The following is a 60,948-nucleotide window of genomic DNA, read 5'->3' as shown; positions in this document are numbered from 1 at the left end:
CAGGCGTGCAAGGAGAGCGGCAAGGAGCTTCTGATTGAAGACTAAAGACTGACAGACCCCCCCCCCCCCCCAGACTGTGAGGGGGCAGCGGGTGAGCAGGGGACTGGGAAGGGCTACAGCGGCAGGCGATCGGAGGAGCGGCGGCAGGAGACCCTGAACGATAGACCCACAGGACAGACTGACCGGGGGCGGTGGGTAAGTGGTAGTACTGTGTGGGGGGGAGTGAGGGATTGTGACAGTAAGGCGGCGGGAGCAGAGTAGGAGACGGACTGACTGACCGACTGAGGGAGAAGGAGGAGGGAGAAGGATTCGCCGTCAAGCCCTGCAAGTGTCAGGCCAGGTTACAGGGGAGGCTGTGCAGGAGCACAGAGACACAGACTAGTTAAACCTAAAGACAGAGACTGTTAAGTATTGAAAGTACCCGAGTGTTACCTCGGGAGAACCCGAGTGTTACCTCGGGAGCACCCGAGTGTTACCTCGGGAGCACCCGAGTGTTACCTCGGGAGCACCCGAGTGTTACCTGGGGAGCAACCGAGTGTTACCTGGGGAGCAACCGAGTGTTACCTGGGGAGCAACCGAGTGTTACCTGGGGAGCAACCGAGTGTTACCTGGGGAGCAACCGAGTGTTACCTGGGGAGCAACCGAGTGTTACCTGGGGAGCAACCGAGTGTTACCTGGGGAGCAACCGAGTGTTACCTGGGGAGCAACCGAGTGTTACCTGGGGAGCAACCGAGTGTTACCTGGGGAGCAACCGAGTGTTACCTGGGGAGCACCCGAGTGTTACCTGGGGAGAACCCGAGTGTTACCTGGGGAGAACCCGAGTGTTACCTGGGGAGAACCCGAGTGTTACCTGGGGAGAACCCGAGTGTTACCTCGGGAGAACCCGAGTGTTACCTGAGAGCCTGTGAGTGTCTGCGAGAGTGTCTGTGAGTACCTGCGACTGACCGTGCTCTGCGACTGACCGTGCCGGTGATTGTCTGGGAGTACCTGTGAGTGTAGCGGAGTACCAGAGGGTGAGAAAGCAGAGTTAGGAAGCTAGAAAACAGCCACACAGGATAGACTTAAATTCTTGAATCCCCATTAGATTAGATTAGTAGGTACAATGCCCAGTGGGTGTGGAGATGCGATTCGGTGTGGCATGCGATCGAGGGCGAATACAAATACACAAATTGCAAGCACGTTGCTTCCCTGGAAGCTCAGGTCCTGAATCTAGGGAAGCAGCTGGCAACACTGAGATGAATGTCCATACCGAAGGAGAGCTGGAATTGTACCTGTCAGGTGCAGGCCGGGGCCTGCACAGAGGTGGGCGGAGAAACGGAGGTGCAGGCATCAGAGCAGAGTAGATGGGTGACAGCTAGGAAGGGTAGAAGGGAAAAAGGAGAGGACGCCGATCCTGGGCTGGAGCACCCCAATAAATACGCCCCGTTGCGTGATGTTGGGGAATCAAGTCAGGGACCAGCATTGCTGGAGCAGAGTGCCGCCCCTAGTTGCCAGGGGAAGAACTCCTCCAGTGAGGCCGGGAAAAAGGGAAAGGAAAGACAGGTGCTGGTGGTAGGGGACTCAATCATTAGAAGGACAGACAGTGTAATCTGTCACAATTACCGTAAGCGCAGAACAGTCTGTTGTTTACCAGGCGCTCGGGTTCGGCACATCACGGATCGGGTGGACAGATTACTGGGTGTGGCTGGGGAAGACCCAGCTGTCATGGTACACGTGGGTACCAATGACATAGGCAGAGGAAGATGGAGAGTCCTAAACGATTTCAGGGACTTAGGCACTATGTTGAGGAGTAGGACCTCCAAGGTAGTAATTTTCAGAAATACTACCTGTACCTCGAGCCACACGAGAGAGGCAGCGGGAGATTAGGGAAGTTAACAAGTGGCTGAGGAGCTGGTATAGTAAGGAAGGTTTTGGGTTCCTGGAGAACTGGGCCGACAGATGTAGAATTAGCCAGTGGGGAGCAAGATTCAGAGGGCACAAATGGGGACATTAGCGGTAGGGTGTTCAGAGCTCCTAAACCCAAGGTGGGTATGGGAAAAAATTACAAGAGCAGCCTAAAAACATCAAACGAGGTCAAAATTACAAGGTTTGTATACCAATGCCAGAAGCCTGGCCAACAAGATGGGAGAGCCTAAATGTTTTGCAGGACAATTTCATGAGTCAGATGGTGAACGCACCGACAAGAAACAATGCGGTACTTGACCTACTGATTACCAACAATACAGACCTGCTCATGGATATAGAGATACGGGGCAACTTAGGAAACAGTGACCATAGGTCAATTAGTTTCAGTATTAATCATAGTAATAGGAAACACAAGGGTAATATAAGGACACTGAATCTCAAAAGAGCCAATTTCCCAAAACTGCGCTCTCTGCTAGAAAATATCAAATGGGATAGAACCCTGGGAACAAAGAACACGGAGGAAAAATGGGAGTGCTTCAAGAGCATACTAAACAAAGGGACTGGCCAGTGTATTCCAAAGGGAAATAAATTTAAAAGAGCAAAACTAAACCCTGGGTGGCTAAACTCCAACATAAAAATGCATATTAATACTAAAGAAAAGGCCTTCAAAAAATATAAGGCTGAGGGGTCATTGGCAGCATTCAAGCTTTACAAAGAGTGTAATAAGAAATGTAAAGACGAAATCAAGGCGGCTAAAATAGAACACAAGAGACATATAGCGGAGGAGAGTAAAAAGAACCCCAAGAAGTTCTTTAAGTATATAAACAGTAAGAAAGTGAGGCCAGAACACATTGGCCCCATAAAAGATGACAAAGGAAATATGGCCACTGAGGACAGAGAAAAGGCGGAAGTGTTAAATAATTTCTTCTCTTCAGTCTTCACAAAAGAATCGAGGGGGCTACACGAACCCAGCTTGTAAGGCTAAACTAAATAATACACCTCAGAAGTACTAGATAAAGGTAGGCCTGTGGATGTGGTGTATCTGGACTTTGCAAAGGCCTTCGACACCGTTCCCCACAAACGCTTACTGTTCAAACTAAGGAAGGTAGGTATGGACCATAAGGTGAGTACCTGGATAGAGAACTGGCTCCAGGGGAGAGTGCAAAGGGTGGTGATTAATGGGGAGTACTCGGATTGGGCGGGTGTGGAAAGTGGGGTCCCCCAGGGTTCTGTCCTGGGGCCAATCCTGTTGAATTTATTCATAAATGATCTAGAGAAACAATCTCAGTACTGTATTTGCGGATGACACTAAACTAAGCATGCCAATATCTTCTATGCAGGATGTGGAAACCTTGCAAGCAGACCTGAACAAAATAACGGGGTGGGCAACTACATGGCAGATGAGGTTTAATGTTGAAAAATGTAAAGTAATGCACTTGGGCGTCAGAAACACGAAAGCAAGCTACTCACTAGGGGGGGAACCTCTGGGTGAGTCTAGGATGGAAAAGGACCCGGGGGTCCTAGTGGACAACAGGCTTGGCAGTGGCATGCAATGCCAAGCCGCTGCAAGCAAAGCCAACAGAATACTGGGATGTATAAAAAAGGGGATTCACTCCAGAAATAAAGAGATTATTCTCCCACTCTACAAGACTCTGGTCCGGCCACATCTGGAGTATGCTGTCCAGCTCTGGGCACCGGTCCACAGGAAGGATGTGCTGGAACTGGAAAGAGTCCAGAGAAGGGCAACACAAATAATTAGGGGGAATGGAGGGCATCGGCTATGAGGAAAGACTAAAAGCACTGAACTTATTCTCTCTGGAGAAGAGACGATTGAGGGGAGGATATGAGATCAATGTACAAATATTGTAATGGCGACCCTAGCATAAGGAACAAAACTTTTCAGAGAAAAGGGAATACAATAAGACACGTGGCCACTCACTAAAACTAGAGGAAAAACGGTTTAACCTTAAAATACGTAAGGGGTTCTTCACTGTCAGAGCAGTAAGGATGTGGAATTCTCTTCCACAAGCAGTGGTATCAGCAGGGAGCATCAATAGTTTCAAAAAACTATTAGATGGGCACCTTAAAGACCACAACATACAGGGGTATACAATGTACGGTTAACAGCAAACACACACACACATCATAGGTTGAACTGGATGGACTGATGTCTTTTTTCAACCTCACTATGTAACATTAAAAAAAAAAAAAAAAAAAAAATTTTATTGTCCGAAAATATTGGCCAATATCGGTCGATACCGATATCCGATGACCAAAATATCGCTATAGGCGGTAAAAAAAAAACATATCGGTCGATCAATAAAATTTACAGTACCTATAGGTAAGCCTTACTATAGACACATTCTTTAAATGTGTACAGACACAAAGATGTGTAAGCATTCATAACCGTTTTTTTTTTTCCCCCCTCTTTGTTTAACCACTTCCGGACCGCCCGCCGCTGTTATACGTCGGTACTTTGACATTAAATATCTGGGTTATGGCAGCAGATAGCTGCCATAACCCCCTGGTATTTTTTTACTGGGCGGGCGGTCCTCTCTTTCTCATAAAAGTTGTCCCAGCGGCGGATTCAGCGCGGGATCACTTTCATGGGCCGTGGGAGAGGTGCTTTCTGGTAGTTTTCCCCGCTTACCGAAGCCGTTGGTAGTGGGGAAAATGATCCAGCCCCCCACTCGACTCTACGGCCTTGGGGGACCGAAGAGACGTCACACGTCGCTTCCTCCAAACGGCCTTAAAGGGCCCATTATTTTTTCATTCTGAAAAAAATGTTTTTTTTTTTTGCTTTTTAGTGTAGATGTGAATTTAAAGATGACCTGTCCTGCTTTCTATTACAAGGGATGTTTACATTCCTTGTAATAGAATAAAAGTTATCATTTTTTTTTTTTTTTTAAAGGGACAGTGTAAAAATAAATAAGAAAAAAAATTTAAAGCGCCCCTTGTCTCCGAGCTTGCGTGCAGAAGCAAACGCATACACAAGTAACGCCCACATATGTAAACGGAGTTCAAACCACACATGTGAGGCATCACCGTGACCGTTAGAGTGAGAGCAATAATTCTAGCCCTAGACCTCCTCTGTAACTCTAAACTGGTAAGTTTTTAAAGCGTCGCCTATGGAGAATTTTAAGTACCAAGGTTTGTCGCCATTCCATGAGTGTGCGCAATTATGAAGCATGACATGTTGGGTATCTATTTACTCGGCGTAATATTACCTTTCACATTACAAAAAAAATAAGAAAAAAATCGGAAAACTTTACGGTTTAATTTTTTAAATGCAGTGAAATTAATTTTTTCCAAAAAAAATTGCGTTTAAAAGACCGCTGACAAAAAATATTGCAATGACCGTCAGTTTATTCTCTTTTTAGTCTTTGCTATATATATATATATATATATATATATATATATATATATATATATATATATATATATATATACACACACACACACACACACACATACATAGTTTGGGGGGTTCGAAGTCATTTTCTAGCAAAAAAAATACTGATTTTAACTTGCAAACAACAAGTGTCAGAAATGGGCCTGGTCCTTAAGTGTCGGTTCACAGATATGCGATGCGGTGAATCCACTGTGGGTTTCCGCATCGCATTCAACTCGCAGGCAGTTCACACTGCCAAATGTGAATCGCTGGGGGAGTCAATACACGGTTAAGGCAGAGTTCCCCGCCTCCAGAAATTAAAAGTCAGCAGCTACACATACTGTAGCTGCTGACTTTAATATTAGGACACTTACCTGTCCTGGAGCCCAGCGATGTCGGCGCCACAACCGATGTTTCCATCGGCTGTCGGGTGCTGCCGCCGCCATTGCCGGTAAGGGAACACGGCAGTGAAGCCTTGCGGCTTCACGGGTGGGTCCCTACTGCGCATGCACCAAGTGCGCTGCACATTCGGATTGGCTCAGCAGCTGGGGAAGGAGGAGGGGACCTAACTTCGCCGCAGCGCCGTTTCCCGGAAGTAGGGAAGGGTACCTGTCAAAAACAGGTACCCCCTCCCCCCTAAAAGGTGCCAAACGTGGCACTGGAGGGGGGGGGAAGCAAATGAGTGGAAGCTCCACATGTGGGTGGAACTCCGCTTTATCGACACCCCCAGATCAGTTCGCATATCGCAGTGCGATCTGTCAGTTCGGACATGAATTTTTGGGTTCTGTGTTTCGGATTCAGATCTGCACGTTTACGCACCTGTGTGAATGGCTCCAATGAAAACAATGCAGCTGCGATCAGATCCATCATTTCATAACACTTGTATATGCGTTTTTTAGGGGCCGTGTGAATAAAGCCTCACTTACTTTTCTCCTAGAAAAGATGTGTAAGAAACTTTTTACATTTGTGTGAATAAGGCCTTCGAGCCCCACTAGCAGAGTTTTCTAAGTAAGCTTCTATTGGACTGTTTGTGTTATTCCTATGCTGTGACTGTGACCACAGAACTCCTTCATATAAACCCCAGGACTTCCTTTGGAAACAAGTACATAGACAGACATGCTACCCGAAGCCATACCGTACACCGTCAGAATGGCAGCGCCATGAGGTTACCCCGCACCATCAGCACACTCTCCATCACTTCCGCTCTGCTAACGTCACCAAGGCAACATTCAAGCCCTCTCAGCGCACCAATCAAAGTCGTACAGGGCGGGGCATGCGTACTACGAGAACGCTGCAAAATGTCACTCACGTTTTCGCCCAGGGCTCATTCCGCGCACGCGTGTTAGAGCCTAACCTTGGATTGTTCACTCATGCGCAGTAGTTTATTGAGCCTGAGCCATGTAAACAGTGGCGAATGTTTTGGCAGCGCGTATCTGTCATGTTTAGATGACCTATTTACTGACAGATTCCTTTTAGAAGTATAAATAAAGCGACATCGAGTATGATACATCTGTATCACTATAGACCTTTGTCATGTTTTCACTCATCATTGGTATATCAATTCGTGTTTTTCCATTATTTGTATCCTATAAAACAGCTGCGTAGTGTCAGTGACCACGAAGGGGTTAACAAGCATGCGGCCAGCATAGGCGATCGCTGCCTCCCCGGTCCATTACTATTCACACTGTGACTTTAATAGGACAGCCCTAAAACAACCACTCCTTCTCCTGTCACACACGTCAGCCTGGAGGGTGTGCAGGAGAATTTAGATAGAAAATAACAAGGAAGGTTCAGAGAGGAGGAGATCGAGCCCTATCACTGGGTGTCCGAGGTGAGAAGGCTTTATATATACATTACACCGATCTATAGGGGGGGGCAGGGGAGAAATGTCATTTACATCCCCTATAACAAAACCATCTGATCTTTCATTTCTTATAAAATCCGGGATATTCCAACCTATTGATTGCGTATCTGCAAATGGAACGTTTACCAGGCTTGCTTCAGTCCTGCATGTCAAACTGGACACGTGAGCTAGCAATCTAAACAGTGCTTGTTACATTGCAGCCTGCCATTTATAAATATTGGATACGGTACTGTCATTATTTTGTGATCTTTAATGCCAATGCTAATATATTGCCATATAATATATATGTTTGTGTATAGATAGATATGGATCTAATATATACTGTAGCTGTAGCAGTGTATGTATACACACAGGCAGTGCTAATGTCATGCCTGTCACCCAGTGTCATGTTTATTCTGCACCTCCCAGGCTGAGTGTTTATTATCTTGTCTAATATGTGAAGATGTCTGTAGGTGTTTTATTCCCAGCAGGGCACCTTCTGATTTCTGCATTTATCTGTGTGCCTTGTGTTTCCCATCAACATACAATCCAGACAAAATACAATGTTTACACACAGGGTAGCAGCTATGTGTTGGATATCTGGATTTTCTGTAGTTGTACTATGCACCTGCTCCTAAAATGAGACACAAAGAAATCCAGACATTGGTTTAGCAAGGCGTTCCATATAATCTGCAGAAAATCCTTTTTTTTACATTGAGCCCCCCAGGGACCAGCCTAATAACCAAAGCAAGGCAGCCTTTTGCAGAGCTGCTGTTAACAATACTTGTGACATGGCTGGCATTGGGTGTGCTGAGGATTTGTCTCCAGAGCTCAGCTCAGATCTTTCCAATGGTTTTCTAGAATGGATGAGACAACAAATGACTCATTCCTAAAATCAGGGGTATATAGACGGAGATCCATCTTCCTAGGGGTTGGCATGGAGGACAGTTTGGTATTCTGAGAGGAGCTGTTATAAGAGATTGTAGAAAGCAGTTGACAGGGCAATGACACCTCAATCTCTGATCTGTTGGTTCCAGAAAATCAAGCTGGTTTCTTTAGAATCTGCTCTCTGAGGATATGGAGTATGGAAAGAAGCATATCATGTTGTGTAAATAATGCATTGTGTAATTTGGCATACAGAAAAGGGAACATGCACTCAGCATAAATGTTAAACGGGAGGTTTGATTGCAGAGTGTATATAGGATACTGGCTGGTAAGGAAATGCAGATCAATGTTATTATCGTATTAAGGCATGTGATAGATATCTGGGGAATCCCCCTGCATGATGATCAGGAAAACCCCACTGGCTGCACCACTATTTAGTGATGATTGCATTCATTGTGGCCAAGAAGCCATTTTAAATGTTCTTGCCACTTGACAGGCACGCCAAGGTTAATCCTGTAAGAATAGCTAAGGGCTTTGATGCTTTTCTTCCAATGTAGTCAGTATTGCACAACATATTGCAAGTGAAAGGAGGATCAGATGAATCCAGATCAGGCTGGGTAGGGTAGTTTGCATGCATTAAGGAGATGGCTGCTCCTTGACACACCTTCTGGAAGAGTGATATTTTTTTATTAAAACTGCGTATATGTATTTATGTGCAAATCTGAACATTTTAATCACAATCACCATTTTCTGCTTCAGTTAAAAACGAAAGAAGGAATGCCTTAACCAGCATGGAGTTTGCATGCACTCCCTGTGCTTGTGTGTATTTTCTCTGGGTAATCACCTTTTCCTCCCACACTCCAAAGCCATGCTGGTAGATTAATAAGCTCCTGTCTAAATTGGTCTTAGTATGTGTGTGTATGTGAGATAGGGACCTTAGATTGTAAGCTCCTTGAGGGCAGGGCGTGATGTGTTTGTACAATATGGAAAAAACTGCCAAAATCGTCATCACTATATAAATACATACAAAAATAAAAACTAATGATATGAAACTGTGCAGCAACCATAAGAACCATCTGTGGATTGCTGATACCTGTTTGGTTAGGGGTTACTGTTGTGTGCATGAAACTGAGTGGCAGTTCACACTAGAACGATGTGGGAACCAACGCGATTCCAATGCCAGTTCCCACATTGCATAGGGCTCGCAGGCAGTTTACACCGCCCTATGCAAACCGCTGTGGGTGTCAATAGAAAGGTATTGACACCCTCAGATCAGTTCGCATATCGCAGTGCCAACTGTCAAAAGGTGCAGGAATCCAGTGTGGACCAAAAAAAGGGTTCTGCATCATTTTGGTCCGAATGCAATGCAAATTTAGCCATGCAATCTGTATGGCCGAATTCGCAAAAGCACAGACATCGCATGTGATCTGCACAGCAATGCGATGTGAATCACATGCAGTGACTGTCATCACGCTAGTGTGAACCGGCACTGAATGCGAGATTTCGTCAAAAGTGATATTTGTGTTCTGCACAAGTAGATTGAATTAAATATGGCCTATTATATTTCTGAAGACATCAGCAACACAATTTTGCCACAATAGTTTGAATCTTTTCTAATATTGACATTGATGTCATTTTCACACTGCTGGACTTCCAACTTATTTGTTTAAACAATACCGAAGAAAATCCAATAGGATAGCATGACACATGCCTTATGGTCAGTTGTTAGTAACTTAGTGAACTGGTTAGCATGTTTTGTTACTACATAGTGGCGGGCACAGAAGGAATGCAAGTTTAGTCATCCCGCTGTTCACCTACATACCACCAGTTAGGGTTCTGTAAGACAACGTTAATATTTTAATATAAATACCACCAGTTAGAGTTCTGTAAGACAACATTAATATTTTAATTTAAATAAGTCAAACAGAATTCATTTACTGTAAATCCACTTTACTTTGCAATGTGTCCGCCATTTATCCTTTGTACTTAGGTTTAGTACCCAGATTTCATTGATGATGTGCATGGTTGTTTGTCCAGCAGATTTTCACCCATACATAAAGTGAAATCCTTGCATCCTCTGATTTTTACAATATGGTATGACTTTCCAATGTAAACATTGTTATATCTCCCATGTGAATACACCCTGTGACTTAGTGTGGGAAGAAAAAGAGGCACAGTTTGAGATTTGACATAATGCTTACATGGGGGCAATGCAGTGGAAAATAGGCAGTGTAGAGTTGAATGTGGAAGGAAACAGGAGGGATACATGAATTGATGTCTGAGAAACCAATACATCCAAGAGTGTCCATCTATGTGGTCCTCCACAGGTCTTAAGCCCCGTACATGTGAAAATGTGGAGCCGCACACAGATAGATGAAATCAAAAAGGGTGTCTTTATTCTTCAAAATCATCCAGGACAAACAGACAGTGTGAGGAACAGAATATGTCCAAGGTAGACGCGTTTCACGGCACGAACGGCCGCCTACTCATTACCACGTCTACCATAAACAGGAGGGATACATGAATTGATGTCTGAGAAACCAATACATCCAAGAGTGTCCATCTATGTGGTCCTCCACAGGTCTTAAGCCCCGTACACACGAGTAGAAATTCGGCCGGGGATTTTCGTCCGACGACCGATCTGCCAATTTTTGGCTTGTTAGTATGATGCTTCCGACAACCGACTCCGACTTTTCGGCCGAAAAAATCCTGGTGTGCAGGCTATGTAATTTTTGTCGACCGCCAAAACACGTCCGATTTTCATCTCATTAGTACAGATTTCGATGGGGAAAAATCTTATGAGCAAGACTAGGCATGCTCAGAGATGAAAGAACACAAAGAAAGCAATCCAAACACATGACATTACTTCTGAAGTAGAATTCTGTCGTATGGGAAAATTCGTGTGCAGTCTAGAGCACATTCCAACAAACAGACACCACTCTGGACAAAAGACGGATGACCGGTCGGTGGAAATTCATTGCGTGTGTACGAGGCTTTACTCTTTTCCCCTGCTGACCTTCATGTTCATTCAGGATAACGTAGAGGCATGGAGGTCAGCAGGAAGAACCAAGGAGAACTGCTGAGGACTAAGGAGATTGACACCCCTGGATTTATCAGCTTCCCAACTGTCTTTGGGGGACCATTTCAGGATCCAAGTGGTATTCAGCAGTACAGGCAGCTAAAGAGATAAGTGTATGTTTTTTTCTTTTAGAGGTATACTTTGTTTTAGGATGTATCATATGACAGAGTCTTTTTAATCCCTTGGGTTCCAGGGCTTTTTATAACTCACTTGTGTAATGCAACCCCGGTTTCCGAGGAAAGTCCCTTATTTGAGGAGGCTGTCCCTAGATAAAACATGTCCCCAACTGTGTCCCCCAGTTGTAGCTGATGTCCCCTATTGTAGCCTTGACTGGCAGCCCCTTTAAGGTTCTGGAGCAGCTCAAGTATAGTTGCTAAGACCCTGGATCCCTCTACCCCCTTCCCTCTACTTACCACCACTTGATTGGACAGTGTGACCCAGGAGAGAGGGGAGGAATATGTAATTTATTTGGCAGAACTGTAAGCCAGAAACTTTGACCCACCCCTTGGACCCACGTGAACCAGGCAGGAGAAAAAAGCATGGACTCCTAATGGATGGACTCCTAATCTGCTACCACCTGTTAATGGGGCCTGAGCTTAAGGTCATTGCAGGGGGAGTACTGAAAAGGGGAGTGTGTGGCAATGGTTAGAGACACAAACTAATATCTGAAATTTTGCAAAAGATACCAGACTGGCAAAAAAACTGAATTTACACTGAACAACGGGTGTGTTCCCTACGAACCATAAGCCATAGGTGTTAAAATATAACTTTTATTAATTTCCTATAAAACATTGCCTGGACTGTATATACTGTATGTACAAAAAGGGAGGGTGAGTTTACTGGTTGGCCAATGATGTACTGGTGATTAGTGCGCACAATAATAAGTGATTAAGGCATAAGAGAAAATAATGAGGAAAGAGACAACTAGGCCACTGGACATAAGGGATATCCTAGACCTAGAGGAACACTCCCAGAGAAGATCAGAGGGGTAAAAGCCCCTTCACTTCTGACACTTCCAGGCCCTCTCATCTGTAGTCCTACATGATAAGGGTCCCAACTAGCCCACACATCTAGTCTAACCAGGACACACTCAAAATTCTCTCTCATGGAATCTCATATTAAGCCTGTCTCAACAAAATGGTCTGTAAAAATCTAGGTAGCCACAAACCACTAATTTTGCTTGCTCCTCTTGCTCATCAAGCCTACATGATAGGTAGCATTAGAAGCTATAAGGCTTTATCACACTGACTCATATCTGGAAGGATCCTGAGTAGGGTTGAGCGAACACCTAGATGTCCGTGTTCGACGGGTTCGGCCGAACTTTAAAAAAAAGTCCGGGTCCGTGTCCCGGACTTTTACCAAACTTTTCCCGGACACCGAACCCCATTGAAGTCAATGGGGACCCGAACTTTAAGGCACTAAAATGGCTCTAAAACACCAAAGGAAAGGGCTAGAGTGCTGCAAATGGCAGCAAAACGTAATTAAGAGCATGGCAAGTGCTCTGCAAACAAATGTGGATAGGGAAATAACTTAAAACAACAAAAAAAAAACAGAAAAATAAAACAATGTTCTTCTTCATCTCTGAAGGACGAGGCCCATATGGAGTAGGAGGGAGGTTGAGGTGGTGGTGGATGTGGCGGTGACATAGGCGTGCGCACAGGGTGTGCTGGGTGTGCCTGGGCACACCCTAATCACCTAGGGCACATAGCATTGCCAGTGAGGAGATGGGAAAGATCTCCCTGGGACCTGCTCTGCTCTATTTCTCCTTGCCTACAGGTACATGGCCCCGATACATTACTCTCCCTGCTGGCAAACACATGCATGTGTATTTCAACTTTGGGGTGCACACCTTAATGCAATAGGCTGCGCACACCTATGGGCGGTGTAGGTGGAAGCGGCGGTGGAGGAGGACCAGGGCCGGATTAACAGCATCATGGGCTTGGTGCTGAGGATTTTGAAGGGCCTTAAGGGCCGTGCCTTGCCATGCACCCAGAGGAGGAAGGGTGCAGCCATGCATGCCTAATTCAACATGGGATGCTGTCTCTGAAGCCCATAAACACATCCATGCATCGCCAACTGTCCCTCCTTGTCCGGCCTTCACGCTGTGTGGGGAGGTTCTGAGGGTGCTGCCTGGGGAAGCGAGCATAGAAGCCAGACTTCTGTGTTTACAAGTGACAGAAGAGCGGTAACAGTGAATATGGCCAACCCGGGGCCTATATAAAAGGTAGGGGCCTGGAGCTGCAGCTCCAATAGCCCCTACATTAATCTGGCCCTGAGGAGGAGGACGAGGTAGCCAACACTGCTTCTTTTCAAAAATTTTAAATGAGGGTACACCCCAAAAGAGTGAGAAAGAGCAAAAATGGAACAATGGGTGGGTAAGGTCGGTATCCATTGCTATTCTGCATAAGGTACGGAAAAGTCCCGTGGGATCCATGCCTGGTTCATTTTAATGAACGTGAGCTTGTCCACATTGTCTCTGGACAGGCGGCTGCGCTTGTCTGTTATAACGCCCCCAGCCGTGCTAAATACCCGTTCAGATAATACACTGGCTGCAGGGCACGCCAGCACCTCCAAGGCTTAAAGGGCAAGCTCAAGCCATGTGCCCAATTTGGAGACCCAGAAGTTGAAGGGGGCAGACCCGTCATTCACTACATGTAGGCGTGTGCACACATACTGCTCCACCATGTTGGTAAAATGCTGCCTCCTGCTAAGACGTTCCATCTGAGCTGCTGGTGCTGCTGTTTGTTGTGGCGTGCTGACAAAGCTTTTCCACATTTCGGCCATGCTAACCCTGCCTTCTGAGGTGCTGGCGGTGCCCTGGTTGCGTTGGCGACCTCCTCCTCCTCCTCCTCTGCCTTGTGCTTCCACTGTGGCCCCGCTGTCAGATGGGAATGCCAGCAGCATGGCGTCTACCAGCGTGCGCTTGTACTCGCACATCTTGCGATCGCGCTCCAGTGAGTGAATTAAGGACGGTACGTTGTCCTTGTAACGGGGATCCAGCAGCGTGGCCACCCAGTAATCAGCACAAGTTAGAATGTGGGCAACTCGGCGGTCGTTGTGGAGACACTGCAGCATGTAATCGCTCATGTGTGCCAGGCTGCCCAGAGGCAACGAAAGGCTGTCCTCTGTGGGAGGTGTATCGTCCGTGTCCTCTGTATCCCCCCAGCCACGCACCAGTGATGGCCATGAGCTGGCCTGGGTGCCACCCTGCTGTGAACATGGTTCCATCTCCTCCTCCAGCTCCTCCTCCTCCTCATCCTCCTCATCCTCCAGAACTGTGCCCCTGCTGGACAATTGCGTCCCTGGCGTTTGCGTGTGCAGGAACCCACCCTCGGAGCCCCTTGCGAATGACTGCCCTGAAAGCCTTGGAAATGTTACCTCTTCATCCTCCTCCTCCTCCTCATCCTGTGCCACATCCTCTTCCATCATCGCCCGAATTGTTTTTTCAAGGAGGCATAGAAGTGGGATAGTTAAGCTGAGAACGGCGTCATTGCCACTGGCCATGTTGGTGGAGTACTCAAAACAGCGCAACAAGGCACACAGGTCTCGCATGGAGGCCCAGTTAAATTAAATAGCGGAATAGAAAATATGATCCAAAAAAAGTGTATGTATATCACACGTACACAACCACACTGGGCCCCAATTACTATTGTTTGTACCCCTAAAAGGCTAGATGAGGAGTAGGGGGAGTATGGAACAGGCAGCACCCTCAAACCTTCAGAAGTATGAGATGAACCCCAACAACTTGGAAAGGTGGATCTCTCTCACACGTACCGACACAGACTATCCCGCAATTCAATTGATCCTCAAAGGTTTTTATTGAATAGCGGAATAGGAAATATGATCAAAAAAAGTGTATGTATCTCGCACGTACACAACCACACTAGGCCCCAATTACTATTGTTTGTACCCCTAAAAGGCTAGATGAGGAGTAGGGGGGGTATGGAACAGGCAGCACCCTCAAACCTTCAGAAGTATGAGATGAACCCCAACAACTTGGAAAGGTGGATCTCTCTCACACGTACCGACACAGACTATCCCCCAATTTAACTGATCCCCAAAGGTTTTTGATTAAATAGCGGAATAGAAAATATGATCCAAAAAAAGTGTATGTATATCACACGTACACAACCACACTAGGCCCCAATTACTATTGTTTGTACCCCTAAAAGGCTAGATGAGGAGTAGGGGGGGTATGGAACAGGCAGCACCCTCAAACCTTCAGAAGTATGAGATGAACCCCAACAACTTGGAAAGGTGGATCTCTCTCACACGTACCGACACAGACTATCCCCCAATTTAACTGATCCCCAAAGGTTTTTGATTAAATAGCGGAATAGAAAATATGATCCCAAAAAAGTGTATGTATATCACACGTACACAACCACACTGGGCCCCAATTACTATTGTTTGTACCCCTAAAAGGCTAGATGAGGAGTAGGGGGAGTATGGAACAGGCAGCACCCTCAAACCTTCAGAAGTATGAGATGAACCCCAACAACTTGGAAAGGTGGATCTCTCTCACACGTACCAACACAGACTATCCCCCAATTTAACTGATCCCCAAAGGTTTTTGATTAAATAGCGGAATAGAAAATATGATCCAAAAAAAGTGTATGTATATCACACGTACACAACCACACTAGGCCCCAATTACTATTGTTTGTACCCCTAAAAGGCTAGATGAGGAGTAGGGGGAGTATGGAACAGGCAGCACCCTCAAACCTTCAGAAGTATGAGATGAACCCCAACAACTTGGAAAGGTGGATCTCTCTCACACGTACCGACACAGACTATCCCGCAATTCAATTGATCCTCAAAGGTTTTTATTGAATAGCGGAATAGGAAATATGATCAAAAAAAGTGTATGTATCTCGCACGTACACAACCACACTAGGCCCCAATTACTATTGTTTGTACCCCTAAAAGGCTAGATGAGGAGTAGGGGGGGTATGGAACAGGCAGCACCCTCAAACCTTCAGAAGTATGAGATGAACCCCAACAACTTGGAAAGGTGGATCTCTCTCACACGTACCAACACAGACTATCCCCCAATTTAACTGATCCCCAAAGGTTTTTGATTAAATAGCGGAATAGAAAATATGATCCAAAAAAAGTGTATGTATATCGCACGTACACAACCACACTAGGCCCCAATTACTATTGTTTGTACCCCTAAAAGGCTAGGAGTAGGGGGAGTATGGAACAGGCAGCACCCTCAAACCTTCAGAAGTATGAGATGAACCCCAACAACTTGGAAAGGTGGATCTCTCTCACACGTACCAACACAGACTATCCCCCAATTTAACTGATCCCCAAAGGTTTTTGATTAAATAGCGGAATAGAAAATATGATCCCAAAAAAGTGTATGTATATCACACGTACACAACCACACTAGGCCCCAATTACTATTGTTTGTACCCCTAAAAGGCTAGGAGTAGGGGGAGTATGGAACAGGCAGCACCCTCAAACCTTCAGAAGTATGAGATGAACCCCAACAACTTGGAAAGGTGGATCTCTCTCACACGTACCAACACAGACTATCCCCCAATTTAACTGATCCCCAAAGGTTTTTGATTAAATAGCGGAATAGAAAATATGATCCCAAAAAAGTGTATGTATATCACACGTACACAACCACACTAGGCCCCAATTACTATTGTTTGTACCCCTAAAAGGCTAGGAGTAGGGGGAGTATGGAACAGGCAGCACCCTCAAACCTTCAGAAGTATGAGATGAACCCCAACAACTTGGAAAGGTGGATCTCTCTCACACGTACCAACACAGACTATCCCCCAATTTAACTGATCCCCAAAGGTTTTTGATTAAATAGCGGAATAGAAAATATGATCCCAAAAAAGTGTATGTATATCACACGTACACAACCACACTAGGCCCCAATTACTATTGTTTGTACCCCTAAAAGGCTAGGAGTAGGGGGAGTATGGAACAGGCAGCACCCTCAAACCTTCAGAAGTATGAGATGAACCCCAACAACTTGGAAAGGTGGATCTCTCTCACACGTACCAACACAGACTATCCCCCAATTTAACTGATCCCCAAAGGTTTTTGATTAAATAGCGGAATAGAAAATATGATCCCAAAAAAGTGTATGTATATCACACGTACACAACCACACTAGGCCCCAATTACTATTGTTTGTACCCCTAAAAGGCTAGGAGTAGGGGGAGTATGGAACAGGCAGCACCCTCAAACCTTCAGAAGTATGAGATGAACCCCAACAACTTGGAAAGGTGGATCTCTCTCACACGTACCAACACAGACTATCCCCCAATTTAACTGATCCCCAAAGGTTTTTGATTAAATAGCGGAATAGAAAATATGATCCCAAAAAAGTGTATGTATATCACACGTACACAACCACACTAGGCCCCAATTACTATTGTTTGTACCCCTAAAAGGCTAGGAGTAGGGGGAGTATGGAACAGGCAGCACCCTCAAACCTTCAGAAGTATGAGATGAACCCCAACAACTTGGAAAGGTGGATCTCTCTCACACGTACCAACACAGACTATCCCCCAATTTAACTGATCCCCAAAGGTTTTTGATTAAATAGCGGAATAGAAAATATGATCCCAAAAAAGTGTATGTATATCACACGTACACAACCACACTAGGCCCCAATTACTATTGTTTGTACCCCTAAAAGGCTAGGAGTAGGGGGAGTATGGAACAGGCAGCACCCTCAAACCTTCAGAAGTATGAGATGAACCCCAACAACTTGGAAAGGTGGATCTCTCTCACACGTACCAACACAGACTATCCCCCAATTTAACTGATCCCCAAAGGTTTTTGATTAAATAGCGGAATAGAAAATATGATCCCAAAAAAGTGTATGTATATCACACGTACACAACCACACTAGGCCCCAATTACTATTGTTTGTACCCCTAAAAGGCTAGGAGTAGGGGGAGTATGGAACAGGCAGCACCCTCAAACCTTCAGAAGTATGAGATGAACCCCAACAACTTGGAAAGGTGGATCTCTCTCACACGTACCAACACAGACTATCCCCCAATTTAACTGATCCCCAAAGGTTTTTGATTAAATAGCGGAATAGAAAATATGATCCCAAAAAAGTGTATGTATATCACACGTACACAACCACACTAGGCCCCAATTACTATTGTTTGTACCCCTAAAAGGCTAGGAGTAGGGGGAGTATGGAACAGGCAGCACCCTCAAACCTTCAGAAGTATGAGATGAACCCCAACAACTTGGAAAGGTGGATCTCTCTCACACGTACCAACACAGACTATCCCCCAATTTAACTGATCCCCAAAGGTTTTTGATTAAATAGCGGAATAGAAAATATGATCCCAAAAAAGTGTATGTATATCACACGTACACAACCACACTAGGCCCCAATTACTATTGTTTGTACCCCTAAAAGGCTAGGAGTAGGGGGAGTATGGAACAGGCAGCACCCTCAAACCTTCAGAAGTATGAGATGAACCCCAACAACTTGGAAAGGTGGATCTCTCTCACACGTACCAACACAGACTATCCCCCAATTTAACTGATCCCCAAAGGTTTTTGATTAAATAGCGGAATAGAAAATATGATCCCAAAAAAGTGTATGTATATCACACGTACACAACCACACTAGGCCCCAATTACTATTGTTTGTACCCCTAAAAGGCTAGGAGTAGGGGGAGTATGGAACAGGCAGCACCCTCAAACCTTCAGAAGTATGAGATGAACCCCAACAACTTGGAAAGGTGGATCTCTCTCACACGTACCAACACAGACTATCCCCCAATTTAACTGATCCCCAAAGGTTTTTGATTAAATAGCGGAATAGAAAATATGATCCCAAAAAAGTGTATGTATATCACACGTACACAACCACACTAGGCCCCAATTACTATTGTTTGTACCCCTAAAAGGCTAGGAGTAGGGGGGAGTATGGAACAGGCAGCACCCTCAAACCTTCAGAAGTATGAGATGAACCCCAACAACTTGGAAAGGTGGATCTCTCTCACACGTACCAACACAGACTATCCCCCAATTTAACTGATCCCCAAAGGTTTTTGATTAAATAGCGGAATAGAAAATATGATCCCAAAAAAGTGTATGTATATCACACGTACACAACCACACTAGGCCCCAATTACTATTGTTTGTACCCCTAAAAGGCTAGATGAGGAGTAGGGGGAGTATGGAACAGGCAGCACCCTCAAACCTTCAGAAGTATGAGATTGTGTTCACTGTACCCCACAAAGATTGAGTTCACTGCACCCCACAATGATTGTGTTCACTGCACCCCACAAAGATTGTGTTCACTGCACCTCACAAAGATTGTGTTCACTGTACCCCCCAAAGATTGTGTTCACTGCACCCCACAAAGATTCTGTTCACTGTACCCCACAAAGATTGTGTTCACTGCACCCCAAAAAGATTGTGTTCACTGCACCCCAAAAAGGATGTTGTTCACTGCACCCCAAAAAGGATGTTGTTCACTCCACCCCAAAAAGATTGTGTTCACTGCACCCCACAAAGATTGTGTTCACTGCACCCCAAAAAGATTGTGTTCACTGCACCCCAAAAATGATTTTGTTCACTGCACCCCAAAAAGGATTTTGTTCACTGCACCCCAAAAAGGATGTTGTTCACTCCACCCCAAAAAGATTGTGTTCACTGCACCCCAAAAAGATTGTGTTCACTGCACCCCACAAAGGATTTTGTTCACTGCACCCCAAAAAGATTGTGTTCACTGCACCCCAAAAAGGATGTTGTTCACTGCACCCCAAAAAGGATTTTGTTCACTGCACCCCAAAAAGATTGTGTTCACTGCACCCCACAAAGGATTTTGTTCACTGCACCCCACAAAGATTGTGTTCACTGCACACCAAAAAGGATTGTGTTCACTGCACCCCAAAAAGATTTTGTTCACTGCACCCCAAAAAGATTGTGTTCACTGCAGCCCAAAAAGATTGTGTTCACTGCAGCCCAAAAAGATTGTGTTCACTGCAGCCCAAAAAGATTGTGTTCACTGCAGCCCAAAAAGATTGTGTTCACTGCAGCTCACACACAGAAAAATGGATGTGGATCACTGACACCTGCCTATCTCCAATCCCACACCACACAGCAATATCGATTGTAGTTTGTAGAACACAGTTTCCCTAAAATTCAGCAGACTCTGTCCCTAACAGGATTGAGAAGAGATCGTAGATCAGGATTGAGTGCAGACCCCACCCCCCACACAGCAATATCGATTGTAGTTTGTAGAAGACACTGACCCTATAATTCAGCAGACTCTATCCCTAAAATGCCTACAACTCGCCCTGCCTAAACACTCCGACCTGTCCCTCAATTCTATCCGGACACAAATGGTTTTTTCCTGCCTATCTTTCCCTAATCAGCAGCCAGCACGTTGATGTGTGCTCTGTCCCTGAATCTAAGCAGCATAATGACGCCGCTGCGGCTGCCTCGAACTTATAAAGACTTGGTCACATGCTTCAGACGGCCAATCACAGCTACTGAGACATTTGCAGGCATGGCTGGGATGGCTTAAGGCACACCAGTTAAACGATTGTTGATTGGCTGTTGAAAGCCCGCCATGAAAAGAGCGCCAAAGCATGCAAAACCCGGAAATAAAACGACCGAACACGGATTTTTACCCGAACATACAGTAAAGTGTCCGTGTCCGTGTTCGGGTACAAAAAATCCAATTATTCGGTACGAACACGAATAATACAGTCCGTGTTCGCTCAACACTAATCCTGAGTATCTTCTCTTAGGCTACATTCACACCTGAGCGTAGCGTTTTCGCGCAGTTTTTACCGCGATTTTTACCGCGATTTACAGGCGTTTTTTGTGCAGGCGTTTTTTGATTGAATAGATACCAATGGAAAACGCCTGTAATCTGCCCAAAAAGAAGCTCATGTACTTTTATGAGCGTTGGGCGTTTTGTAAACAGCGTCAAAACGCTCAGATGTGAACAGGGGCCATTGAAATGAATAGGATTTGTGTTGTTGGGCGTTTTGAGAGCTGATCCTAGAGCAGAAAAACTCCCCAAAAACGCCTGGATGTGAACGGAGCCTTATAGCAAAGCTATCCACTGGAGCAAATATCTATACATACACTGCTCACAGAGCTAGGTGGCTGACTGCTAGTTGGACTAACAAATATTCGCCTGCCTGGTCTGAATCAACCTAAAGGCTGAAAAGCTTTTTCAAGCCTGCCTCGCAACAAAGCTCTCTCTCATCAAATCTCTTATTAAGCCTATCTCAAGAAATATGGTCCGTTAGAATCTAGGTAGCTATAAACTACTAAATAGGCTAGCTCCTCTTGCTCATCAAGCCTACCTAATAAATTGCATTGAAAACTATAAAGCTCTGTCTCTCTCTGACTCATATCTAGTGGGTCCTAAGCTATCGGCTAGAGTTAATATCTATGTATACTGCTCCTCAGAGTTAGGTGGATGACTGGCAAGTTGTCTGACAAATATTCTCCTGGCTAGTCTGATTCTGAAGACACCTCCCTCTCTGTTCCTCTGCTCCAAAGTGCACTTTTTTCATCTTTTTTCTCCAGTTTGTCTTAGATTTGCAGTAATTTACCGGTAGAGATGGACCAAACAGCCCCCAGTTCGGTTCATGCCAGAATTCTCGAACATCAGGAAAGTCTGGAGCCGAATAACGACCCCCATTAAAGTCTATAGGACCCGACTGGAAAAATCAAAAGTGCCCATTTTGAGGGCTTAGATGCAAATTATTGGCCATACAAAGGGTATGGGGTCTGGGTACTGCCCTGTGGACATGAATCAATGAAAAAAGTTTGTAAAAAAAACATAATTTTTAAATAGGCAGTGATGTACTAATGCTAAAGTGAAACCAAAAAAAATGAAAAATTCCTTTAAATATGGTACCTGGGGGGTCCCTTTAGTCTTCCTGGAAAGTGGAGCATCTGTACCGTGTATAGAACCTGTTGTTATCTTAAATGATGATAAAATTATCACAGAATTATTAGGCTCATAGAATACATTTGAAAATTGCTCTGGTATGTAAGGGGTGAACAGGTAAGAGAGCCAAAGTGGTAAATGTTAGCTTCAGCAAGAAACTCGGCATTCACTTTCATTTACAATTTTTTCATGTCTGGGGAATAATTGGTCACCCTGTAAGACTGATACAGGAATCCATCATGAAGGCAGAACATCTGGTACTGCAGGCTGACTTGCTGGACTAGTTTCAGGACTGGTTGGCCTCAGTGCTAGCCTGGCTGTCTGCTCTAAGTTATAGCCAGTGTAAGCAGTATGTAAGGCCGTGTCAAAGGGTCAGTAGTAAATAGAGCAGTGTACAGAGGTCAGTAGTATGTAGGGAAGTGTGTAAAAAAATAAAAAGGAAAATAATTTCACGTTAGGCCCTAGTAATGTTGTAAACTGCTGCAACACAAATCATAGGATACTGGGGAAAAAAAAAAAAACTATAAATACAAAAATGGTGCGCTGTTCCTTTAAATCACATAAAATGATGGGAATACCATAAATGAAAATAGCAGAATGTAAATTACATACAAAGAAAATACAAAGTGCAAGTGCTGATGTGCTGTGCAAAAATGCGATATGTGACAAAATATCAAAATTGATATATGAACAATATCTCAATCAAGCATGTGTGACAAGTTCAAAATAAAGTCGATTGAAAACTATGCCATTGTAATAAAGTGCTGGGTGAAACACATTCCAATATCACTCCAAACAGTGCTCCAGTGTAGGAAAGAACGTGCCCCTTGGTGCAAAAATAACCTCTAAAGGCCCGTACACACGTACCGATCGTCGGCATACAAACGTCGGTGGACGAAGGATCTGCCGATTGTACGCGTGTTAGTATGGTGCCTCCGACAGATGTCTGCGCACAATCCGCGGACAAAAGTCTTTCGTGCAAACATGAAAATATTTGTATGCCGACACCAGAACGGACGATTGTTCGCCTGTCAGTACACAATTCGGCCGACAGACCGCAGATTTGCAAGACTGGGCATGCTCAGAAAATAGAAAACACAGGGAAAGTTAACCATTACATGACATCACTTCTGCAGTCGGCGGACAAAATTCTTGTGCTGTCCTTGTGCTGTCTTTGCACTTTTCAGCAGACACCGACATCCCGGGGAGAAAAGAGGAACATTTGTAAGCCGACCATCGGTACGTGTGTACGGGGCTTTACCAAACGAAATGGATCTCTGTTACAGAGATCAAACACAGCCTGTAATCAATCTCCATGGTAAATGCTTCCCAGTTAGCGTGTCTCCACAGCCCTTTCACAGCAGCGTAGACCGATCTATGGGTGAGATCCACTCACCACAAGAGCCTGTAGGTAATGTGAACAGGGAGAAGCCTCATAGCGTAAATCAGTTTAACAAGTTTATTGGATAAAAAAAATTAAACTTACACTGAGGCACAGAGAAACGAGCAGCAATATAAGCCATCCACGTTGTCACCGTTTTAATACTACTTATTTTTCATTTATTACTGGTCGAGGGCACGGTACTGGGGAGGGTACTGGGGGGGGGGTCGGGGGGCACACTACAGTGAGGTGTTAGGAGGACACACCCCAGAGGAGGTCATGGGGGCACACCGTGGGAGGGTAGTCAGCAGGGCACACCGTAGGGGGGACATCAGCAGGGCACACCACAGAGGGTTCAGGAGGGTAAAACATTGCTTTCCTAATGCAGAGCAGCACAGGGAAGCTGCTGTGGCAGATCTATTTGTTGTGGTGAGCTGATCCCACCTGGCCCTCCTCTCTCATTCATCTAACATGTTATCACCCTTGCATAGACTGGAAAGGAGGGCTGGAGGGAATCAGCGCAGTACACTCAGGGGATGAGCTTAGGTTTGTTCGGAAAAGAGCTCAAACACACCCAAGCTATCCCACCTGAAAGCTGTCATTCCCGGCCCCACAGCAGCACATCACCAAGAATGCCTCTGCCACCTAGGATTGGTTTGGGCAGCGCCTGGCCTAAATGCTCAGATGACCAACAGGCCTAAGCCCAAGGCTTTGGTGTGACCCTCTTCCACTCTGGGGTAGGAGCACTTGCAGGTCATCAGGGCAGATACTTGAACGCGAACTAACTGTCCCCTGGCAATGGTCAACCAGTAGATTATGATCGACAGGTTGCCAATCCCCAGCTTTGTCCAACCCCAGACTATACTACCTCTCTACTCTGGCACAGCATTTGATGTCCTGGGCAAGCCCTGCCAACGTGAACTAGTTTGGCCCTTGCAGTTCTCCTTCTGTCTTTTGTACTACATACCTCTAATTTATATGGTGCTCCTATAGCTTTATCCCCCATCAAAGTTCTACCTACCTTCTGTCTTGTATACTATTTGTCAAAAATGTCAACAGCTCCAAAATGTTAAAGGTTATACTTGGAATGTGCCACACTGTAGGCAAAATATTGTATCATCAAGGTTCCCCACCTATGTAATAACACCTTTAAATACTTTATCAGTGGTCCTCAGGGCCCACTAACTGGCCAGGTTTGCAAGATAACTAAAGTACATCACAGGTGATCTCATTTGCTGCTCAGTGATTGCAGTATTCTAGTCTGCGTCTCCCCAAGGTAATACTTAAAATCTGGCCTGTTAGTGGGCCCCGAGGACCAGAGTTGAGGACAACTGCTTTACATAATGGCAACAACAATTCTTAATCCCATGCACCATGCTTTATTGCTTCCTACAGCAGTTATTACATTCAATCTCAGGGTAACAACATACAATGTCACTTGGGCCCATCTCCAATCTTTAACTTGGTTAGCCAAACTACTCATACCAAGAGTTTGATCTATGTTTTATATTCTTTAGTCCAGTGGTCCTCAACTCCGGTCCTCAGGGCCCACTAACAGGCCAGATTTTAAGTATTACCTTGGGGAGATGCAGACTAGAATACTGCAATCACTGAGCAGCAAATTATATCACCTGGGATGTATTTCAGTTATCTTGCAAACCTGGCCTGTTAGTGGGCCCTGAGGACCAGGGTTGAGGACCACTGCTTTAGTCAATGCTTTGGGCAAGAAACCTCAAAAACAACCCTACCAAGACCAGAGTCCACTGGAAAAAATACCTCTATTCCCTTGTTAAGGAGTACTGGACAGACAATTTGTAAGGCTAAGTTCACCTTTTCGGGCAAAATTTCACTTTTCATAATAAATAGAATCCTTTTGTAATATTTCTGGCCCAGTAATCCCAATGTTCTTATCTCTCACTAAAGCCTCGTACACACGCAACGATTGTTGTCTGTGAATTTTCGGGCAACGTCCGATCGGCCGATTGTCGGCTTGTTAGTATGATGATTCTGACAACCGACTGCGACTTTTCAGCCGAACAAAATCTGGTGTGCATGCTATAAAATTTTTGTTGGCCGTCACCACAACGGCCGATTTTTCGTCAGTCAGTACAGATTTCGGCAGACAAACATCAGATGACCAAGACTGGGCATGCTCAGAGAAGAAAAAACACACGGAAAGTAAACCAGCACAGGACATCACTTCTGAAGTTGGTTGTTGTTGGCCGAGAAAATTTGTGTGCAGTCTAGAGCACATTTCAACCAACACAACAACACTGGACAAAAGACGGCCGATCGGTCGGCCAACAATCGTTGCGTGTGTACGAGGCATTACCTTATCCAAAAAGGGTTTGAAATGTCATGTTTCTGTATTTTAATAAAATTCTGGTTGCATCACTTTTTGTAGGTCAACTCCCTTCATTCTCTGTGTTTTTGCATCACAGAAGAGGGTGTGATAGGGTGTGTATTACCAGATGGACCACACCTCCCTCATTACTATACTACTTACATTAATACTTCTTCCCTTAAGATGACCATACACCTTAAAATCTGATTGTACAATCTCCTTTAGATCTCCCATCAGCTATGTAGTGCAAGGACCGGCCTGATTTGCTACAAATTGATAGATTGTTAAAGCGGTAGTATAGACATTTGTTTTACTTTTACCTACAGGTAAGTCTATGATAAGGCTTACCTGTAGGTACAATTAATATCTCCTAAACCTGCACGGTTTAGGAGATATTTGCCCTGCATGCAGCCTCTGATGCTAGCGGCGCATGCGCTCTGAAGGTCCGGCGGACCTTCAGAGTTCCTTGCCGGGCACTTGCCAGAAAGCGGCTCCCGTGCGCATGTGCGGGAGTGACTTCATTGCGACTCCAGCCACTTACAGCGCTGGAGCCGCGGAACCCAGAAGAGAGACAGAGGGAGCATGTCAGCACCCACAGTGGTGTCTGGGGGTCCGTGTCAGGGCTTCGTTTTAAGGTATTTCATAATGAGCTAGTATGCGATGCATACTAGCTCATTATGCCTTTGTCTTGCAGGGTTTTTTTTTTCCCGGCAGTATACAACCGCTTTAAGGTGTGTCTTCCTGTTCCATAGTTCTAGTAAAATCTAAAGGAAATTGTGCAGAGATTGTACAATCAGATTGCATAGTGTATGGCCATCTTTATACAAGTACATAGGAAGGAGTGGAGGAGTGGCCCCGTTCACATTTTCACATCACGTTTCCGCACGTTTTTTTTTTTTTTTTTTGGGGGGGGGGGGCTTTTTGAGCTTTTCTGCTAATTAATTTGAATAGGCTGCCCTATGCTCAGCAATTGCCCTAAAGAAGCTCCAGATTTTTTTAGAGTGTGGTGCATGTTTTACCGTACTTTTTGGTGTGTTTGCAGCGCATTTCTGAAACGCACAGCAAAGCACACATTTTTTGTGCAGTTTTCCATGTGCTTGGAAACGCACAGATGTTAGTGGAGCCTCATTGTTCTTGTGTAAGCACACCAATTTCACTTTCAGGCCCCATTCACTCCTAGTAGTGGGAGCGCACTTTGGCTTGTTTTTTTCAGTGACACGCGTAGGGCAGCCCGTTCATTTTAATGGGCTGTCCTATACATGGCAAAGTAGCTCATGGAACATTCTGGCATGGTGCCAGTTGCACGTTTTTTACTGTGCATTTCACTGCGTTTGTCACTCATTTTTTTCATGTGGGAAAATGTGTGGTTTGCTGTGCTATTAAGAAATAATGGCACCGAAGGCACAACTAGTTATTTTAGGAGTATAAAGGTGGCCGTATCCTAAACAATCTGATTGTGCAATCTCTGTACAGTCTCCTTTACATTTACCAGAACTATTGAATAGGAGGAGACACCATCTATCCAATCCGGCAGGCCCTTGCACTACATCAGGGGTGTCAAAGCCGCGGCCCCAGAGAGTTTAGCGGACATGTGGACATGGCAAACATAGCAGCTGTGGCAGCCTACATTGACAAGCCAGGCAAATTCACGTGTGGAGGCCGATGCCAAGGATGCTGTGCAAACATAGTTGCTGGGTGAAGGGTATGGGCAAATGAAATCACCTGGTAAACTCCTTCCTGTGTCTTTTTGGTTTCTCCGTCTCAAATTTATATACACGGAAGACCCTGAAACTTACTAAGAAATACAGCAAGGGCTAGAGTAATGCCCCATACACACGTGCAGATTATCTGCAGACTTTTGTCTGCAGACTTACCAAAACCATATAATATGAGGTCAAACCTAAACACTTTCAATTTGTATGCAATCCGGCAGGCCCTTGCACTACATAGAAAAGGTAAATCTGAAGACAAAAGTCTTCAGATAATCTGCATGTGTTTACGGGGCATAAGGCCTTGCTCTAAAAATCAAAGAAATCTTTTATTTTTCTGCAACTGAGTTACACTAATGGTATATTGGTACATAGGGGAGCTGAAATTTTGGAAAAAAGTGAACTTCTCCTCCAACAATAGCCCGGTGGGGTTGCGTTACCTAATTTGACCCAAAAGTTATCATAGCTATGAATAATTCTGAGAACTCCTTTAAACCCTGCTAAATTATATTCCACTAATCTTTTTTCAACCCCTATTTGTTATAAATGGAAAAGGGACCATGGAGATATTTTTCATATGCGGCCTCATTGCCTGATTTTTGTGAGATACTGTAATTTAGTTCTCTATCGATTTAAATCTGTATTCTATCACCCAAGACCACCCCCCACCACTAGTCTTTAAGTTACTTGGGAAGAGCTTTTTCTTAATGAAAATGTAAAGTTGCTATACTAAGTGACTTCACTTGCACTTCCCTTGTCTCCCACATGCTCTCATCTTACTTTGTTTTGTGAAATAAAGTCATCCTAATTGTAATATACACTATATTGTCAAAAGTATTGGGACATCTGCCTTTACACACACATGAACTTTAATGGCTTCCCAGTCTTAGGCAGGCCATAGACGATTCGAATTTCGTAAATGGCAGTGTTATCGAACGATTTTCGTATCGTTAGTGTGGTATGTAAAACGTTCGATTTTCGTACGACAGCAAAAATTCACATATCCAACATGTTGGTTTTTTTTTCGAAAATCGGCCGAATTTCGTATCATTAGTGGGGGAGTTGTATGATTTCGCCTAACAAAACACAGAACAGTAGGGAGTGTGTCCGGTAGAGATGTGGTTAAAAGGCACAAAAAATATTGTTTTGTCGTACGATTTTCGGCTCACATTGATGGTACACTCGATGATGTGCACGAGTGCCGCTTTCGTTTATCGAACGATAAATCGTACGTAATTCGAATCGTCTATGGCCTGCCTAAGTCCATAGGGTTCAATATTGAGTTGGCTCACCCTTTGCAGCTACACCAGCTTCAACTCTTCTGGGAAGTCTGTTAACAATGTTTAGGAGTGTGTCTATGGGAATGTTTGACCATTTTTCCAGAAGTGCATTTGTGAGGTCAGGCACTGATGTTGGAAGAGAAGGCCTGGCTCGCAGTCTGTGCTCTAATTCATCCCAAAGGTATTCTATTGGGTTGACGTCAGGACTCTGTGCAGGCCAGTCAATTTCCCCCACCCAAACTCACTCATCCGTGTCTTTATGGACCTTTATGGAATAAGTGCAAATCGTTGGTGTCGGTAGGGTAAAATTAGCCTCAATCAGTGAATTCCCAATCACTGGTGTGTGGGTAAAATAAATGCCAATTGTTGGTGTCAGTGGAAGTAAAATAAGTGCAAATTCTAGGTATCAGTGCGATACAATTGATGCCATTTGTTGGTGTCAGTGGGAGCTAAATAAGTTCAGTGTCAGTGAGAGAAGAATAAGTGCAATTCCCTGGAGTCAGTGGGAACAAAATGAACCCTAGCCATGCATTGTTGTTCGGTGGTTAAGTTAGCAGATCTCATGCTCCTTCCTGCTTTGTCAGGGTAGAACTTTGGTGTGAGCTTTAGGCAGGAGATAACGCCACACCCCACAAACTGAGTTCCATCAATCAGCACCCTAAAACTGGAGATTCTGCCATCTGCAGAGCTCCTGAAGACCCCAAAATATTGGGGTACTTGACAGACCTGTCTGCATAATGTTTATATATATATATATATATATATATATATATATATATATATATATATATATATATATAATGTGTGTATACAGTATCTCACAAAAGTGAGTACACCCCTAACATTTTTGTAAATATTTTATTATAGCTTATAGCTTTTCATGTGACAACACTGAAGAAATTACACTTTGCTACAATGTAAAGTAGTGAGTGTACAGCTTGTATAACAGTGTGAATTTGCTGTTCCCTCAAAATAACTCAACACACAGCCATTAATGTCTAAACTGCTGGCAACAAAAGTGAGTACACCCCTAAGTACACAGCCATTAATGTCTAAACTGCTGGCAACAAAAGTGAGTACACCCCTAAGTACACAGCCATTAATGTCTAAACTGCTGGCAACAAAAGTGAGTACACCCCTAAGTGACAGTGTCCAAATTGTGCCCAAATTGTCAATATTTTGTGTGGCCTCCATTATTTTCCAGCACTGCCTTAACCCTCTTGGGCATGGAGTTCACCAGTGCTTTACAGGTTGCCACTGGAGTCCTCTTCCACTCCTCCATGACTACATCACAGAGCTGATGGATGTTAGAGACTAGGGATGCACCGAAATGAAAATTCTGGGTCGAAACCGAAACCGAAAATTCAGGATGCCCTTGGCCGAAAACCGAAAATGACTTTTTTCCCCAAATGATTTTAAAAAAGTTATCTGACACTGACTGACTGACTGACACTGACACACTCACTGACTGACACTCACTGACTGACACTCACTGACTGACTGACACACTCACTGACTGACACTGACACTCACTCACTGACTGACACTGACACTGACTGACTGACTGACACCCACTGACTGACTGACACTCACTGACACTGACTGACTCTGACACTCACTGACTAACACTGTCACTGACTGACACTGACACTCACTGACTGACTGACACTGTCACTGACTGACACTGACTGACACTCACTGACTGACTGACTGACACTGACTGACTGACACTGACTGATTGACTGACACGCTGCAATTAGAAGGGGATAAGCACTAGGCTGTGAATCCGTTCTACTACTGACACTTATGCAGGACAAAAGGGGAGAAACAGTTTTTTTTTACAGCACATATCAACATTACCTTCCTCCGCAGCGAACACCACGTGAAGGCACTGAAGGGAGGAGGTGGGTGGAGCATGCAGCAGTCGGCGCGGAGGAGAATGAGATCCTCCTACACTCTGCATTCTGGGTCCTTCTCCCCCGGGACGTCACTGGTCTAGCAAGCTGTAAATCACAATGAAGGCATAGGCATCGGATCGCGGCGGACAGGGAAGTTAATAGCTCAATTTTTGCACGGATCAGCGGCCATACATTTTCGGCATATTTAACCCCCTATCGGCCGAAATGAGAGAGTTGCATTTTCGGCCGAAAATATCGGTGCATCCCTATTAGAGACCTTGCGCTCCTCCACCTTCAGTTTGAGGAATGCCCTACAGATGCTCAATAGGGTTTAGGTCTGGAGACATGCTTGGCCAGTCCATCACCTTTACCCTTAGCTTCTTTAGCAAGGCAGTGGTTGTCTTGGAGTTGTGTTTGGAGTCGTTATCATGTTGGAATACTGCCCTGTGGTCCAGTCTCCAAAGCGAAGGGATTATGCTCTGCTTCAGTATGTCACAGTACATGTGGCATTTATGGTTCCCTCAATGAACTGTAGCTCCCCAGTGCCAGCAGCACTCATGCAGCCCCAGACCATGACACTCCCACCACCATGCTTCACTGTAGGCAAGACACACTTGTCTTTGTACTCCTCACCTGGTTGCTGCCACATACACTTGACACCATTCTAAACCAAATAAGTTTATCTTGGTCTTTATCTTAATCATAGGATTATTTCTAGGAATTCCTTAGTCATTACACAAATAATCATTGGCAGCAAATACAAGTCCAAATATCTTATAAGATTGGAGTAATCTTTCTAATCAAGTGACATATTGCGATAGCACATATGAGGTGAGCAGGTCCAAAATCTTATTGCAATCATATACAATTAAAAGTCCTAATTGTATATGATGCAGTTCAATATGCTCGTTCAAGGACAAGGATGTTTAAAGAAATTAAATGATATTATTGACATGATGCCTGCCATAACTGGGGGCGGAGGAGTGTAGGTGGAGCATTAGGCTGCAGTGTCACACTTATTATCGTCGGTCTAATTGTATTAACTGTAATCGGCGGCCTGCGATCTGTCCGAATGTCCTCACCGGCTGGTATTTTTATACAGGCAGGTAGCAGTGTGACCGCTTTATGGGAGTGCCAGACTGATTTTCCTCCTGGACCCTGCCCTCCAGCCCAATTCGACTCGCCCTATACTAAAAGTGTAGCGCAAGCTGGCGGGGACCCTTTTCATGCGGGAGCTGGGAGAAGGCTTTTTTTTTTTGCTGCCCCCCCCCCCTGCAAAGTGGTGCCCTAGGCCTGGGCCTTGTTGGCCTAGGCCAAGATACAGCACTGCTCATATATCTATTTCCCAAAAAAAACCTCTGGATATGACGCTGAGTACGTGCACTCAACTACTTTATTTGACCATAGCGAGGCCTGTTCTGAGTGGAACCTGTCCTGTCAAACCGCTGTATGGTCTTGGCCACCGTGCTGCAGCTCAGTTTCAGGGTCTTGGCAATCCTCTTATAGCCTAGACCATCTTTATTTAGAACAACAATTCTTTTTTTGCAAATCCTCAGAGAGTTCTTTGCCATCAGGTGCCATGTTGAACTTCCAGCGACCAGTATGCGAGAGTGAGAGCGATAACACCAAATTGAACACACCTGAATGCCAACATGTGCTGTGACATACTGAAGCAGAGCATGATCCCCTCCCTTCAGGGACTGGGCCACCGGTCAGTATTCTAACATGATAATGACCCCAAACACACCTCCAAGATGACCACTGCCTTGCTAAAGAAGATGAGGGTAAAGGCGGTGGACTGACCAAGCATGTCTCAAGACCTAAACCCTATTGAGCATCTGTGGGGCATCCTCAAATGGAAGGTGGAGGAGCGCAAGGTCTTTTAACATCCACCAGCTCTGTGATATTGTTATGGAGGAGTGGAAGAGGACTCCAGTGGCAACCTGTGAAGCTCTGGTGAACTCCATGCCCAAGAGGGTTAAGGCAGTGCTGGGAAAAAATGGAGGCCACACAAAATATTGACACTTTGGGCCCAATTTGGACCTTTTAATTTAGGGGTGTACTCACTTTTGTTGTCAGTGGTTTAGACATTAATGGCTGTGTTGAGTTATTTTGAGGGGACAGCAAATTTACACTGTTATACAAGCTGTACACTCACTACTTTACATTGTAGCAAAGTATCATTTCTTCAGTGTGTCCCATTAAAGATAGAAAACAAATATTTACAAAAATGTGAGGGGTGTACTCACTTTTGTGAGATAGTGTGTGTGTATATATATATATATATATATATATATATATATATATATATATATATATATATATACACACACACATATATATATATACACACATATATATTGTAACATGGGGAACCATTAGCTCAGTGGCAGATGCGTTTTCCCAGTGATTCACTGCAGGCAGGTATTATATTTTAAGGGCCTGGTAGCCCATTTTTATTAAAAGGCAAAATAAGAAGTCCAAAACACAGGTTTCCCACACAGGGGTTCTTCTCCTGTCAATGTATATCAAACTGAAAATGCTAGCCCACCTGGCTCTCTCGCTGTAGCACTACCTCTGCTCTTGGTGCTGGTCACACAGACCACAGATTCCTTTAGTGTGGACGACTCCACACTAATGCACACGGCTCCACACTGACGTACACAGCTCTTCTGGCCCCTGGCCATTTACTGTCTCCTACAGACACTCAGGCTTTGGCTGCCACATGCAGCCTCTCTGACTACTGTAGACCACCTGTCTCCCTTGGGTGGAGCAGTCTCTAACTGGGAGCCCTGATGTCTTCCTAAACCTTCATAATAAGGGCTGTGTGCACCTGAGCACACACCCTGCTGGTCATCCACAAAACATGGACACAGAGTTGGAGATTCCGTCCCTCCCAACACACTATGAAATCTCCAAACTAGAGAGCCCCTTTCAGGACTACCAAAACCTGGAGAAAGCTGCAACAGCAGTTTTCTCCACTGCACACCTACACTCTGTAGTCCTGCACAGAGCCACTCTGTGTCCTTTAAATGACCACTTTCACTGTGACCGAGTCTCCACCTGTCACAATAAATATATATATATATATATATATATATATATATATATATATTGAAGGAGAGGGTTATACAGTAAACCCCCCTCCATCGCGGGGGTTACGTTCCGGACCCACCGACGAAAAGTGAAAATCCGCGAAAATAGAAAAACCCTATTAAAATAGTAGGCATGTTTTTTTAACTGTCACTGTACCTTTTAAAAGCATTTTAAGGTTTTTAAACGCACTTTTAAAACAATGCAAACTAATTTAAACACATAAAAGATACTAAGAGACAGAGCAAGAGCTATGGAAAACACAAAAATAATTAATTTTCAATGATTTAATTAGTAAAATAACATTACAGAAAAAAACGTAATATACCGGGACCACAAAAACTGAACTGCGATAGAGCGGGGGTTTACTGTATAGTGCTCTAGATGGGTCTACAGTATATATTGCTGTAGGAGTATGAAAATATCTTGCACTTTTTTATACTTTGGAAATAAACATACATTTATCAAAGATCTGAACAGGTTTAGCCATATTTCAAGCTGCACGAAAAATCGTATAATAATCGCGATCTTGATTCACCCCTCCCCTGCAATCTCAGTCTCCAATTTTCATGATTCTGCAGTCTGTTAAGTGTTATGTGTCTGGGTATGACACATAGCCAGACATCCCAAGTACCCGGCAATGCGGGCTGCAGCTGCCTGACACCCGGGCGGTATCCCGGCCGTCTGTGTCAGAGCTCAGCTGACAGAACGGTGCCAATGCTTCCTGTGTAGTTCTGGCTCTGTTATGTCACAGGCGGAGTGATATCAAATGCATTCCACCTGTGAGAGGAGACTGAGGAGAGCTACAGGAAGCATCGGCTCTGCGCCGCTCCTCACACTCACTCTCCACCAACAGTACCCACCAGCCACCAGTATCCACAGCAGTACCCACCAGCCAGCAGTACCCACCACAGTACCCATCAGCCAGCAGTACCCACAGCAGTACCCCCCAGCTGTACCCACAGCAGTACCAGCCAGCAGTAACCACAGCAGTACCAGCCAGCAGTAACCACAGCAGTACCTACCAGCCAGCAGTACCAGCGGCAGAACCCACCAGCCAGCAGTACCCACAGGAGTACCCACAGTAATACCAGCCAGCAGTACCATCCAGCAGTACCCACAGCAGTACCAGCCAGCAGTACCCACCAGCCAGCAGAACCCACATCAGTACCAGCCAGAAGTACCCACAGCAGTATCAGCCAGCAGTACCCACAGAAGTACCAGCCAGCAGTACGTTCCAGCCAGTAGTACCCACAGCAGTATCAACCAGCAGTACCAGCTAGCAGGAGTCAGGGGTAATCCTAGTCATAGCTTTATTTCAAATGGGTAATAAAAAAAATATATATATATTGTGACGAGACCAATCTCGCCACTGGGCGTTGGAGAAGCCTGGTTGCTCCCCTCCTGCAATGGGACTATGGACCCTCTCATCAGCCCAGGCTAAACCTAAACCCCATGGCAATTTGACTGTGTTTGTGGCATCTGAGCGCTGTTTGGATATGTTGAGCGCTCAGATCCAGGCTATCTGGGGATGGGTTGAATGTAGGGGTTCTGTTCAGTAGACTGGGAGTTATGCATTTTTGTGTCTTTTTGTGTTTCTTTAAACATGTGACTAATGGAGCCTTGCCTCTCCTGGAAGCTAAAACGTATTCCTGTAAACTGTAAGGAACAGGAAGCCAACTCCTAATATGGGCATTACAGGAAGTTCTGAGGAGACGGGCGGTCTATTGACACTCAGAGTAATGTGTATTGAGGGCTCGTTAGGGAACCATTGTTCTGTGTCTGACTATTGTGTACATTGATTGCCCCCTGGGGCTTCTGTCTCCTTGCATTGGTCAAAGATATCTGACCAATCCCTGTTGACTCATTTTCAAGCCCTCATTTGCATATGCTGGAGAGGACCTTAGTGAGAACTGCAAGTACTTTACAATTGACCAATGGGAAAGCGGTTGTTGGGGGAAGGATGTTCCAATTTCTGTATAAAAGTGTGCTCTGTTCTTCCAATAAATGTTGTTCCTGTTTTACCCTCATCTCGGAGCTTTGTCTCGTTATTGGGGGAATCTGCTGCAGGGATTGCTATGGTCTTCCATACTCCCTTAGAGAATCACTAAGCTCTTATAAGAGCTTGTGTAAGAGCTTGTTCGTGCTGCACTCTCTGGGGAAAGAGAGGTTCACCCACAGGAACCTGGGGCCTTGTCGTTGGTCCAGGGTGGGTAGGAGATGCCAAGACCCTAACCAAGCTGCGGCGGTTTGTGGAGTCTGAAGTGCTTACGGTGTCTGGTGGAGTGCTTGGAGCCCTCGGGAAGCACTAGGAGCATCTGTCAACGGAGGTACCTGCTCAGGGGTGCCCTGTTCCGTAACATATATCCTTAAAATAAAAAAAGATTTTGAGAATCGTGATCTTCATTCTAAGCAAAAAAATTGTGATTCTCATTTTTGCCAGAATGGTGCAGGTCCAGCCATATTAGAAAATGTCTTTCTGGGTTCCCTAAGTGTTTTTGAATCCAGGCTCCCAAAATGCAATTTACAACTATGAGCTCCAAAGCAATAGCTCTAGCAATGGCCCTCACATCTCCCAGTGCATGTAGCAATTAGTGGCCCTGTATGACAACAGGAAAAAAAATTCCATGTGGAGAAAGCCATCAGTGTCTGCTTTTATGCTCCACAAGTGTGAAACATTTAGAAAATATTATATATACTGTTATCTTCTTCCATAACTCACCACCTGACTAGTCCACCAAACACCCACTGTTGTGTCCTCAGTCCTCCTGTCACTACTGTTTCTGCCGCAGGGACCGCCCTAGAAGATCCCGCCTGCCCTGCGTGAGATGGAGTGCGCTGGTGTCTGATGTCTGCCATTGTGCACACCATGAATATGTAAGAGACGTTCCCAGGAGGAGACACTCCACCTCCTCATACTCATCAGTTTGCACTACAAGCGGCAGTATGAGATAGTAAAATGCCACCCATACAGGTGCCGCAAACTGATGACACAAAAAACTGCTGAAAATAAAATCTTGGGCAGCAATTTGCTGCCCATCTCAAAGTTCTGTCTGGGTCCAATGGACCCAGTGTGACCCATGGTAGGGCCGGCCCCTGAGATAATTATATATGTTTTGGACATTTTTTTTTTTTACACATGTACCACTTGTTTGAACACTTATTCGCACAATTTGTATGTATATATAAGTATTTTATGTGCACATGTGTTATGCACGATTATTCATTTTTTGATAATTATGTGATGATTTATTGAATAAGTCTAGGTTGTGATATATACAGTATGTTTGATATCTGCTGTGAATTTATATTTGGGGAGCGTTTCACTATATTTTTTCTTTTTATTATTATTTTGAGTGGGTGATGACTGCACAGTTTTAGTAGAAGCTGCTCCAAGGTAATACATATTTTTTCTATATAGTTTTGTTTTTTTTCACTTGTACACTTGGTGGGCTTTATCAAGATGTGTGATTAGCGTTGGGATTTTCCCTTTTTGTATTTTTGGTAACCAATTTCTGGCAGTCACCTCATGAGGCTACAGCTACACAGGGGATTTCTAGAAGTTCAGTCATGCTACTAAAATTGCTAGCGATTAATAACCTGGTGTGGCATTGGATAGCTAAATAGTTGTAACAAATGGCTCCCCATTAAAGAAACTACAAATGCAGGATGTGCTAGAAACTTGTAGTGATCAGTTACACATGATTGGTGCTTCTGTACCAAGTACATGCTATCTGTAGGGGTTACTTGTGTAGATTACTCCGTAGGGAAACATTTGCATCATCTGTTTAACAACTATTTCCTACTTCTAGCAATGAATTCATACTGGTTTTAATGGCACAGTTGCAGATCTAGCCTAATGGGGTGACTGTTAGCAGGTGGTTAAAGCTCTCACCAACAAAAGACTAATGCCTCGTACACACGCAACGATTATCGGCCGACCGATCGTCCGTCTTTTGTCCAGAGTTGTGTTTTGTTGGTTGGAATGTGCCTAGACTGCACACGAATTTTCTCGCCCAACAAAAATCTGCTTCTGAAGTGATGTCATGTGTTGGTTTGCTTTCTTTGTGTTCTTTCATCTCTGAGCATGCCCAGTCTTGCTCATAAGATTATTCCCTGTCGAAATCTGTACTGACTGCACGAAAATCGGCCATGTTTTGACGAAAATTTTATAGTCTGCACACCAGATTTTTTTCGGCCGAAAAGTCGGAGTCGGTTGTCGGAAGCATCATACTAACAAGCCGAAAATCGGCAGATCGGACATTGGACGAAGATTCCCTGACAATTTTCGATGCGTGTGTACAGGGCTTTAAAGTTCCCTTAAGGTCCATACACACGATAAGAAAATCTGTAGGGAAAATTCGTCCGATGACCGATCTGCCGATTTTCGGATTGTTAGTATGGTGCTTTCAACAGCCAACCCTGACTTTTCGGCTGACAAAATCCTGATGTGCAGGCTATAAAATTTTTGTTGTCCGTAATACAACGTCCGATTTTCGCCTCATTAGTACAGATTTAGACGGAAAAAAATCTTAAGAGCAAGACTAGGCATGCTCAGAGACGAAAGAACCCATACAAAACAATCCAACACATGACATCACTTCTGAAGTGGAATTCTGTCGTACGGGAAAATCCGTATGAAAATAACCTCTTCACTTTCCACATCAGACTAGCATGCCACAAAAAACGGACGACAGATCGTTCGATAATCTGATTGTGTGTACGGGGCTTTATAGCTCCAGCCTAATGGGCCATACACACTATACAATTGTCTTTAGATTGTTTCCTTTAGATTTACCAAAACCATATAATGAGGTCAAATTTAAACACTTTCCTTTTGTATGCATTCAGGCAGGCCCCTGCACTACCTATTTGAAGGTAATTCTAAAGGAAATCTAGAGGGAGATGCTACACCATGTGCCATTCAATGTGCACTGCATTGCATAGTGCTGTCAGTTTAACACTGGGAGCTTGCTGACCCAGCGCAATCATTATACACCTGAAAGGCTGGGGCCAGCTAACCTGTTTGGCAGGGATGCTTAAGGGCTCTTTCACACGAGCGATCCGATCAGATCCGCCTGTCAGTTTTTTAGGCGGATCTGATCGGATCCTCCATGCAGCTCTATGGGGCAGCGGGTGTCAGCGGAGACACCTCCGCTGACACTCGCTGCCATCCGCATCCGATCCTGTGCGTGAAATCTGGACGGATGGAAACCCTATTTTTCCATCCGTTCAGTAATCTGAGCGGATCGGATCTGATGAGAGCGGACAGGCGGTCCGCTCTCATCCGATCCCCCATAGAGGGCAGCGGGGGCTGAGACACCTCCCTCTCCGCTCTGCAAGCGGAGACGGAGCTGTCATCCGCCGGCTCAGCGGGGATCGCGGATCGATCCCCGCTGAGCAGCACGGATCCGCCTACGGAGGCGGACTGTGTGAAAGAGCCCCAAATCATGAGACTGGCTGAATAGATTTACAAAATGTTTTAGCTGGTAAAAAAAAAGAGTTCACTTAGCTGTATTTCATTTTTGGTATTTGGCTGTCTTTACAAACATTAAATATAAACCAGGTTAATATCTTCTTTTCTCAAGATGTAATTAGTAGCCTTCGCAACCACCTGCACATGGGGTCAAGAAATTATGCTGGGTGGGGAAACTAATAGTCTAGTTGGGTATCCTCACCAAAAGGTTAGGAACCTGTATGTACCTTCCCACTCACTTATTAAATTAAGTGGGGCTCAATGGCCAATGTACCATAGAGCAAAAACAAAAGATAGGCAGAAACAGAGCACTGCCCTAAGGACCATATATATAAACCACCAGGGATTGGTAAAAAAATAAACATAAATTACTCAAAATATATATAAAAATAACACATTTATTGATACAAAATTTAAAAAAGTAGAACAATACAATTACAAAAACAGGAACCATCCACCATCACCAATAAAAAGACAACGTTGTCTAATTGTGCAGATCGGTGCACTAAGCGCCATACACACATCAATCACACTACACAGTCATCACAGAGAATGCATTCCCCTAGGTGAGTCATCAGAGGGGATGCATATTTAAAGGCTGATTGGGAGGCAACTCCATTGTAAAAAACATAAATTGTGAGACTTGAGATGAAGGGCCAGTACCATACTGGTCACCTTCATACAAAAATCTAATGGACCGCAATCAAATACGTGGAGTTAAAGTTAAACATCCCAAGTAAATCATGGCCAAATTATATGAGCTTAAACATGGGTGGGCTGACACTAATGTCAGTGTGCAAATAGATACAATAGTAGCAAGCCTGGTTGCAAAGTCTGAGAGCCGGTTCACACTACCGTGACCAGAAAGTCGCCCCCATGAAGTAGCGACTTTTTAGCGTGACTTTAGTGTGACTTTGAAGAGACTTTTGAAGAGACTTTGAAGAGACTTTGAAGTGACTTAAATGATGGGTGACTTTGTCTGTGGGGAATGCCTGGGTAATCTTTTTCTTCTTCCTGGAAAGTCTGATCACAGTCGCTTGAAAATAGATCCGACTTAGAGGAGTCCCATTGAAGTCTATGTGCACAAGTCGGATAGAGGTCGCCTTGAAGTAGTACAGGAACCTTTTCTGAAGTCGGAGCGACTTCAGTAGTGCATATTAAGACGGCTCTCATTCATTTACATTAAATTTGTAATGACAAGCGACTTAGCACAAGTCGCATCCCAAGTCAGAGTAGTGTGAACCGGGTCTAAGAGTGAGTTGATTCCACATGGTTACATATTGTAGCAAACACTGACATAAACACTTAACTGGAATCCACAGATAACTTTGCCCTATTGTATCCAAATTGCAGAGGAGCAGTATGGCAGCCTCATAAATTCGCACTAGGCAAGTAAATAGGGCATAAGCTGCTGATAAAGTGTAGAGCAAGCACTGACAAGCTAGTTGTATTAACCTGGTTGGGCTACTGGTGAATGCATGTAGACATAGAGCGGAGGATTAAAGGCAAGTTCACCTGCTCCTCAATGGCTCCACAATCTATGCGACTGATGATACAGTTAAGGCTTTACCTTCGTCTCAGACCACTTGCGATGCCAGGCCTAATAACAGGTCTTTTTGTTTTCCTCCGAATTACCACACTTAGGGGTATCCACTCCACTGTCAGTAGCTAATGACTGCTTGCTTTATGTCACCATTGCGAACATTCGTACGCCTACATGTAGGATTCCATGTGATTAGCTCGTGTGGCATGTAGCGTGTTATCGGTGGCGCTATCACGCACCTTCATGACGTTCCTGTTTTTTGTAATTGTATTGTTCTACTTTTTGAATTTTTGTATCAATACATTTGTTATTTTTATATATTTTTTTGAGTCATTTATGATTTTTGTTACCAATCCCCAGTGGTTCATATATGCCTATCTTTTGTTTTTGTCACTTGCACATGGGAGCTAAGAATATGCATGCATCATACATACTAGGGGGAATACAACTGGGGGAATCCGTAGTGGAGAAGGATCTGGGTGTTCTGGTAGATCATAAGCTTAATTTTAGCATGCAATGCCAAGCTGCGGTTACCAAAGCAAGCAAAGTCCGTTCTTGTATTAACAGAGGCATGGACTCCAGAGAGAGGGATATCATTTTGCCCCTGTACAAATCATTAGTAAGACCTCATCTGGAATATGCAGTTCAGTTTTGGGCATCAGTTCTCAAAAATTATATCGGGGAACAGGAGAAAGTGTAGAGAAGGGCAACCAAACTAATAAGAGGCATGGAGGAGCTCAGCTATGAGGAAAGATTAGAGGAACAGAATTTATTCTCTCTTGAGAAGAGGAAATTAGGGGGTCGATTTGATCAACATGTATAAATACGTTAGGGGTCCATATAGTAAACTTGGTGTTGAGTTAGTCACTTTAAGGTCATCACAGAGGACAAGGGGGCACTCTACGTCTGGAGGAAAACAGGTTTTGTCTCCAAATACAGAAACCAGCTCAGTAGATTGCTTTAAAAAAGGCCTGGAATCTTTCCTTGGTGTACATAATATAACTGGGTACTAATATTTATAGATAAAGTTGATCCAGGGAATATCCGATTGCCGATTGGGGGATCAGGAAGGAATTTTTTTCCCCTGCTGTAGCAAATTGGATTATGCTTTGCTGGAGTTTTTCACCTTCCTCTGGATCAACTGTGGGTATAGGATTGTGTATAGGGGATTGTATGGTTGGGTTTTCTTTTTTGTTTTTTATTGGTTGAGCTAGGTGGACTTGTGTCTTTCTTCAACCTGACTAACTATGTAACTATGTATGTAACCAGTGTTCCACCTGGGGTTGAGCAGTAGCATTTTATTCTCCTGCATTATTGCACCTGACTAGTTCTCAGCAAAGCCAACAGCATGAGACCAATGGAACTTCTCTTCTTGTTTCTCATGTAAATACTGACACCAATGACTATGTTACCTGTCTGTTAAGGGTGGAATTCTTCCCACTGATCCCCAACATAAGCAGCATTATTCCCACTGACCACCAATGTAAGGAGCATTCTTCCTACTGACCACCAATGCATGTAACATTCTTCCCACTGAACCCCACTGCCTGGGGCATTCTTCCCACTGAACACCAATGTAAGAAGCATTCTTTCCACTGACCACCAATGTAAACATTCTTCACATGGACCACCAATGTAAGGAGCATTCTTCCCATGGACCACAAATGTAAGGAGCATTCTCTCCATGGACCACCAATGTAAGAAGCATTCTTTCCACTGACCACCAATGTAAGGAGTCTTCTTTTTCACGGATCATCAATGTAAGGAGAATTCTTTTCACTTACCACCAATGTAAGGTGCATTCTTCCTAATGAGCACCAATGTAAGTAGCATTATTCCTACTAATAACCAATGTAAGCAGCTTTCTTCCCACTGACCACCAATGTAAGGAACATTCTTCCGAAGGACTACCAATGTAAGGAACATTCTTCCTACTGATCACCAATGTAAGAAACATTCTTCCCACTGACCATCAATGTAAGGAGTTTTCTTCCCATGGACCACAAATGTAAGGAGCATTCTTCTCGTGGACCACCAATGTAAGGAGCTTTCTTTACACTGACCACCAATGTAAGAAATTTTCTTCCCAATGACAATCAATGTAAGGAGTATTATTCCTTCTGACCACTAATGTAAGAAACATGCTTCCCACTGACCACAAATAAAACAGTGCATTCTTTTTACTGACCAGTGTGGCAGCTCTTCTCCCACTGACCACTAGAGTTGTGTGGTTATTATACAGTAAACTTTAGATAAAACAATTTTTAGCAGGGGTTTGCTGAGGTCTCTCTTTTCCAAAAACAAAAGGGTTCTGTAGTCCAGCAGAGAACTTGGGCCGGACACCACTGTTTGGAGCAGTGGCAGTACTTATTAGGCAGGCTGCTGACACCGCATCTACCTTATCCACAATATGGGTACCCCGTATTTTATCTGGGGTGAAAGTCATCACCTGGTTTTAAAATGGGGGCAAACTGAAAAGTTACAGTATATCAGCTGGTAATTCCCACATGCCTTGTTGTATTGTATGTTATCTGCATATGTAAAATCAGCTATAAAAAACAGTACATTTTACATTTAAGATTAAAAAATATCTTGCCAGGATTTGCCAGTAATGACAATTGTGGAAATTTAAAATTTTATTATTAGAACATGGAACTTGTGATAACCTAGAAATCTGGCTATTAAAAAAAAAACATTGAAGCAGTATGTGCAAGCAAAGAGTGCCTGAAAGGGGTTGAGCAGAAAGTTCTACAAAATAATTGGCATGTGGGGACTTGTGTGACTTTGCTGAGCATATGGGTTCAAACAGCTGCCTTATAGGTAAGATCATAGATCACAATCTTCATGACGTCAGAAAGGTTTGACAGGGCAGGAATTAAACTTGCAGATTTGTTTATCTAATGAGCTATCGTATTATCTCAAATATCAGCCTGAAGTAAGGGCCTTTCCTCACAAAGCTCAGCTCCAGGAGAAGGAGGTGTAAAAAATATATATTTTTACTATGTATTAAATTATACTAATTTGCTAAAGTTGACCATACATGGATCAAATTGTAATTCATGTATGGGCAAGCTGGTTATACATAAGCCGATCTATCTATTGATTTGTGTACAACCAGCCTGTTAGAAATGTTTCTCTCGATTAATGTATCCTGACAGCGAGGTATACCTCGGTGGTAGGATTCCCTCATCCACAACAAATGCGTTGATGGAGGAATTGGGCCTTTATCTTTTTTTCAACCCCCTGGTTGTACAAAAAAAAAATGGACTCCCATATGGCCAGCCTAACGCCGTACCCTCCCCATCCCCCTCCCAGTCCCCGCTGTTCTTTCCTCCAGGGATGCTGATCTGTCAGTGTCCATGCAGTCCCATGATTTGAAATCACCGCTTTTCTCAGTCCTTTCTCATGGGACGGACCTGAGTGATTCAAAAAGCATCACTCTGATCTGAAAGGTCACTTTGATCTCTCTGAAAGTGTCACTTTAACAAAAAAGGTATGTTATTATATTGTGTTACTGTGAAACATTTCATGCAACTAGTGTATATTCTTGAATTCTATAGTTACATAGTTACATAGTTAGTGAGGTTGAAAAAAGACATCAGTCCATCCAGTTCATCCTATGATGTGTGTGTGTGTGTTTGCTTTTTACCGTACATTGTATACCCCTGTATGTTGTGGTCTTTAAGGTGCCCATCTAATAGTTTTTTGAAACTATCAATGCTCCCTGCTGATACGACTGCTTGTGGAAGAGAATTCCACATCCTTACCGCTCTTACAGTGAAGAACCCCTTACGCATTTTAAGGTTAAACTGCCCTTCCTCTAGTTTTAGTGAGTGGCCACGTGTCTTATTGTATTCCCTTTCTCTGAATAGTTTGTTCCTTATGCTAGGGTCGCCAGTACAGTATTTTTACATTGATATCATATCCCCCCTCAATCGTCTCTTCTCCAGAGAGAATAGATTCAGTGCTTGTAGTCTTTCCTCATAGCTGATGTCCTCCATTCCCCTAATTATTTTTGTTGCCCTTCTCTGGACTCTTTCCAATTCCAGCACATCCCTCCTGAGGACCGGTGCCCAGAACTGGACAGCATACTCCAGATGTGGCCGGACCAGAGTCTTGTAGAGCGGGAGAATAATCTCTTTATTTCTGGAGTGAATCCCCTTTTTTATACATCCCAATATTCTGTTGGCTTTGCTTGCAGCTGCTTGGCATTGCATGCCACTGTCAAGCCTGTTGTCTACCAGTACCCCCAAGTCTTTTTCCATCCTAGACTCCCCCAGAGGTTCCCCCCCTATCATTTTTTTTGTTAAGTAATACAGTCACATTTTTGTTTTGGTGATTCTGTATTGTTATTATTATTAAGAATTTTAGTTATTGATCAATACTATATGACTTTTTTTTTTTAGGTAACAAGATATATCTTGATACACACCAACATGTCCTCTGACTCCACTACTCCACCTCATCCTCTTCAGTCACCAAAGTCACCAGTCGGCCCATCCTATCCTTTCCATAGGGAGGGAAGTCGACTCTGGGAGAGAAATCATTTTTTTTTAGGAGACCTACCCAGCCCACTTCCAACCAAAAGAACCCGAACATATTCTGCGTATGTATTATAGAGGTTTTCTCATCATTTTATGTTCTCCTGTTGACTTTTAAGACTGACCTATGATATGAAGAACAAAAGTTAAGGTAAACCTTTTGCCAAAAAGTGAACAGGATTTGCCATTGCTGACATGTTGGAGATTGGCAATGGCAGCATCCATGGTTCTCTTTCTACAAGTTACCTTTAAGTAACAAATTACAAAATGTATGGACTTTAAAAGAAAAGTACAGAAGCCTGCATGTCATATTTATACTATCTCCTAACCTAACCAATATTTTTTCTTTTCTGGTAATCTCAAATTCCAGCACTAAAACCTAACCCTCACTTTTCCTTTTAGCAGATGGTGGACATACATGTATACGCATTTTTTAAATGGTTATTGTCCTAAAGTAGGATTCCATGAACATATTTTCTTCTCCCATGAAGTGGGTCTTTGCCCGCACTAGGTGGGTTAACTGCTTGTTTTGTCTAGGGGCACACCAATAGGCTATACTTTTATATGAGTACCCAGCGCTGTCTAACCATAAAGTCCTTAATATATATCTCTATTCATTATTTGTGCCGAAACATAATATTTAAATCACAATACATACTTTTAAAAAAATTAAAGTGCAATCAGTGAAAAAAATGTGCATGAACAATAAGTCTTTTAAAGTGCTGGTTATCTTATTCTTCCAGTGCCAGTATGTTCCAACAAGTGCCGTTGAGCTCCCCTCCCTATGTGCCCTTACTCCCCGACTAGTGATGGGTTAAACGCCTGTGTTTCAAAAATAATCCTCCAGTGGCAAAAATTGTGTTTTTCTTTCTTTTGTGACTCTGGCAGGTAGGTCAAAGAACCTCATATGAATGTAGGGAGATAAATTCACAAGAAATCCTGGTGTAATTACGTTTTCATTGTTAAAAAAACATATAAAAGCCAATTGCACACTTACAAAACTCTCCTCTTGCATGTGAGCATGTAATGACGCCGTTCTGGAATTCAAAAGTCGCGGTTTGCATTCCAAAGAGCGGATGTGACATAACCAGAAGTATCAACCTGCTTAATACATTTTTGGGGCATTCTGGTATCTGATTCTATATTTATATGGTTAGCATCTCCTACTACACTCATCACTACTTCCTACTTTACCTATTACACCCATACCTACTCCTTCCTGTTTGCTCAATTATTTCCCTCCCATCTGCAGTCACTTCCTACTCACACTGCGTGACTACATTGGATGGATTTTCTTTTTGTCATTGTTAGTTATTTCTATGACTCTACCTTTCTATCTTTTTCCCCCTTACTTTGTATGTAAACTGTTTTAGAGCGGCATCACACATCTCCACATTCACATTATTAGAATCATAATTAACGTAATAAATGTGCAAAAATATAAACAACGATTAAAATAAAAATTTAAATTAAAACTAAAAATATGTTTTTAAATATATTTAAAAGTAATTCATCATATATATATATGTGTATATATATATATATATATATATATATATATATATATATTTATATACAGTATATATATATATTTTTTTTTAATATCAATAAAAACATAATTGTACATATGAGTATGCTTGTCTTAGAACTTTTCCCAGTAAAAATACATAAAACCTCCCCTTGTTTATCCATTGTTCTTACTCTTTGTTCTATACTACTTTTAGAAGCTCATAGATGTTTTATTTCATATTTCTTTTTATTAATTTTGGTTTCCGTTTCCTAATAATTGTGTGAAACAATTTGTATCTATGTCAACGTTTAGACCCGCAGGCGTCATAGTATTGAGCCTGTGGATCCAAAATGTTTCATTTTGTGTAATGACCTGTTTTTTTGTGAACCCCCCCTGCCAATGATCATCAATTCTATCTATTGCACACATTTTCAGGTCTTTCAGGTCCACTACACTATAGATTTCTCCTGCTTCTATCTCCCTACACTAATATGAGATTCTTTGACCTACCTAAAATTTTTACCTAACATTTTTTGCCACTGGAGGATTATTTTTGAAACACAGGCGTTTAACCCATCACTAGTGGGTGAGTAAGGGCACACAAGGAGGGGAGCTCAACGGCACTTGTTGGAACATACTGGCACTGGAAGAATAAGATAACCAGCACTTTAAAGGACTTATTGCTCATGAACATTTTTTTCACTGATTGCAATTAAATTTTTTAAAAAGTATTTATTGTGATTTAAAAATTATGTTTCTGCACAAATATAAAAGGAATATAGATATATATTAAGCACTTTATGGTTAGACAGCGCTGGGTGCTCACATAAAAGTACTTGAGAGGAAAATACACCTTACATCCCAGCAGCAGTCTTGTAAACGCATCCCACACATTACATAGCGCGGGGATCATAGATCATAATATTTTAAAAGGTTATACTTACCCGATTCTTCGATACTCCAGAAAACTGCACTCCCCCACATCCAGCAGTGGACTATTCCTGCCTGTCTATGGGGTTGATGATGCTAGGAACAGTCCAGTCACAGGACCACTAGCTTGTGTGTGTGTGTGTGGCATGGGGGGAGGGGGGGCAGGAGCGATGGGGACCAGTTTTGTGCATAGAAGATCAGGGGATTAGGTAAGTATATCTCTGTTCTGCAATCCCCTAGACAAAAACAAGCAGTTAACCCATACAGTGCATGCACAGCCTCACTGCATGGGAAAATAAATATTGTGTCCGGAGTTCTTCTTTAACATTTGTTTAAAGGAATCGTTGTGTGGTAACAGTGCTAATTCTCTTCTGAATTTGCTGGTTTCCTGGCTGTTATGCTAAACTTTAGGCATTCTAAGCCATTGACCTTAAACACGTATACAGATTAGAAGTTCTCACTTCTCTGACTCCTTTCTGCATACTTGTTCTGAATAAGTGAGCAAGGAAGCCGGATTATGAGCATGACAGCCAGGTAAGTAGAATTTTTAAAAATATGTCATCGATGGAACCCACACATTTCTTTTCTAACAGATTGACTTTCAGGTTTTTCGGGTAAGAAAAAAGCAGTGCACTTAAAGACTAACTTTTAGCTTTTTTTTTAATAGTCTGGCTGCAATACTTACCTTTAACCAGGAGCTGTCCCCCAAAGTACCTATAATTCTCCACAAGCTATCCTCAGTCTGAGCTGAATGAGGCCCTTCATCACTCCACCCAGAAGACTGAGGAAAGATGTTGTGTGCAGGGTAGCATGGCCCTGCCCCTGAGCACTGAGTCATGTACTCCCAGTATATTGATGCAGAGAGGGACACTGATCCCTGCATCATCCAGGACCACCTGCCACCAAGAGAAGACCAAAGAGGAGAGGGACCCTGAGCCCCTTGTGACCAGCCAGGAGACACCAGAACAAGGTAAGTATAAAACATACTGCTTGCAGGGGCTCCAGGGATAAGGAGAGGGTCCTGTGGAGGGTGGGAAAAGTACAGATCTCAGAGTTAGGCTTTGATATTATTTCTTGAGTTTCTAAAGTAGAAAACCCTTTAAAAAGCCTTGAATAAAATGTGGCAAATTATTTTTACTTGCATACGACAAGGGGATAGATATTGGATGGCAGCACCAAACTTCTGAGGATCTTTTTTTCTTGTTTATGGCCTTGTTCCTACCAAAACGTGTTTGAAAGCCACCATTTGACTTGACTTGAATGTCAAACCTCAAGTCAGTGAACCCCAAATGCAGCATCTAAGGCTTTTCCCCAACTTACTGCAATGCAGACCTTTGTTGGGAACAGACAGCTGATGTAACAAAGGTTCTGATTTCCATGCATTTTGTCTTTGCTGGAAGATTCAGCATCTGATGAAAAGGAGCCCTTATAGGGGACCATGCTATATGTTATGGAAGAAGGTGAAGAAGCTTTATTATTTTATTGTTCTTTGGTTAATCTAAATATAAAGGTTGAAAAAGAGAGTCTGTTGGAATGAGTTGTTCTTCCACATGACTATTCCTTGTCAATCAGTCTTTGTCATTGATTTTCTATTAGGATTTATTACTTATCTCTTAGTGCTAAATACTTTTTAAACACATTCTTCATACTTCATTCACATCTTGGTGATTTTTTTTTACTGTGTATATATATCTCTGGCGTAATTTACAATGGTTTCTTTTAGAACTGCCCGGGCTTCTGCAGGACCTATTTACAAAGGTGTCTGCAAGCAGTTTTCACGGTCCCAGGGACATGGGTTCATCACTCCTGAAAATGGATCAGAAGATATATTTGTGCACATTTCTGAGTAAGTGATCTGCATGTTTCTGACTCATTTTGAGTATATTTATCCACAAAGCAATGTCTATTGTCTTATTGGCAAATGTTGTCTAAATACAGATGGCATGTGCATTCATAGTTGATCTTGGTGTGTGTGTATATCTTCCAGATCCATGGAGTAATCCAGTGCAAAACCTTTCCTTTGTGCAGGAGTTTCCTCTAATAAGGACCTTGTGCACAATGACTGGCCTTGTATCCACACCTACTCCAGACCCCCTGTAATTTTCTGCAGACAGCCTGTAGTGGGTGGGCTTTCTGTGCAGAGAGTATTCAGCACAATGATGATGTCACTGCTACTTTACCTGGTCATAGCTGGATTTGCAATAGCATTTGATGCATACAAAGTGGAATTTTAATCTTTTATAGCTATTGAAGAAGATGAATAAATGATTTTTGTGCCCTCGGGTTCAGCTTTAATTAAAAAACAATCTTGAAGTATGAACAAGTACAGATATAGTGGAGCTTAGTTACCCGATGACTGACTATAGTTCATACCTTAAAGCGTAGCTCCACCCAGAAGGGGACGTTCCACTTTAAGGCCTCCTCCACCCTCATCTTCTCCAAATGGCACTTTTTTGGGGGGAGTGGGTACCTGGTTTTGGCAGGTCCCTGCTCTCACTTCCGCTTGGATCGCCTAGGCAATCCGAGTGGAAGATCTCCTCCCCATCCCTCCCTCAGTCAACTGGGAAAAAAACAGGTCCCAGAAGACTGTGGGACCATTCACAAAGCACAGGGATACTTGCGCATGCGCAGTGGGCACCGGGCTGTGAAGTCACAAGCTGTCACAGCCGGGTACCCATAGTTGAGATGCCGGTGCCGAGGAGAGAAGACAGAGAGAAGGGACAACTCGGGTGAACATGGATCCCGGGACAAGTTAGTGTGTGTTTATTAAAAGTCAGCAGCTACAGCTTTTGTTTTTTGAAGCCGCAAGGCTTCACTGCCGGGTTCCTTTACCAGCAATGGCAGCGGCAGCACCCGACAGCTGATGGAAACATCGGCTGCGGTGCCGACATCGCTGGACTCCAGGACAGGTAAGTGTCCTAATATTAAAAGTCAGCAGCTATGTGTAGCTGCTGACTTTGAACTTTTGGAGGGGGGGGGGCGGAACTCTGCTTTAAGCGTTAGAAATTTAGTCAAGTGTGAACAAGCCCTTAGAAGCTGACGGGGTATTACGAAAAGCGGCTGTAGATTTTGGCTGCTCCCCTTTTATTAAATTACCTTCATGCCATTTACTCAACTTTCCTCTTGTTCATTATGTGATTACAGTATGGGTAATTTGTTTCTATTGTTTTCTGCTAGGGACGAGCACAACCCAAACTGCAAGCCACATTTGTTCACAATGGAGTATGCACATTCAGTTGCAATAAAGAGGAACTCCAATTGCTTTAAAGAGGAACTCCAGTTGTTTTAAAAAAATAAAAGCAGCTACAAATACTGTAACTGCTAACTTCTAAGAAACAGACACTTACCAGCCCAGGAGTCCAGCGCTGTCTTTCCCCTGGCAGGTTCTTCATATCCCTGGTGCCATCTTGGCTGTGGAAGCCAGCTGTGACTTCCTGCTGTTTTACAGAAGGTTCCCCACTGCACATTCATGAGATCACGCTGCACTGCCAGATTGGTCCCACAGGCTCCTGGGACATGTAACAACTTCAGGCAGGTCACAAGGGGGCTAAACTTCCGTAATTCTCAACTAGGCAAGGATAGCGCAAGTGGGAGTGGGTACCTGTTAGAAAAAGCCCTTGGGGGAGGCAGATTAACGGCACATTCTTTTTAAGTGAAGATCCCTCTGAACATCTCAGTTTGCCCAACAGACAGCACCTGGGTGCCTAAGATTGAACTAAATTTATCTGTGTTCCTGCCAAGACCAATTTTTTTTTGTTTTGGAGAGAGTAGGTAAAGGTTAGAATCCCTGTCTAGCTTTTACTGATATCTGGGGTTTTATTAAAAGATTGCCCCTACTCTCCTGCCCTGATTAATACAGTTTTGTATGAGGGCAAATCTCCAACCCCAACACTGACAGAAATGAAAGCATTGCATTTTAGTAGAGTCAGGGAAGGCTAGAAGCCTTGTCAGCTTTTTCTAGTCATCTGAGTATCTGTTGCAAATTTACCCTAATTTCTGTCTGATAAAACCACTGTCACTGAGATAGAAAGTCAGAGAAAGTCTCTCTAATGGAGCCTTCGATAGTAGTGTAGCACTGCTCCCTAGGGAGCCGCTGAGAATTACCTGTTCTTGGCAGTGCCGGGACAAGGTCATCTAGAGCCCAGTGCAGGGGTAGAGCCCAGTGCAGGGGTAATGCATGCTTACCCTCTAAGCATAAATTTCCCCTCCTCCCAGGACAAATCCATCCCCTGCTGAAATCCCCCTCCCAGCACAAATCTTTGCACCCCCCCCCCCTCCAGCTCAAATCCTCTATCAGCTTTAATCCCCAAACCACAAACTAACCAAAAAAATCACTTCCCCTGGCCTAAATCTTCTACCCCTCAAATTTCCCCTCAGAATAAACATCCTCTTCCCCCCCCCCCCATTTCATCCCTACTGTCACAAATAACCCCCCCCCCCCAAAAAAAAAATCCCCCCTCCTAGCACAAATACTCTTCCCTCCAAAGCACCCCCCTATCAAATTTCCTCTCCTAGAGTAATCCTTACCCCCTGCTGCCTCCCAACCCCCCCCCCAATCTCCTTGTGGTGCCCCCCACCTCACATGATACCACAGTGCCCAGGGCAGCTTCCCCCTCTGCCCACCCCATGTCCTGGCCCTGGTTCTTGGGTCCCCTGGGCTACCATTAGCAACTGATAGCAGATACACGGCATTAACAGTTCTTGGCTCAGGCAATGAACAGTCCAGGGGATGTGTTTTATTTGTATTTTATTTTAGAACTTGGATAGGAGAAGAGAATGAGTGGGATACTCCAACTTTGAACTATGCACAATTTGAGGACAACTAGCTATAGTGTGTGCGGCAAGGCCGCTGCTTCACCTTGCCACTGCAGTTAAGTGAATGAATATGATCCTGTGGTGATTTATCTTCAGGGTCCTAGCTTGGCACCTCCTTTCTCACTTTCTGTGTGTGCTAGCTCCTGTCCACTGACTCTCCACTGGAGTTGTCCCCTTCCTGGGCAGACCCCTTGGCAAGCTTCACGGACACTGTTTTTCCCTGGGTTGCTCTGCCTTCATCTCCATCCGTCAATATACACTGGACCTCCTGGCTCAGCACCATGCTTCTGGTCCACAAGGCCGACCGCCTGTGACCACCTTCTTCAGCAACAGGAGGAGAGACAGCCATCACCCTCCTCCTGGGACCTGGCTTCCCGCCCAAAGACGCCCTGTCACATGTGCCCCTGGCTTTTATGACCTATCCCAGGATTCACCGCTGCTGTGCCAACCCACTGGGACAGCCACAAAAGCCTATATGTCACTGTCTGGGTTTCCTCCACTGTCCAACAGGCTCCCCTATTGGTTACAGTGGGGACACTCCCTCAGACCAGGTGAATCACACATGGACACATGCAACAGGCATAACTAAAGATCAGGCTCCCCTGAGAAGCAGGCAGAGAGAACTATCCTTTTCCTACCTAGGAGGGTGCTACAGTAGTAAAAACCTAATAGAGCTTCTAACCCTTTTTTGCCCTAGCCAAAAAATATACATAATATTGTCAGCACATTCACTTTAATACTAGCGGGAGAAAGAAAACTAAGGCATGGGGACCAGAGGGTGGAGGATTGTTGTTTCCGTTTTCAAGTGCTACATGGCATAAAACAAGTTATTTGGAAGACATAGCTGTTTTTATCACTGTGTGAAAATGTCTTGGCAGCCTCACATGCATGGTGTTCCGGTCATGGACAGACGTGTTTTTTTCTTTGTAATCAGTGTAAAACGTGGGTATCAGCAAAACAGCAAACACCAGAATATTAAAAGAAAGTAAATAGCTTTTTACCAAAAAGAAGGAAACTACTGCATGAGAAAGGTATTTGCAACCCTACAAGATGAGAGGAGGCATCACATGTTCCTTGCTTTGTACGCTTTTCTTGCTTGCTTTATATCACTTTGTTCTTTATGAAAGAATACATTTCAAAGTGTGTTTTTTTTTAATTACAATTTCTTGAACAAGTTACACTATATTACCAAAAGTATTTGGGACGCCTGCATTTACATGCACATTAACATTAACGACATCCCAGTCTTAGTCCGTAGGGTTCAATATTGAGTTGACCCACCCTTTGCAGCTTTAACAGCTTCAAATCTTCTGGAAAGGCTGTCCACAAGGTTTAGGAGTGTGCCTATGGGAATGTTTGACCATTCCTCCAGAAACACATTTGTAGGCTCAGGCACTAATATTGGATGAGAAGGCCTGGCTCGTAGTCTCCACTCAAATTCATCCCAAAGGCGTTCTGTCAAGTTGAGGTCAGGACTGTGCAGGCCAGTCAAGTTCCTCCACCCCTATCTCACTCATCAATGTCTTTATGGATCTTGGTTTGTGCACTGGTGCACAGTCATGTTGGAACAGGAAGGGGCCATCCCCAAACTGTTTCCACAAAGTTGGGAGCATGAAATTGTCCGAAATGTCTTGTTATGCTGATGCCTTAAGAGTTCCACTCACTGGAACTAAGGGGCCAATCCCAACCCCTGGAAAAAAAAAACACCCACACCATAATCCCCCCTCTATTAAATGATTTGGACCAGTGCACAAAGCAAGGTCAATAAAGACATGAATGAGATAGTTTGGGGTGCAGGAACTTGACTGGCCAGCACAGAGTCCTGACTGCAACCCAACAGAACATCTTTTGGATGAATTCTCATCCGACATCAGTGCCTGACCTCACAAATGCGCTTTTGAAAAAATGGTCAAACATTCCCATAGACACACTCCTAAACCTTGTGGACAGCCTTTCCGGAAGAGTTGAAGCTATTATAGCTGCAAAGGATGAGCTAACTCAATATTGGAACCTACAGACTAAAACAGGGATGCCATTAAAGTTCATGTAAAGGCAGGCGTCCCAATACTTTTGGTAATATAGTGTAACTATTATATTTAAAGTTTAACTCCAGTTTTCTTGTGACCTTAAATAGGAACTGTTTGCTTCAGTAAAAGATGTGCTAGCATTCAGTGTTGTATAAACTGTTTTCGAACAGCGGGATGGGGAATTCCCATCCTGTTCCTGGAGCATAATCAAGCATTATCAGGGAATACAGGGCTTACTTTGCTTGGCTGAGGTGGAGAGGCAGGCGGTTAATATTACAATCTCCACCTCAGCCAACTGGAGAAAGCCTTGTACAAATTGTATGGCTGAATTTGAAACGGATTCGGACACAGCTCGCACAGCACCCTTTTTTGGGTCCGCACCAGATCACATGGGTGTTCACATCTATGCGATCCGATTCATGTCCGAACTGACAGTTCACACTGCGATATGCAAACTGATCTGGGGGCGTTGTTACCTTTGTATCGAAACCCCAAGCAATTTGCATATGGCAACGAGAACTGCCTGTGAGTTGAATGCGATGTGGGAGCCCATAGTGGATACACAAGGTTCCCACATGGCATATGTGAGAACCGGATCTTAAAGAGGAAGTATGTTACTGACCAAGTCACCTGCTGAAAATTAACAAAAAAAGGCCCAAAACAAAAAACTGAAGCAGTCACGTTACGCGGCCATGTATAACATCCCTTCTGTCTATGCTTTATTGCAGAGATGTTGTCTTATCTATACATTTGACTGTATACAATAGGTGCAAATCTTTGTCAGGATTGATGTTGTTACTTTGGGGTTTATTTACTAAAGCTAGAGAGGGCAAAACTAGTCACAATTTTGCAGAGAATTGAGAAACCAATCAGCTTCCAGGTTTTATTGCTAAAGATTAACCACTTGCCGACCGCTCACTGAGCTGGTACTGCGGCAAAGTGCCTCGTTCCCGTCCAGCGACGTAGACCTACGTCGCTGGACTACTCCCCTTGTGGGCGGCGCACGCGCGCCGCCGGAGGCTCGTTCCCGTTGTATTCTGTCACAGCGGGAGTCGGGCCAGGGGAGGAGCGGCAGTGATCACCGCCGCTCTTCCCCGATCATCGGGGAATCGAGTTTGCAGATCTGCCCGCTTGTGTAAACAAAGCGGGCGAATCTCCTTAGTGACAGACAGTGACAGATTGCAGGGTTCAGCATAGCTGAACCTGCGATCTGTCCCTGTGTCACTCAGTCACCTCCCCCCACACACGTCAGTAAGCACCAGGCATACATTAACCCCTCCCTCTCCAATAAAATTAACCCCTTCCCTGCCAGTGACATTTTTACAGTAACAGTGCATATGTATAGCACTGATTACTGTAGTAATGTCACTGGTACCCCCAAAAGTGTCAAAAATGTCAGTCAAGGGTCCGATCTGTCCGCCGCAATGTCGCAGTCCCGCATAAAAAATCGCAGATTGCCGCCATTACTCGTTAAAAAAAAAAAACACCAAAAATGACAGAAATCTTTCCCTTAGTTAGTAAACGCAATAACTTTCGCGCAAACCAATCAAAATACGCTTATTGTGATTTTTTTTACCAAACATAGGTAGCAGAAAACAAATTGGCCACAAATGTAAAAAAAATTAGATTTTTACATTTTTTGGGGGGGGGAATTTCATATAAAAAAATGTGAAAAATATTGTTATTTTTTCAAAATTTACGCTCTTTTTTTGTTTATAGCGCAAAAAGTAAAAATCGCACAGGTGATCAAATACCACCAAAAGAAAGCTCTGTTTGTGGGAAAAAAAGGACATACATTTCCTTTGGGTACGGCGTCGCACGACCGCGCAATTGTCAGTTAAAGTCGCACAGTGCCGAATCGCAAAAAGTGGCCTGGACGTAAGACAGCAAAATCCTCCGGTGGTAAAGTGGTTAATTAACCAAGCTGAGGTTAGAAGCTGATTGGTTTCTCTGCAGAATTGTGACTATTTGTGCCCTCTCTAGCTTTAGTAAATAAACCCCATTATGCCCATTTCAATACTAATAAAAAAACAAAAGGTTTCCCATAGACTTGCACAGAGATAGCAAGCGTGGGGTTTGCCATTGATGGGTAAACATACCGTTTCTCGAAAATGATGTTCGGTGGCTAGTGCTATTTCTTTTGTCTCTGTACGAAATTCAAGTTTTGTTCCCTAAGCTAAAAGTGAATTCAATATGTTTCTGATTTCATGTTTTACTGTGTTGCAGCATTGAGGGGGAATATGTGCCTGTTGAAGGAGATGAGGTAACATACAAGATGTGCCCGATTCCACCCAAGAATCAGAAACTTCAAGCTGTGGAAGTCATTCTCACTCACCTGTCTCCTCACACAAAGCATGAGACATGGTCAGGACAGATTATCAGCTCCTAGACTGTGAAAGTCCTCCATAAGTGATGGGGACCGAAAAGAGACAAATAATATAACTGCCATATTGCCCACTATCTACACCTCCATTAATGATTCCAGATCTTCTGGAAAGGTTGAGCCAGTTTTCAGACTGGGATTTTTTTCTTTATTTGTAGAAGATCTGAGGTGAAATGCTAATCTGTCCCTTGTACTAAAGCCAACACAACCAAGCTGGATCGCAACTATTGTGTTATTGGGACTGCCCCGAGATCAGCATATAACAATGAATTGTAACAACAATGAGAAGTTATAAACTGTGCTTTTATTCCTTATAAATGGGCTAATGTGTTCTTTACTACTGTATAGAGGTTTTGGTGTATATTTCTTGTCGGCCTCCATTTTATAATATTCTGCTCGGAGTTCACAAGACTTTAGGTTGGAAAGCATTACAAATTAGCTGCATTTCTATATTTTGTATCACTGAATAATCATTGCTGCATTGATATTTCTACCATACAATTTTCTAATGAATCATTTTGAGCATCTTTATTCAGTCAATAACTGCACCACAGTGAGTAATCTTCAGTCTTCACACGTAGTGATAACATAGGTGGAGAAGGAGATATAACATAAATATCCACAGTCTGCTTCCAGATTTCAAATCTTAGTATATTATTGTGAACTATTTTTGGTTTTATATGTATATATATATGTGTGTGTGCCTTAAATCTTGTAATTTAGTACACTGTTTTGTATTGAGAGCAAAAAATAACTTTTTTTTTTTTATTTTATTTTTTTCAGTTACACATGTTTGCCTATTTCATAATTTTGACTTTTTTTTTAATTCTTTGGGTATGCAGTGTCTTTTACTACCTATAACACCACAGTGCAATTGTGAAACAACCTTTTCCCATTATAATATTGATCTGTATGTGATGATTCTTTGTTACATGTAATACAGCACTCTGAGTTGATAGTTTCTTATAACTCTTTCTCTCTGATCTATCATTATAGTCCGAGATCTTTAGATATTGTTTTCTGCCAAAAAAATCTTCTTACTAAAAATGGAAACACTTAAAAATATACCACAACCAACAGGTAAAACAATACTGTATTCTGTTGTCAAATAGGTACACATTTACTTAGGATCTTACAAATTCATTGCAAATGTTCACATTTAAATTACTTGGATATTGATTTTTTTTTTGTACTTGTGGACTGTGAGTTTTGATCCTAGACAGGGTATTCTAAAAAAATGTTTTCTGATTGACATTCATGTAAATTCTTGCAGAGTGCAGCAATGAGGCTTACTGGTTGGGATTGCTAATTTGCAGCAATGGAATTTGAGATTGATCCTCATCAGGGAGACATCTACATGAAGATTGTTCTTCGTTTGCCAGCTTGGGTTTTATGCTGGCCTTTAAGTTTTATCCCACAATTTTAAAATGGCTCTTTTAGCTTTGCTGGATTCCAAATGAGGCTGAAGTCATATGGCAGTTTCTCACTTTGTCATACTCTCATTTAAAAGTTGCAAAACGTGTCCCCAAAGTTGTACCATGCCGTAAAATGTGGTAGGAAAGCCATTTCATTAACTTTCCCAACATGTGTGTCATTTTGAAGGGGTCTTTTGCACCCACCATGGCACGTAGTAAAATAGGGCTTCCTTAGGAGGGACATCCACCAGACATTTCTGATGTTCCAATCAGTGGAGATCCAGTCTTTACATCCTTCTCTGACATAGTGGAGTACTACAGGGATATCATCATATATGTAATGTTGCATATGACCTCTAATGTAAGTCCTAGCCTCAAGATCTGAACGTTTATTTAAAAATGTCTCTGAATGCTGTACCTTGGGCGCGTTGACCTGCAATTTGCCATTTGAGTCAGTTAAAGTTAAGTGTAAAAAAAGAAGACAATAAAGGTCATATACACTGCAACTTAATACATGCATTCTGGTGTATAAGAATGTATAAGTGTATGTAAAAAATATACCAATGGATCCAAAATTGCTGTAAAACATTTTAGAATATGCTGGAGTCTTTTATATTGTATAAGTGAACTCTCTGCTGAGTATTGTTATTGAGTTTAGGAAACAGCACGTGAAAATGTTTCTAGACCTTTGAACTTTCAGACACCAGTAGCATTATCCTTGGTCCCAATATATAAACAAGTAATTGTTTAGCAGTTTTGCAATTTTAATTGAGAGCAAGATAAGGCAGACTTTGGTCACTCGTTTGTCTGAGAATTACTAGGAACTTGCATTTTTTTGAAGAAAGAGGTTGTTATATAGGGGAATAACGCATGTGTTACAGAATTATAGGAGATGATGGAAAAGTATTTCACGGAGTAAAGCAAGAATATGTGCTTGAAGTCCTCTTCCTTGAACTTTACATTTTGTGCATGGCAGAAAACAGCCTTTATTAAAGATATTAAGTGTTGGTGATCATTTGTAATGTTGAGTGCTATGCTATTGCCCATTAGCCCCATCTATATCACTGCTCTGACTTTACAATAGTCAGACTGAACTGTATATTACTCTCATTAATAAAAGACATCATTCCCTCTGTATTGTGGAAGAAACACAGGCAGTGAAAAAGTTTATGTGCTTGTGTTGGCTTGCAATATGAATATGTTTAACTCTGGCTGCCATGGCCTTAAGGTAGTCATAAACAGCTAAATAGTTACAAGCAATGCTCCCAATTCTAGCATTACTTTCAACAATTGGGCCACCTCTAGCCTAACTGAAGCACATACATTTGTTCCTTTGTCCATTGGAGGCGCTTGTTGTGGCAAACAGGGTGAACTATGATCCTTTAGATAAGGGAAGGAAGAAATTGCCAAACACGGCGCTAGTGTCATCTTTGGCTGGGGATTGTGGCATGGCTTGGCACACCAGTTACTTCAGGGTTCATCGCTTCCATGCTCAGAGAGATATCTGCCCATCTTTAAACAGTTCATTTCAGCATGAGGCTTGGTAGGTTTACTTACTAATGGCAACTAGATGGTTGGATTTCCTTTGTGCATGCAGAGCATGATTACAACCCTGTTTCTTCTCTATTTTTCTACTTGCATGAATTGTGTATTATAGAAGCATTGTAATTTAAAAAAAAAATCACAAGTACAAAACCTACAATAAAAAGTTCTTTGCTTCTTGAGAGCACGGCTTAGTGTGTTAGAGATTTTAAGTGGAGTTACTCACAGCAACTGCTTAGAAATCACTTACCTAAAGTTAGGCTAGTAAAAGTTTCTGATTGCCTGCTACGGTGAACTGCTCTGTGCAATTTTGCTCTTTGTACTTTCTGATGGAATCAGTGCCTGCCAGTGTAGTTATTTATACTTGGCCTTGTTTGCTATAAATACAATAAAATTAATGTGAGGGATATTGTACTCCATGACTCTTCCACACGAGAAAGCAAATCTTTATGGAACGATGTCTTCAGTCTAGATCTTCATGGAAGAATTAGCAGCTGAAGAGTGCTAGTAATCTTAAGGTGTTTTTTTTTTGTATTCTACGCCTTGTAGCTGCCAGAAATGTTCGCGTTAACCACTCCACAGATGTGTTGAAACTAGTTGGGCTGCAATAATCAATGTATGTAGCTGCTTTGGAAACAGGGACTTGGAAAGTATACAGATATGAAAAGCAAATACATTTGCAAGGGAAGACAAAAGCAAACATTCAGCAAGGACATGCTAGTTAGATGTCGAAAACTACTTTAGAGATTCAGAGATCCTTCATCTTACAATATCTTATTATGAGCTTCAATGTACAGCTAATTTAAACTTTTCATGGGTTAACAGCTAAACTAGGTTTACTAGTTTCAATGGCTTTGTGACTTCTAAATTGCATTAGATGTTTTTGTATATAGGGGTTTCAGAACATAATGCAAATTGCACTGCATTATTCTACTGGGTAGCTATAGTAAAGTAAAGATCGGTAATGGCACAAGCTTGCATTTAAATTACTGATACTAACAATAGCTTGTATCACAGAATAAAAAATTATACGT

At 43.4% G+C, this 60,948-nt stretch overlaps 1 protein-coding gene across 1 annotated transcript; it reads left to right on the top strand.

Annotated features, from left to right (window-relative positions):
- Positions 1-7,000: 7,000 nt before the first annotated feature.
- CSDC2 (cold shock domain containing C2) lies at positions 7,001-57,113 on the top strand. Its single transcript, XM_082265118.1, has 4 exons — positions 7,001-7,127; positions 45,158-45,357; positions 49,456-49,578; positions 56,801-57,113. Exons 2-4 carry the CDS (start codon positions 45,188-45,190, stop codon positions 56,961-56,963), a joined length of 456 nt encoding a protein of 151 aa, XP_082121244.1. The 5' UTR covers positions 7,001-7,127; positions 45,158-45,187; the 3' UTR covers positions 56,964-57,113.
- Positions 57,114-60,948: the final 3,835 nt, after the last annotated feature.

This window comes from Pelophylax lessonae, assembly GCF_965119305.1.
Source record: "Pelophylax lessonae genome assembly, chromosome: 8".
Taxonomy (NCBI): Eukaryota; Metazoa; Chordata; class Amphibia; order Anura; family Ranidae; genus Pelophylax; species Pelophylax lessonae.
This window is presented reverse-complemented; position numbering and strand designations above follow the sequence as displayed.

Bases quoted from the DNA above. Each gene is read 5' to 3' on its own strand.
- CSDC2 (XM_082265118.1), top strand. From the start codon at position 45,188: ATGTCCTCTGACTCCACTACTCCACCTCATCCTCTTCAGTCACCAAAG. The intron at 45,358-49,455 runs GTATGTATTATA...GGTTTCTTTTAG, and splicing joins AGAACCCGAACATATTCTGC to AACTGCCCGGGCTTCTGCAG. The intron at 49,579-56,800 runs GTAAGTGATCTG...ACTGTGTTGCAG, and splicing joins ATATTTGTGCACATTTCTGA to CATTGAGGGGGAATATGTGC.